This window comes from Ceratotherium simum, chromosome 11 (genome assembly GCF_057802395.1).
Source record: "Ceratotherium simum simum isolate JZ-2026a chromosome 11, ASM5780239v1, whole genome shotgun sequence".
Classification (NCBI taxonomy): Eukaryota; Metazoa; Chordata; class Mammalia; order Perissodactyla; family Rhinocerotidae; genus Ceratotherium; species Ceratotherium simum.
Genome location: NC_141910.1, coordinates 60329989 through 60402077, shown reverse-complemented (window position 1 = coordinate 60402077; position 72089 = coordinate 60329989). Strand labels below are relative to the sequence as shown.

At 45.0% G+C, this 72089-nt stretch overlaps 1 protein-coding gene across 1 annotated transcript; it reads right to left on the bottom strand.

Annotated features, from left to right (window-relative positions):
- Window positions 1-39675: 39675 nt before the first annotated feature.
- Window positions 39676-44592, bottom strand: OSR1 (odd-skipped related transcription factor 1). The gene is made up of 3 exons (XM_087436427.1): window positions 44353-44592; window positions 41356-42055; window positions 39676-40592 (listed from the first exon to the last, which is right to left on the bottom strand). Exons 2-3 carry the CDS (start codon window positions 42021-42023, stop codon window positions 40457-40459), a joined length of 804 nt encoding a protein of 267 aa, XP_087292553.1. The 5' UTR covers window positions 42024-42055; window positions 44353-44592; the 3' UTR covers window positions 39676-40456.
- Between the last annotated feature and the right edge of the window lie 27497 nt (window positions 44593-72089).

Sequence of the window (72089 nt, the reverse complement as noted above, 5' to 3'; positions counted from 1 at the left end):
TCCGCAAATCTAGGGGTCAGTGAAGCTCTGAAGATTGGAGCAAGCAAGCAGGTAGGGGTCTACAAAGGTGGGGTAGTAAAAGTAAGTTGGAAAGGAGGGCATTTAGAGTGATTGTCTATGCAGTGTTTTTCAAATGTTTTTAGTAGATGAACTCCTTTACAAATGAAAGATATGCAACCCTAACACATAAACACACTTTTTAAAATCAGTTATTACTAAATAAATACATTTACTAGTTATAAAGACAATTGATAAGAACAATGAAGTTAATTTTATTAAGACAAAAATTTGAATTGGAAGATGACAGTTGCAGTTTTATATCACCCTCAGCACCCAATTTATTTAAGTATTTTGTCTTGGTTCTATAGTTTCAAAAGAAAAAAAAATCCTGGGCACAAAGACAAATGGTTGCAATAATAATAGTTCTTCTTAACCAACTGTTTCCCAATAAAGAAAATCTTCAATTAAACAGCAATGATAGGAAAAGCTTTATTTTAAAATCTGCAAAAAAATGAGCAAACATGCTGAAAAACAAATCAAATTTGCATAATCACTACAGGAGTGATTCCTTTGGTTTAAAAATCCCCAGCCAAGAACATCTACTAACATGTGCCACTTGATTTCATAGATTGGCATGAGCGGGAAACATGGGCCACTTGGGCTGTCTTGAAAGTTTCTTTCTGTATAGAGTGGACATATGAGCCAAAAAGGCCCCTGATGAGGAAATGGCAAACAATCCAATAATTCAAGTTAAGAAGAAAGAAACTACCTAATTCATACTGTCAAATAGCTTAAAAGGGTAGTAGAAAGAAGCAAAAAATGTAGGGTCTGACAAGCTCAAGACAAAACGCCAGATGTATCATTTACTAGCTGTGCGACCTTAGATAAATTATTAAAAATTTCTGAACCTAAGTGTTCTCATCTATAACATTGGGATACTAATTTTCTTTCACTAGATTGTTACAAATATTAAATGAGATGCAGTGGTACAGGCCTGGCCATTTAGTCATGCAATTATTAGGAACAAGGGTGGAGTGGCACTGACCTGAGGGTTGGGGACATAGAAGCCTGGTGGTTATCTCTGGGGAACCTGATCCAGACCTGGGAGGGTCTCAGAAGCAGGCCTTTATCAACTAGAGAGGGGAGGGAGGGAATGTTGGGGCTCACTTGATTCTTCCTGCCTCCATGGGGACTGATACAAGGGACAGAATAGAACCCAAATGAAGAACTGGAGAAGGTAAAAGCTGAAGGCCACAAAGACCAGGAGATACTAGTAATAAACACTGACAAGTCCAAGGAGGACCCTCTGCCCCAGTGATCACTCTTCTAGGAATCCTCAAGTGTGGATTTCTGCAGAAAGAAATCCCCTACTCGCTCTCCTCCCAAAAGCCTGCAGTGAGGTCTTCCAGAGAAGGAGAGGAGGCAGCACCCATGCCGGACTCTACAGTGGACCAAGCAGAAAGGGGGCACACTAGGGCATTGCTGCTTGGAGGTGTCAACCCTGTGCCCTGAACACACAGACACCATGAGGTCACCAATTCTTTAACGGAAGTTCTGGGCACCTCTCCCCGTTCAAGATCAAAATCCTGTGTTATCTCTTCCCAAATTAAAATAGCTGCCTTCCTCCACTCACATAGATGATTCTTAGAGAACTTACTTCCTATATTCAACCCCATTGAGATCTTTTCTTTAAACAGGATCCTAATTTTTACTTTGCCCTAGGCTACTTACCACCACTCTAGCTAGCTGACTCAGTCCACCCCAACAGCTCTGCCAGGTCTCTCTAATCCCCAATTAGAGATGGGCCAGGATGAGATGAAAGGGTCAATTCTTAGGGTGAGGAAGAAAGCGAAGCCCCAAACACTGCCGCCTTCCCTACAATGTGCAGGAAGGAAACACTCTTCAACTTAGTCTGATACCTTCTCTCAGGCAGAATTTGTTGAATCCCAGAGGTCCTCTTTACTCCCACACTGCCCATCTTTGACTCAAAGCTTCAAGCTCTGTAAGTGAAGGGCCTTGTAGGCATGTGGCTTCTTGCTGGAATAATATATCAAAGGAAAGAGTCCACACCCCCTCCTAATGGATCTCTTAACAAGCTTACATAAAGATCACCGATTCACAGAGATCATTGTCCTAGTGACAGGAAGCTGTAATTGATCATTGTGGCTTAGATGCTTGGAGGGTGATTCATTAGGGCTCCATCATCTCTGTCATTTTTAATGGGAAGGGTTGGGTGGTACATAAACATGGATATGGCAGGCAAAGAGACCAGAGAGAAAGAGAAACACAGAGGTGAAGCCTTTCACTCTCAGAAGGTTAAGATAATTCTGTCAGAGGTGCTCTTCCAGCAATTGCTCTGACCTAGTGCCACAGCAGGCCTCAAGCAGTACAAGGCCACAGCACCTTCCCAGGCATCTCAGGACATCAAGCACAGAGCTCCACAATAGACACAATTAAACGAATGACTGGGGGGTTATTGTTGTACTATTTCTAAAGCGTACTTCATTTACCTATAGGATATCCTCAGCGGAATTAATGGTCATGCTAATCTTTATTGAGAGTGGACTCTATGTCAATATCACTTTACAAATAAGATCTCAATGAACCCCAAGGAGCTTGACTCCTTATTATATGAAAAAATCATTTCATTGTGATCTCTAGGAGAAAGTCATGTCTTAGCCATCTCGAATCATCTCATTTTCCAGCATAATGTCTGGCACATAATGGATACTCTAAATTGCTTACTGAAGTACTAGAATTTGGCTGTATAACCTGTATTACCCACTTCACCAAAACATTATCACTTTTCTTCTTAACATTCAAATTGACCATTTAAGTCTCTATCCTATTCAAATTATCAGGATATCCAGTTTCTCTCTCTTGAGATTTCCTTCACCTAGAATTGTTCACTAGTCCAATGTTTATTCAATCAAAAGGGGCTACTCCAACTTTCAAACTTCAAGTAAAGTAAGAACTACAGAATCAAATTTGTCCACAACTAAAACCCTAGGTTTTGACTGCTATTTGTCCTTACCACATTGATTTCTGTCAAAAATAGATACATCTTGGCGCACTGCAGTGATAACATCCTTTCTGGTCCAGATCCCTATGCAAACAGCAGAGGTTCTTCAAGAGGGACAATCCCACCTACTGCAGAGTTGGACTTGGCCAAGGATGGCCCAAGTTTGGCATCCCAAGGTCTTTGTTTTACCACCATATGCTCAGCTATGGCTCCTCAAAGCCACCTAGCAGTGGCTTGCTTGAGATGGCAGGGACAGAAGGGGCTAGATAAGGGGAGGAGCTTCCCAGCCTTGGCCTAACTCTAAGCCAGATCCAGCCCTGCCCCTCTCCTCCCTCCAGCCGCCCTCCCCACATCCCCTAGCCCTGGCATGAACCTGGGTCATCAGACCAGACTCCACTGAGTTCCCCTTGGGAGCACATGGTTTTAGTCAAAACTCTTTCAATTCTATCTTGTTCCAAAAAAGAGAAGTTAGAGTTTCAATTGTTTACTCCTAAAGGAGAATTTTTTTGCCCCTATACAAAATTACCCGACAGCAACCCTATCCACCAGTTCTGGGAGAGACTGACTTGATGAAGCCACAAGAGGTTGGCCCTACATTTGAACAACAGAGTTGTCACCCAAGTGTTTTAGTTTTGTTTTGTTTTTTCTGAAAGGAATAAGATCTGCTCCAAAATGTTTTCCTGATTCTATCTAGAAAGACAGAAAAGCAGAGGAGTTGGCAACTTTTAAATGGAAGCTTCTTTAATTTTCCTTCTTAATATTTGAAGATTAAAGTTTTAAATTAATCATTCTTCTCAGTTTAGGCCACATTATCATCATTAGTCTGTACACCCTCTTCTTTAATTATTTTTCCCCTTTAATGTCCATTTCTGACTCATTCTCCTCCTAACCCTAAAACCCCTTCCAACACGGAGGCCATTCTCACGTGTTCAATGCACATTCCTTTGTTTGTATCTGTTCTTGTAAAATATGCATTTGGTGAATGATTTTGTTATTGTACATGCATGGTATTGTGCTGTGGATCTCATTCTATTTCCTACTTGTTAATTCTGCACTATATATTAAGGTCCATCAATATTCAGTACATTGCTTCTATCTTATAATATGCAACCCCACATTTTCAGTATCCACTCCCCCAGGGATGGACACTGGGTTGCCTCCAATACCTTCCACCATAAACAACACTGCAATGCCCAGCTTCATGCAGGTCACCTATGGACCCATGTAAGTATTTTTGTGCTGGATCATAGAGTTTGTATATATTTAATTTAGCCAAGTACTGCCAGATTGCTCTTCAGAATGTCTGCATCAGTCTATACTCCCCCAGCAGAGCATGAGAGTTACTGTTAGGCCTGTACCCCACCCCCCAACACCTGTCATTATCGAATTTTATAATTTTAGCTTGAATAACAAGTAAAAAGTGATATCTCGTTGTTTAATTTTCATTTAACTTGCATCTCTTCATTTACTTGTTAGCCTTTTAGGTCCTTTCTCTGGTAAATTGGTTATTCATATCCTTGGCCCACTTTTCTGCTGGGGTTCCTCTCTTTTACATATTACTTTGTAAGAGTTCTTTTTATATCCTAAATATTAATATCTTATCTATATCAGACATTGCAAGAATATTGTCCCAATTGTTAAACTGTTATTAACTTTATTCATGATGTCTTTAAAGTTGAAATGATCAAATTCATTAACTTTTCTGCCTTATGCATTGTTTTTTAATGGTTTTATTTAAGAAGTTCTTCCTTCCTCCTAGGCCTTAAAAGTATTCCCCTATATTTATTTTCTTCAATTAACATTATAGCATTTTCTCCCATATCTAAGTATTTAATCCATCTTAAATTCACCTTTGTTTGTTGTCAAAGTTTGTTTGTTGTAATCCATCTGAAATTCACCTTTGTTTGTTGTTTGTTGTTGTTTTCTTTATATTATGAGGCAGTTTTCTCAACTCTAACTATTAAACTACCTATTCCTCCTCCCTTTCATTGATTTGTTATCTCAGTTTTCTGGACTATTAAATTCCTGATGTAGATATAAATATACATATAGATAGATATACACATACAATGCATACATATATAGATGGCATAGATATGCATATAATATATATAGAAGACATAGATATAGATGTTTCAGATATAGATATGATATAGACATGGATACAGATACATAGATATATATTTGTCTCTGAGTTCTCTATTGTGTTCTGTCGATTATTTGTCTCTTTTACATGAATATCACTCTTTGTAACATACTTAATATCTGGCAAGAAAAGTATTCCCTCTTTATTTTTTTAAGGTTCACTTAACTATTCATGGACCTTAATTCTTCCATATAATTTTTAGAATATATTTATCAAGTCCTTCAACAGATCCCATTGGAATTTTAAATGAAATTGTATGGAATTTGTTAATTAATCTGGGACGAAAAGAGCTTGATAATATTGACTCATTCTATAGGAGAAAAAGGAATGTCTTTCCATTTAAATCATCTTCTATGTACTCAAATAGAATTTAACATTTTTCTATAGAATTCTTGTATACTCTTTATTAAGCTAACTCCTAGACACTTTATAGTTTTAATTGATATTATGAAGATTACCTTCTTTTCTTACTAAGTTTTTAGTTGATAGTTGATTACTGCTGATGAAAAATGATATTAAATATATTTAACCTGATCTAGGATCAGGCAAACTTACTGAACTTTCTTATTACTTCTAACAGTTTGTCTGGGTGTTTTTTGGTTTTTGTTTCTACGGAAGCTTCTTTAAATTTTATCTTACCAATTACTTCACTGAGTTGCAGCAGATACTCCCTCTCAGAATCTTTTTCTTCCTTTTGCTATATGGAGATTATAGATTAAAAAAGGTGAATAAGTCATTAAAAAAAATAACTACATGGTGAACAATGGGAACCAAGAAGAAAGATCTAACTATATTCTAACATGGAACATGTTCTACACAGAAGCTACGACTGGAAATAAATACTCCTCTTGGCTCTTAGAAGATTTGTGAATACTGTTTAGGGTAAACTTATTTTGTTTAATAATTCTACAGATAATGTTAACCATCAGTGATAACATTAAGACATAAAGGTGATACTAGGGTTTATAAAAACAGGTCTTTCAGCAGCTTGTGTTAAGAAACTATCTTGTGAAAAGAAATGGAAGAACATTTGTTACGCAGTAACACTGACAGTTGTAGGCACAAGGATAGCCACTTAGCCTGAGTTACTGGGCGGGACACTAACTACTGCCTGTGATCCTCCCAAGAAATGTGTGATGCCACACTGTTTCCTCCTCGTAGGTCTACAGTTCTACCTCCTTCATCTTCTGTCCTCTACACCTTGGGCTACAGTGTGCAAGGCTAAAATTATCCCAACTGGAAATATTTGCAAAAAATGTTCCCAGTTCATTGAATTTTTGTCAGTTTTGCTGCGTACATTTCAAGCAGTGGCAGATGTTTCCTTTGTCCTATTCATAGCCTTCCTCATGTTTCCACAAGCAGGAAGAACCGTAAAGCAAATGAGAGCTATCTCTGGCTAAAGGCAGGGATACCATATGCTAATAGCAAATTCAGTTTGGAAGGAATACATCACAAGTTTCAAAATCCTTCTGCAGATTTTAAAATGACAGTAGAGATCCCAATCACACAGAGGTCATTTGGAATAGTCATATTCTTTCACACCACTGAAGCCTTGTCCTGATTCTTTTCTTACAGCCTATCAAAGAGCAGCTGAAAGGCCTCCATGGCTCCACTCAACAGCAAACATGTGATTCCATTCCCATCTTGGACAAGGGACTGAGAATCACACCACTTTGGAGTCAGCAGAGGGGTCCGCCCCATCACCAAAGCCAGCTCCCTGAGGAATGAGCAGAGGCAAGAGGGAAGGAGTCACTGGGATGGGGACATGAATCTTGCTCAGCTCTTTTAAGACAGACACATGCTGCCACCTGGTTCCCATTACAGCCTCAATACAGCGAGACTTGCCCACTGAGGCACCAGGTGGAAGAATGAGGCTGAGGCCCTGTGTGCTTGGAGCCCAGGGAATGTTCCCAGCATATCACAATTACAGAAACATCTGTGCCCAACAGCTTCCAGCTGAACTGCTGTGAAAATTTACAGTGTTCGATTGCTTTCAGAATTTCTCACTTCTCAGCCTGAGGCAGGGTGGTCTCAAGGCTGCCAGTGAGTTGCTGCAGGAAGTGAGAGAGATCACAATTTCCAGGGTTTGGATGAAATGTGGCATAAGGGAGTGAGAGGTGAGGCTGGAGCCCTGAGTGCTGTGGACTCCCATCAACTGATCATTCCTTCCTTCCTTTTTCATTCAATCAACATACACTTCCTGAGCAGGGTGTGAACTGACTTTACAATGGATCAGAATCTGAGTAAGAGTTGGTCTTCAAAGAGCTAACAACTTAGTGAGAAATAACCAATGGTTAAAAATGATTCAAATAACATACTATTTATTTTGAAACCACAAGACAACAATGAAACAGCTATCATGGATTATACTAAATGTAAACAGATTCTATCGGTTTTGCAAGTACCATCTAGAAGCACTACTCTAATTAAGGTCCTCAAACTAGCAACAATAGCCTCATGTGGTATCTTGTTAGAAATGTAAATTCTCTGACTCCCACCCCAGATCTACTATCTGGGAAAAGGGTCCAGGGATCTGTGTATTAAAAAGCTCTCCAGGTGATACTCACTAAACCTCCAGAAGCAATGATCTCGAATATAGACATAAACAAAAACAAATCTGAGGCAAGTAAATTATCCAACTTGATTTTTCCAGGGGACCAGAGGAGACCAGGAAGAAGGACAGACTGGCCAGTGCAGTGTAGAAAAAGGTCATGGCATTCAGTGGTAGGAGTGAATAAGTATTTACAGAAGTAGTAGTAAGAGCTAGCAAAGGGAAGAACTGATAAAGTGTTGGATAATCACAAAGATTATGCATGAAGATATTTTCTTAAAACACTTAGACATTGTTAATATATGATGTCATGCAAAGACCTCTTGACAATTAGAGGATAAATTATGACTGCATGATTGGGAAAACTGGTGAGCAAGCCCCCTGTCACAATTTACACAACATCCCACAACCATCACTACCACCTTACTATGCTATGAACCAAGGATTTTCACATTTTCCTGCTTTTAGATGTTGGAAGCCTTTTGTGATGGTTAATTTTATATGTCAACTTGACCGGACCAAAGAGTGCCCAGCCATTTGGTTAAACATTATTCTTGATGTGTCTATGAGGGTATTTCTGGATGAGATTGACATTTGAATCAGCAAACTGAGTAAAGCAGATTGCCCTCCCCAAAGGGGGAGCGTCTCATCCAATCTGTTGAAGCCCTGAATAGAACAAAAAAGCAGAGTAAGTGAGAATTCTCTCTCTCCACCTGTCTTTGAGCTGGGAGGTTGGTGTCTTCTGCTGCTTTCAGACTCAGATTTGGATTAGAACTTAAACCATGGGTTCTCCTGGGTTTCTAGCTTGCTGACTGCAGATCTTCAACTTCTCAGCCTCTATAATCACTTGAGCCAATTCCTTATAAGAAATCTCTTTTTATATATAAAAAGCACACAGGGCCTCAGCCTCATTCTTCCACCTGGTGCCTTAGTGGGCAAGTCTCACTGTATTGAGGCTGTAATGGGAACCAGGTGGCAGCATGTGTCTATCTTAAAAGAGCTGAGCAAGTCATTTTAACCATCTCTTATAACCTCTCTATGAAAGCCAAGTGCCCTCACAAGCACTCTCACCAGTTTCAGGATATTCACATGCCTCCTTGGGACAGAGAGTTTAATAATCTATTCTTCTGAAGGTTGGGCCCAATTTTATGATCTGGTCCTGAACTCTGTTCCAATGCCTGCAGGAGGCACAGGCAAGACACTCCACAACATGGGCCTCTCTGATGTAGGATGTAAATTCCACAAAGGCAATGTGCTTTCAAGAGACTTCTACTACCACCTCCCCCCCGAATCAGGCATTACTCACTACTTATGATGCAAAAATTCTCATCACAGCCTCTTGGCAATTTTACGAGTTGAGCCTCTGATAACATGGGAGCATTGCTCCATGCTTAATGAGTGGCCAAACCTTGAAGCTTCTGATTTCCATTGCATCACATTTTTCCTCTGTTTTGCTTTTTCTCAGCTTTATTGAGGTATAATTTAAAAATAAAAATTGTATATATTTAAGATGTACAACATGATATTTGATATTTATACATTGTGAAATGATTACTACAAATAAGCCAATTAACACATTTATCATTTCACATAGTTACCATGTTTTGTTTGTGCTGAGAACACTTAAAATCTATTCTCTTAGCTCATTTCAAACATACAATAGAGTACTATTAACTATAGTCACCATACTGATTTCAAACGACTTGTCTTTGAGTTAGATGATTCTTCTGCATGATCAGTCTGTTGTTGAAGCTCTCTATCAAGTTTTTCAGTTTAGTCATGGTATTCTTCAGCTTCAGGATTTCTGTTTGGTTCTTTTTTATGGTTTCTATTTCTTGATTAAATTTCTCATTTTGCTCATACATTGTTTTTTTTTATTTTATTTAGTTGTCTGTGATCTCTTGCATCTCATTGAGCTTCTTTAAGATGATTATTTTTAATTCACTGTCAGGCAACATGTAGATTTCCATTTCTTCAAAGTAGATTAGCACAGCTTTATTAGTTTCCTTTGAAGGTGTCATGTTTACCTGATTTTTCATGATTCAGGTAGCCTTGAAGTGGTGTCTTTGTGCATTTGAAGGGGCAAACACCTCTTCCAGGCTTTATAGACTGGATTTGACAGGTGAAGATCTCCTGTCAGATCACTGGGCGATGGGATTGTCTCTGGTATTGCAGCCGAGCAGGGATGGAGCTGGGTCATGTGGCTGCTGCTGGGCCACAGCAGGGTCCGCAGTTGGCAGATCTGTTACCAGGAGTTTAGGCAGGTGTGGATCCTGCTCAGTCCCTAGGGAAATGGCACTGCCTCCAGAACCTTGGTCAGTAGGGCTAGTACTAGGACAAGCGTCCACTTCAGGGTCTGCAGTTCCACAGATGGTGGGCCTATTACCAGGTATGTGGAAAGGTATGGTTCCCACCATGTCCCTGGGAGGGCTCCTGCTGCATCACTGGGCTGGTCCCTGGGTGAGCAGGACTGGCACCAGACCATGGTTGGGCGCAGTTCAAACCAAGTCACAGAGCTGCTTCAGGGTCCACAGCCAGGACCAAGGTCTGCAGGCCTGCCTACAGGGATATGGTCAGGCATGCCTCCTCTCAGGTTCCTGAGTGGGCAAGACTTCCCACGGACCATGCTGAGAGAGGCTGGAGCCAGATCACAGGGAGGCTTCAGGATCCACAGTCAGACCAAGGTCAGATGGCTTGCCTCTAGGGAGACAGAGGCATGTGTCTCCTGCTGGGTCTCTGGGTAGGCAGGATTGATCCTAGACCATGGCTGCAAGGGCTGCAGCCAGGTCATGGGCTGTGTTAGGGTCCACACCTGGGACTGAGGTCAGCTGGCCTGTTACCCAAGGCACGGGTGGGTGTGGCTCCTCCCAGGTCCCTTGCAGATGGCGCTGGCAGATGGCGTTGGCAAGATCAAGTACAAATGAGGCTGTAGCCAAGACCACAGTGGTGCAGGTTTGTTTCTGAGTCTGTAACCAGGACTATGGTAGGCAAGCTTGCTACATGGGTATGTGACCACCCTCTCTAAACAGCCCTCCTTAGTCTTGGACTCGATTGGGGTTTCACAACCTACTACCTGGATCCCAAAGGTCCCTCAAAGGCACTTTTGTCCATTGATGATTGTCAAATTATTGTTGTTGAGGGGGAATATGAGCAGGAACCTCCTATTGCATCACTTTGCTGACATCCCATTTTTCTGCTTTGGTTCAGAGACCCCTGATCAGGTAAAAGATAAAGTAAGGTAGGGGCAGACACTGGCAATTGTGCAACAAATTTTAGTTTCTCCTATGTAGTTCCTGATCTAAATCAAAGGGTAATATTAGAATTGATAATGGTTGTCGAGGTTCTTTTGCGGTGGTTCAGGTTTGGGTTTTTGTTGGTTAGTTGGTTCACTGGTTTGGGGGAATTTTGTTTTCTTTTGATCTGTTGTTGTTTTTGAAACCATTGATCTGAAGGAAAACATGAGTTAGAAACAGAGCAATGGAGAGGCATGTAATAAATTATCCTAAAAATAAACTATGATCATGTATTTAACTTAGTAGAAACAGGAAGAATTTATCTCCTAGGCTTTAAATTTTTTTCTTCATTTTACCACCCAGGAAGGAACAGCAGAAAAAGAGAAGAGAGAGGCACCCTTATTACGTCTTTAACAGAAAAATCTGGACTCTGGCCAGTCGTAAATATGTGCCCAACTTATAAATATTTGAGGGAATATAAACAAGGAAAAAAGAGATCTTATTTTTAATTGTCAACAGGAATTTTAAAATAATCAATAGAAGTCAGAAAATTCTCTTAGGCTATTCTGTGGGAGACTTTTTCTGTAGCGTCCCTGACCTGGGAGATAGGCTGTGAGCTGGCATCAATCCCTAAGACATGTAAGCATGTTTCCAAGAGAGGAACACAACATGGGAAAGCAGAGAGTTAGCTGCATCAAAATTTCAGTCTTTGTATCACAGAGCATACATCTGCAGGGCCATTAGCTTCCAGAACAGTCCCCCACTTAATAAATGGGCAAGATGAGACTGTAAGAGGAGAAACAGGCAAAAAACAAACAAACAAACATAAACAAGCACTTTACCTAAGAGAAAATACAAATAACTATAAACATATGTAAAGTTGCTCAGTTTCACTGGAAATGAAAGTTGCTCGTTAAACCAACTAGAAAATAAGATATATTTTGCACTCCCCATATTGGTAAAAGACTTAAAATTGGACAGCACCAAGTGCTGGTGAAGAAGCAGAATGGAAACTCTCCACTCTACCAGTCAGAGAGTAAATGGGTTACAACAAATTTAAAAGCACTTAGGCATAAAGTTGGACATACATAACTATGACCATCCCACTCTTAGGTATATACCCTAGAGAAGCTTCAGCAGATATGCCTCAGGAGGAAAGTCTAATAATGTGCAGAACAGAATTGTTTGTAATATCAAAAAGCTGCAACAACCCAAATGTCCATTGAGAAAAGAATGATTAAATAAATTGAGATAAAGTCGTATAACAGCATTCCATTTAGCACTGAAAATAAACAAACTATAACTACATGGTTGAATTTCACAAATATAGTTAAAAGTATAAAAAGCAAGTCAAGGAAAAATATAGTATTTCTCAGTTTAATAAAGTACAAAAACAAGCAACCGTAATCAATATATTGTTTAGGAAGCGGATGTGTGTGTATATATAGCACGTGTACAGAAAAACAAGAAAATTAACATAAAATCAAAATCCAAGATAATAGTTATCTCTGGGGGTTTAGTGAGGAGGGGAGTTACCACAGGTAGGAACACATGGAAGGCCCCAAAAGTATGGGCAAGGTTCTAGTTCTTAATCTAGTTGAAAGGCATCCAGGCATTTGTTTTATTAGTCTTTAAACTGTACATACTCCCTTTTGTATGTACAATTGTCATCATAAAAAATAAAACTAAACTTGTAACTTTAAGACAATCAACACAGGGGCTGGCCCCGTGGCGTAGAGGTTAAGTCCATGCGCTCTGCTGCTGGCGGCCCAGGTTCAGATCACCAAAGCACTGCTTGTCATGCCATGCTGTGGCGGCATCCCATATAAAGCAGAGGAAGATAGGCACAGATGTTAGCCCAGGGCCAGTCTTCCTCAGCAAAAAGAGGAGGATTGGCATGGATGTTAGCTCAGGGCTGATCTTCCTCACAAAAAAAAAAAAAAAGACAATCAACACATATGAGTAGTCAAAAGGTTAAGTAATTTTCCTGGGCCATTCTACAAATAAATGGCCAAACCTGGACTTGAAGCCAGATGATCTAGTTTCAGTATCCAAGCTTTAATGACCATGTTATTCAGTCTATCATTCCACTACACGATGTATACTATACTCCTTACTTAATTTTGCTGAGTCTCAATTTCTTCATCTGTAAAATGGAGATTAAATATATGTTTGTAAAGCTCTAAGCACATTGATTAGCCCATGTTGAGTGCTCAAAGATAACTCTAAGAAGGAGAAGAAGGAGCAGGAGGGAGGAAGGGAAGGAGAGAGAGAAGGAGGGAAGGGGGGAGGGAGGGAGGAAGGAGAGAAGGAAAGGAGGAAGGGAGGAAATAAACAGGGAAGGAAAAATGGAAGGAAGGAGGGATGGGAAGAATAAAAAGAAGACAGAGAAATGGAGAAAGGGAGACAGGAAAAATGAGAAAGAAAGAGAGACACACCAATGAAGAATGGCATCATTACAGGAACTGCACATGCCCAATTTAGAAAATGCACAAAGTGGAAGTGTAAACTAGAAAATCTGTTTTCTCTTCATTGCTGCAGGCCCCAGAGCATCTGGTCTCATTAAAGGTGCAAAAGTCGAATATCCTATTGAAAATTCTCTTTGGTGTAGGAAATTAAGTTAAATTAAAAACATGACCTTTCTCTCAAACTGGCAAAAGTGATCTCGTTCTCTAAGCATGATTGTATCCATCAGCAATACATCAAAACCAGACGTCGCTGTGGGACTTCTATGGCTGAGCCATCAACCTCCTCTGAGATTCCCGTTTATTTGGCTCCATTCAGGCAAAGAGGATCAGGTTCTTTATAAAATCCAAAGGAAGAAGGTGATATCCACCCAGGGAGGAGGGTTTCAGGTCTTCTCTAACATTTCACAGGCCATTCACTCAAAGACAGAGTTGCTAACAGGCTGGAGGGTTGCTGGCCCCACTCCTCACATTGGATACAACACGGCGGGGATGGGTGGGAGACGCAGGGCAGCGCAGACAGAATTATTCTCTCTGGCAGAGATTGAGTCATAAATTCAATTATAATCCTATAAGGCCCAGCTGGGAGAGCCCTGGCGACCCAACGGGGACTCTAGGCAGGCACATGCACCCAGAGACCTGCCATGCCCTCCTTCTCCTTGTTCTCTGCTTTGCCCACCCCATCTCCAGGCAGAGCCTATTCTTTCCCTACACCAAGATCTCCCAGAGCAAAGGGGCATTATTAGTCCAGCCAATAAACAGAGCAGAGCAGCAGTGCTGACAACACAGGAGCCCAGAGCAACAGCAGCCTTGCAAGAACAGACTGGCCTTCTGGAGCCAAACTCCAAAGAGATATTCAGAAATGGAGATAAATAATTTGTGCATAAGCATGCCAAATGCAGTGTTCTTTATAGGCCCAAATAGTCTGAAACAATTTAATTCCCCAGTTTAGAAAATGGTTACATAAATTGTGGTTTAACTATACCATACCACTTAAAATAGGCTGTATCATGTGAAAAACTCTAGTTCACAACAGGAAGGTTTTTTTTGAATTAAATTATTATTACTATTATAATTTATATAATATGTTAATATGAAACATTAATAATAATATTAATATTAAATAGAACTTTACAATGAGCTTTTCTTCTACCAAATTTACCCCATGAGCTAGATATTATGATCCCTATTTTATAGATAAGGAAACAGATACTCAGAAAGATTAAATGATTTGCCCAAGGTCAGATACCTAATAAGTAGCAGAGAAGAGATTCAAATCCAGGTTCTTAAATTCTACCTCCAGAGCTCTTTTAACCTTAGACAAGTCTCATCAATGGGAGTTGGGGGGAGTAGAGACACATACCAAAAATTGGTAAGCCGTATTACAGGATGGGGCTTCAGATAATTGTGAAGTGCACTGGGAAATGTGTTTGATCAATATCAAGGGCCAAAAACCACTTTGACATGATTGTGCTGAAAGACAAAAGACATTTACAACTCTGGGGAGCCTTTCACCCAAGACTCTTTACAGTCAGAAGTCTACAAATAAATCTAAAATGATGGGGAAGCTGTATATAAAATAAATTAATTAATTTAAAATAATAATAATAATAATAAAGAGGGCAAAAGAAGAGAAAAAAAGAAGGAAGAGAAGAAAGGAAAGAGGAGTAGAAAATAATAGTGCTAAAATAATATTTATTTCATAGTTTTCATAACAAGCATCTAACAACTCCTGAAAATGCCTCAAGGATTACAGAATGGGAAACCAGAATCACACAGAGCTTATTTATTTCCTTGAAGCTTTTCACTGTTTCCATCTCCAAAAACTTTTCAGAGTGAAAGCAAAGAAAACTTTCCTTAAATATCTCAGTTATCTTCTGGTCTTGTTCTTACTGGGTTAGTAGGGGATGTGGAGTCTGAGTCAGTCATTTGGAGGAATAACACAATAGCATTATTCACAATAGCCAAGATATGCAAACAATCTAAGCGTCCATCACAGATGAATGGATAAATAAAATGTGATATATATATATATAAATATATATAGTGGAATATTATTCAGCCATAAAAAAGAGGGAAATCCTGAAATTTGTGACAACATGGATGAAACTAGAGGACATTACACTAAGTGAAATAAGCCAGACACAGAAAGACAAATACTGTATGATCTCACTTATATGTGGAATCTAAAAAAGTCAAATTCATAGAAGCAGAGTAGAATGGTAGTTGCCAGAGGCTGGCAGGTGGGGGAAATGGGGAGAAGTTGGTCAAAGGATACAAACTTTCAGTTGTAAGGTGAATAAGTTCTGAGGATCTAATGTACAGCATGACTATAGTTATTACATACTTGAAATTTCCTAAGAGAGTAGATCTTAAGTGCTCTTACCCAAAAAAAACAAAAAGGTAACTAAGTGAGGTGATAGATGTATTAATTAGCTTTAATATGGTAATCATTTCACAGTGTATATGTATAGTAAATCATCACACTGTACACCTTAAATACATACACTTTTGTCAATTATACCTCAATAAAGCTGGGGAAAAACACACAATACCTACATACGCATTTCCATTGATGATAATAATAATAATAATTGCAGGATAAAAACAAGCAAACAAAAACATGCCTTGAAACATGAGTAAAGAGAAAATTATACTATGTGAATATACAATATAAACTGTGAGTGTACGAGTGTGCATGTAAACTAAGGAGAAAAAGATAGTAAGAAAGAAAAAGGAAAACATAAGTCCTTAAATCCATCCAAAGAGAAAAAGGTGAAAGCTACTGTACACAACCACTGTTACACTAACATGTTTCAAACAGATCCCTAATTTCTGGAGGTCATGGTCAATTCATATTTGTTCATCCAGCCCTTTCAATAGACCCATCTGCTTCTCATGGAAACATACAATTGTGGTTAATGACTCCAATGTTCTCTAAGTTTTCCATAAAAGGCTATTTTAAATGACTGGAACTTGAGTAGCTAAACTGTTTTTAAAAGAATAGACCATAGATTGTGCAGTGTTACTTTCCCCACACTCCACCATGCACTGAAGTCTTAATTAGAGTCGTAGCTATCTGAACTATTTTGGCCTTTGACTTTATAGCACAACATGTAATTCCTATCGGTATAGTAAACCAGTAACTTCAGTATTTGTTAAAACTAAATAAAGTTTATAAGCCTATCAAAATACCTCTTGTTGCTTGTAAATGTTTAGGAAACATTTCTGAAATGTTTCTGAAAGTTAAGGTCTTAAGAGTTAGCAGCAACCAGTGACCTCACTTTGCACTTTGCTTCCTTCCGAATGAAGCAAGTCCTTCACTCTACAAGGGGCAAGGAGAGCCACAGGCATCGGAGCAGGGAGTCAATGAGAGGACAGACCACAAGAAGGACAAGCCTCTTCCACAACCACACAAGGCCCCCGAAGATGGCACCCTTTGCCTATTAATGGCCTAGCAGCATCCATTAAAAATGGCACCTGTATTCCCAAGAAATATGAGTAAGAAATGAAGTAGGAAGAGTGAAGTCTCAATACACATAGTAGACCTTGGGAAAAACAGCCTTTATTTATTCCCTACATCACTTCTGCAAAACCATTTCACATCATTGCTCTTCAGCAGGGTCTTGAAACAATGCCTATATGGAAAAAGTAATAAACATCAGGGTCTCACCAAATATTCCAAAGGACTACACCTCTACCTATAAGCCACTAAATCTGTAAGATAGAAATAACAGCAATACCAACCTCATTGGGTTGTGAGCATTAAACAAGATAATCCATGAAATGTACTTAGTATAATGCTTAGCAGAGAGTGAGAACTCTAAAGCACTATTACTAGTTGTTGTTGTTATTGTTGTTGCTGGTGGTGGTGTTTTAAGAGACTCTGTATGACAAGCTTTGAGTTACTTCTAGAGAAGCTATAGGGGCTGCAGCCTTTTGCTGACTCAACACCTTCCTAGCTAGTTTTGAGAGATACTCAAACTTTGATGCCTATCTCTCTTTAGGCCAATGCAGTATTTGGAAATGTTAGAATAATACAGCAATAACAAAGCTAATCATGGTTTATTCGTGTCTAGCCCTTTGAAAATCATGAGATTTGTTGACATATTTCAAGTTACCTTAAAAGAGTTATCATTACTCTGTCTCATTTCCTCTCTTCTTCTTCTCTTTTGAACACAATTTAGTCAGGCTTTTGACTCCACTATTCCACCAAAACAGCTCTTATCAAGACCTCCTGTGATTTCCAGAAGTCAATATTCAGCCCTCACCCCACCCTCCTTATTGAGATATATTTTTCCCTGGATACAATTCACTTGGTCCACTTCCAAATTCTTCATCTTTTCCTATTCAGTCTCCTTCCCAAGTCTCTCTACATCTTCCCACCTTCTAAATGATGAGTGCTCCAGAACTCAGTCCTGTGAACTTTTCTTTTCTCTATATCAGCAATCTCATACAGACTTGTGGCTTTAAATGCCCTTTATATGCTAATAACTCCAAAATGTGTATCTCCAGCCTCAACTCCAGACTTCTATATCCAACTGCACACTCAGTATCTCCATTTAAATGTCAAATAAGTACATCAAACTTGTCATGTCCAAAACAAGATTTGGAATGTTCACTTCCAAATCTGCTCCTGTCAGTCTCCTCCAACTCAGTAATTGGTAACTCTATCTTTTTAGTTGCTAAGGACAAATTCCTTAGAGATATTACTGACCCCTCTTTTGCTCATACCCAATGTCTGATTTGGCAGTGAGTCCTACAGTCTATGCCTTCAAAATATAGAGAAAGAATATGAATTCTTCTCATTGCTTCCTCCACTTCCCCCCAACTAAGTGAGATGGGAAGCTATTGGGAGACTACAGGCAGAGAAATGACATGACATGACTTAGGTTTAAAAGGACTTCTGGCTATATTGACAAGGAACTGCTGGAGGACAATGGCAAAAACAGAACCAATCAGAAGCCTATTTCAGTAATCCAGACACTAGACAGCAGTATTTATTGCTGTATCCCCACTACCTAGAATAGTACCTGGCTTATAGTAAGTGCTTAATGAACGAAGAAATAAATGCAGCACCAGAAGATTCTGGAGGGGCTGGGTCAAAGTTCAGAGTTTGTCATGATAACAGGTAGATTAGACAAGCTACTGGTGCAAAACACACAACAGAGTACCAGAGTACTGGTAATAACATTCAGTAGATGCCCAATAACTGCATGTTTAGTAATTGGTTAATCGATGGATAGATGGATGGATGGAGGGATGGAGGGATGGGTGGAGGGATAGATGGAGGGATGGATGGATGGAAGGAAGGATAGAAGGAAGAATGAATCGACTATTGAGCAGACATTAGGAGGCAGGCTAGCCAAGCTGTTCAAGCAGCTTGGGCCTTTGTGAGAAGAGGAGGGAAATGGAGAATGAGGGCACAGAAAAAACAATATACCCAGAATCATCACCACAGTATCCAAGGAAAGAAATGTTGGGGAGACACCTAACCTTCAAAACTTCTGACTCTTCAAAAAAACTTACTACACTCAGAAGTGTGCTTAAATTTTCAATATTACATGAACTTGACCACCTACATTATAAAGTAATGGTTTTATTTGTTCTGTGACATTGTAAAAATTACAGATATTAAGCCAAAATTTTCAAATATCTATTAAAATCTTGTTTTAACCCAACTGATAATGATACCTCACTTAAATAATGTCTGCCTCTCTAGGGTTCTGCTAACTACCCAAACTCATTATTCACATTAACACCTGTACAGCTCTCCATCACATAATACACATGTCTTACTTTCATCAGCATTTCCAGCCATGTCAGTTTGGATTTTTTTCTTTGGTAATATAAATATCTAAAAGAGACTAAAATGTCTCTTTTTCTCTCCATAGAAATTTCTCAGTGACTTACCCAAAAGCCACTGTTAGTTTGCTTCTCTACCATCTTGGTCTCTTCATTCAGTATTCCTGGCTCAGAATTCCTGGGAGAGACTGAGCAGTCATCAACAGTGGCCTGGGGTTAGGAGCAACAGCCACGTCCTATGCAATGATATTTCAGCACTATGGACAGCAATGTGTATGCTTGTGTGCCCCCCCAAAAGATTTTAAGTATGTTCTAACTACACCCAGCATGTAGCCATATTACATCAGCTTGTACCCAAAAAACAGCAATAATAACAGGTGAGATTTATGGAATACCTAATACGTTCCAAGCATTGTACTAATCTACTTGTTACTATGTTTGGTCCCCTCAAAAACTCTGCAAGATAGGTATTATTATTTCCATTTAAGGATGAAGAATCTAAGGTTCAGAGATATTAAGTAACTTTCCAAATGTCAATAATAATCCTCCAGAATAAGTCCATGATCCCCTTGCTATACCATCTCCACCCCCACATACACACATGAGGTTTCCCCCCAAGAGTCTGATGAAGCTCGAGTTTAGTGGGCCACCAGTTCACTTCCTGATAACAACCAGTGAAAAAACGGTCCTATATCAGGAAAGAAAAGATGATAACCATCAGATGCCATCCAAAGAAAGCCATCACTGTGCAAGGGAGAAAGAAGGGGCCTCCAAAGACATGTTTTCCCAGCCATATCTACAGGTTGCTCACAAGGTCTCCCGGGCACGTAAACCACAATGATAGGCACATTCCATTTACAAACGTTTGCATGTTTTCATTTTCATGTCTCTGATTTCTACATTTTTTCCCAAGCATAGCAGTTTTCTAATCAGTTCCGCATGTCTGTTCTCAACCATGTTGCTGTGAGCCAACCAGGCAAGCTGCAAAGTCCTTGGCCACAGAAGCACCTGGCTCCCCAAGGATGTGTGCCTTACTGTCTTAAATCTATAAAGGCCCTTTGATCTCCTTGCTTACACAAGATTGCAGCCAGGCCTTTTTGCAGCATCCTTCCAGATCCAGTATTCCCCCTTCTCCCAGATCCCTTTGCTACTCACTGATACTAACCTCTCTCTCCCTCTTCTTCCTCATCTCCCACAGCTCCGAGCAGCCATCTCTCTCTCTTGCCTCTATGACACATCTCAGAGAGGTGCACTCTCTTTTATCCAGGGATATGCACATGACTACCTCTCTAACCAGACTGTAAACTTATTGAGGACAAGAATTAAGGAAGCAGCTTTTATTCTGAGACTACCCCAACTTTAAGCATCATTCCTTTAACTTTCTATGGGCCTATGTTCTTAGCAGTCCGTGGACTCTAATTTTGACATATAAAACATGGTCACCACACTCACAACTTTGGATCTCTCACATTGAGTGTTTCTCCTTACCTTAGAATACTACTTCCCAAAACACACACACACATATAAGCACATATGTATACGTATGCATAAGTGTGTGTATGTTTGTATGTGTGTATGTCTGTATTCTCTGACACTTAATTGTTGACTTCCTAGGGAATGTGTCTAATTCTTCCCTGAATTTCTAAACTCTGGTACTGTTCCAGGCAAATAGAATATGGCCATTGGAAAGGTGGATTTAAAGGTGCAGCATGTGCATTAAATGGTTCAAATAATGAAATGAGAATAAATCTCCCATGAGTCCTACCTGGAAAGAGCCTAACCAGCTAAGTCTGACCTTGTCTGTGTGTGCTGCTCAAGAGTTGGGAGACAGCGCTGATCTCTAAACCACTCCCTACTGCTGCCAACAAGGCACTTGGACAAGAAACACTTTTACAACAAGAACCACAAACAACTCATCCCCAAAACTCCCACTGATCACTTTCTACGTGCCAGACCCTCCATTTAGGAATAAGAAAATAATGTGGTTTAATTTATTACTGCTTTTAAAAAATACTGAAGAAAATTGAATTCATAAAGCAGGAGAAAAAAATGAAAAGTCAACTGTTTTTGCTGAATACCTATTGTGTGCCAGGTTTGTTGCACATATTATCTCCTTTAAGCATCACAACCAACCTGAGAGAAAGAAATCATTTTCTCCATCTCAGGGAGCTCTAGCCTTGATCTGAGCCCTGATCTGTGGCCCCAACATGCATGCTACAGGCCTGTAACCCCTGTGGGATGCAGAATTGATCATGATCCACTCACTATCTGTTTCCACTTCTGTCAGTTCATCAGAGATGGTAAGCCAATTTGAGTATATAATATGGTATAGTCTAGTAATGTTTCTTTATGATAGAAAAACAGTAAAGATTTCCTGTCATAATGTTAAACGCCACTTAAAGGAGTTACAGATGCTGAATCTGAGCAGATTAGCCAAATTATGGTAAAAACTCCAACTCTCGGAATTGTATCCCCAAGGCAAAGTAAAATGTCCGGTGGTGGTTACTCCATTCCTCAACAAAAAGCAGCTTTCTAAAATGTGAGGCATATAAAATATTACATTTCTTAAACTCTGTTGGCTTTGGGCTGGTAGCATGTTTTTTATTGGAGTTAATACTGCATGTTGAGGTGCAGGAACTTAAGACAGGCATCTAATACAGTGGATCATTTAGGCAAACCAAAATTTAAAAACAGCAACGTGCTCCACACAATAAAACCTGTGTTACATTGCTTTTGGTCCTCACTGATTCTTTTCTTTACAGTGTGGAATCTTTTTCACTTCTGGCCACAGTTCTGGGCAATCAGAGCAGAAAAGCATATGCTGGATGAGTAGATGAACTTGGTGTGTGTCCTCCAGGCCTTGCTCCTTGGGAGGCCCTGTCACTCCCCTCATGACACCACTGTATTCCAGCTTTGTGTTTTAATCCCAGATCTGGAAAGGCATGCTTCCAAGGCTCCAGACTTCCACCATCCCCAGTTTATTCAGCATCCCCTCCCCATGTTGGAGCATTGCAGCTCCAAAAGACTCAAGAGTTAGACCCACTTCCCAGTGTGTATGATCTCTACAACTGCTACCTATTGAAAACTATGATGTGCCTGGCAGTGGGCTAAGTTCATTACATGAATGATTTTATTTACTCTTCACAACTTAATTAGGCATATATTTTTATTACCCCACTTTACAAATAATGAAACTGATGCAATTCTTAAGACAAACTCCACAAGGACTTTATCTTATGTTGCTATCACTCCAGGGCCTGGAACAGTGCTTGGCATATAAGTGCTCAAGAAATAATCTCTAAGAAGAGTGACATCATCAACATGGCAGAATAAGAGTTTTCTACCATTTCCCCCTCAAAGAATACTGCTTTAGACAATTACCCATGGACTAGAGTTCCTTGTGGAAGTCTGGGAGTCCAGTAGAGAAATTCCAGCACACCACTGGAGCAAAAAAAATTCCTAGATTGGATGCATTAAAGAGAGTAAGAGGAACAGTTTCACTTTACCCATGGCACTCCTCCCCCAAGGAGGCACAGCTCAGTGCCAAGAGAGATCTTCTTGACCCATGACTTCTCCCAGGAGGGAAAGTGAGAGTGTGTAAGTGATCGCCCAGCTTCCAGGCTGTGTGGGTCACCACTGAAGAGACCCAATTCTTTCTCACCCCATCCAGAATACTGACTGCATACTAGAGAGTGGGAAGCAGCTAGAAGAACAGCAGCCAGGGCTCTTAGGAGGCATCAAAGTGACACGGATCCTACTAATAGACTTGCAGACTCTGTCAGGAAGCCCACCAACAAGCCACTGGGAACACCTCATCTATGGATCCTCCCAAGTGGTCTGCAGGCATCCCCAATGCTCTGTGACCTCATCCACACACACCCCACCCTGTGGCCAGCTCCCTGAATATGTCCCCCATGGCAGCAAGACAAAGGCTTTGCAGACAGCTAGTGAGCACACACAGAAAACCAACCCAACTCTGCAGAACTGTAAGAAAGCACACAAATCTGAGCATTCAGCACCATCCTAGGGAAAGCAAATGGGAAGCTATCAGCACCAACTCTGGCTTTGCAGGATCGAGAGAAGGCATACAATCTTAAGAACTCCCCCCCAAGAGGGAACAAGAAGTATGGAGCAGGAATATCAATATAAAAGGTCTCAGAAAGCCTCAGAATCCCTAATAGGGATGACAGGAGGTATTTCTCTACTGAAACCAGCCAGTAAAGACTGGAGGAGGTGACCGCTTCTTCAAACGTGAAGGCAGCAACACAAAACTTCATGGAAAATGAAAAATCAAGGAAGCATGCTACCATCAAAAAAATACAATAAATTTCTAGTAACCAACTTCAAAGAAATGGAGATCTGAGATTTGCCCAATAAATAATACAAAATAGTCATTTTAAGGCAACTCAGTAAACTACAATAAAACACAGAAAGACAATTCAACAAAATCAGGAAAATGATACTAAAATGAGAAGTTTAACAGAGACACAGAAATCAGTACAAATAACAAACAGAAATTCTGGAGCTGAAGAACACAATGAATGAAATGAAAAATGCAATAGAGAGCATCAATAGCAGACTGGGTGGAGTAAAAGAAAGAATCTGTGAGGTAGAAGACAGATCTTTTGAAATTATCCAGTACCAGGAAAACAAACAAACAAAAAGGATGAAAAAGATTGAAGAAAGCCTACATGAATGATGGATCACCATTAAGAGAAACAATCATGCATTATTGGAGTCCCAGAAGGAGAAGAGAAGGAGAAAGGGGCAAAAAACTTATTTAGAGAAATAATGGCAGAGAACTTCCAAAAACTGGGAAGAGATTTGGACATCCAAGTTCATGAAGCTCATAGGTCTCCAAACAATTTCAACCCAAAAAGATCTTCTCCAAGACACATTATAATGAAACCATCTAAAATCAAATACAAAGAGAGAACTTCAAAAGAAGCAAGAGAAAAAAAATTCCTCACATACAAAGGAATCACCATAAGATTATCAGGGGAGGGCCGGCTCCGTGGCTTGGCGGTTAAGTGTGCGCGCTCTGATGCTGGCGGCCCGGGTTCGGATCCCGGGAGCGCCCCGAGGCACCACTTCTCCGTCCAGCGTGAGGCCGAGTCCCGCGTACAGCAACTAGAAGGATGTGAACCTATGACATACAACTGTCTACTGGGGCTTTGGGGGGAAAAAACTGAATAAATAAAATCTTTAAAAAAAAAAAAAAAAAAAAAAAAAAAAAAAAAGATTATCAGGGGATTTCTCAGAAGAAATCTTGCAGATCAGGAGATAGTGGCATGATATATTCAAGGTCCTGAAAGAAAGAAATGGCAACCATGAATACTTTACTTGGCAAAGTTGTCCTTCAGAAATGAAGGATATATATCAGCTATGCCCATGTTGACCTTCGCAAGGCAGGTCCAAGTTAGTGGTCAACTTGGTAGCATAGTGTCAGGGACAATGCAAAAGACTGGGAAGGACACAGACCTGAGTCTTGGTCCCAATGCTACAGCTTACTAAGTGCCATTAGACAAGTCACTTAATCCTTCTTTGCTTCAATTTCCTCATCTGTAAAATGAAAATAATAGTAACTACTTTTTAGTGTGTTGGCAGTTATTGTATAATAATACTTAACTTCACCATACCTAAAATGAAACAGTAGTTTCAACTTCATACGGTTGATGTGAAAGATAAGGGAGACCGTAAACTGTGAAATTGCTATCCAAACTAAAAAGAACCATGCAAATGGAAGTCAACAGCAAAAGCAATTATCCTCACAAACTGAAAGATTGAGAGAGGGGGAAACAGATTTTCCAACATTATACACAGTCACTGCTTCCATGGCCACGTGTCAGAGAAGCCTCAGCTTCTATCTGCGCTTTGTCTGCAGCACCCAGCTCATTGAGCCTCAGGGCCACTAGCCAACGCTCAGGCAAAGGATTTTACGTCAGGAAATTTCAGACATGGCCTTAATAAGGATATTGGTGTCACTGCACTCCTATCTGCAGGAGTTAGGAGTACAACCTGGCATAGCAAGCCCCTGCTAGCAGGCTACCCCACAGCTCAGCCAGATTTCCCAATCTTTGCTGAAATAACTATACCCTGCCATCTGCTTTTGGTTCAAGGCCTACCACCAAGGGATATTATTCAGGTGGGCCTGACCTAATCACATGAGCCCTTCAAAAGCAGAGAGTTTTCTCTAGTCAATCACAGAAGAAGCAGTCAGAGATTCAAAAATAAAGATTAGATGCACCAATGCTAGCTTGCAGATTGAGGGGGCCACATGTCAAGGAAGATAGGGGGTCTCCAGCTGCTAAGAGTAGATTCCAGCTAACAACCAGCAAGGACAAGAGGACCTCAGCCTTATGATCTCAAGGAACTGAATTCTGCCAACAAAAATGAGCTTGGAAGTGACTCTTCCCAGAGCCTCCAGAGAAGAACTTAGCCCAGCTGACACTTTGACATGGGCCTGTGAGACCTGAGCAGAAACCTCAACCATGCTATGCGAGAGTCTGACCTACAGAACTGTGAGCTAAAAAACAGATATTGTTCTAAGTTGCTGAGTTTGTGGTAATTTGTTATGTATCAGTAGAAAACTAACACAAATATATTCACATAAAATATTTTATAGATGTTATAATTAAAAGTGCAAGAAAATTGGCAAATGTTTATGATATAATATTTGTTTTTTTTTAAAAGGAAACAAAACCAAATATTCAATATAATCACAATTTTGTTTACTATCTATGCATAGAAGAAAGACTGCATGAAAATACATCAAAATGGCATCAGACGCAATATCTGGTGAAAGGATTGAGTATTTTAAATTTCTCCCTTATACTTTTCTGATCCAATTTTTCCAAAATGAGGGTATATTACTTTAACAAGCAGAAATAAAATCAGCAATACTTCAGCAACTGCCAAGAACAAAGCATCTGGTTTGGAGGGGCTGCTAACATGTTTCAGCTAGTTTATCAATAAGATGGAGAACACTTAGCATCTTTCTACTAATATTATAAGTTAAGCTCTGTTTTGAAATAAAAATACATAAACACAAGTCAAACACAATGGGACTGTTGTGCCTCTGACCACTTCAGGGCCAGTCCCAGACGTGACATTAATTCTGAAGCCTGCGCCTCCCCAATTTGGCAGCTGAGCAGCCCCGTCTCCGATGCTGTGAATGAACTTTGGAAATGCTGCAATATTAGCCTTCACTGCTAATCCTGCTAATGCACTCACAATCTATTTGACAGGCTGCCCATCACGTCCCCTCTGTCAGGGTGAGCCGCCTTCGGAGGTGGCTGTGACAAGGGGATTACTGAAAGGACGTCCGGGAGGAGAGACTGGGCCTCCCTGCCTTGCGTTCCAACTAGCTTTGTAGATAGGCCACATACCACAGAGGCCACTGGACAGAAGCTTGTCTTCAATACAGACCCCCTGGCACAGAGGTACCAGAGGGAGACATTCACCAACCCAGAGGGATGAGTGTTTTCTGACAGCCATGTCATTCCTCCAGTCTCATCATGGAGAAAGAAAACAAGGCAAGTTGAAGGGAAATTCACAGGGCTGAGGTTTCTGGATGGTTCCTTAATAGCAGAGCTCTCCTCCCCTTCAGAAGGCCTACTTGCTGTAGAAAACTAGAAAAAGTTCCAGTCTCTTGGGATGAGTCACAGCACACCCCTTCCCCTCCTTTCCCTCTGGCTACCAGGCTCTCAGTGAGTGCTTGACACTCCATAAAAGCTACATTTACAGCTTCATCTTCATTAAATTAGCAGGATTGCTTTATTTGCCTTCTAAATTTTCCGGGGTTTCATTTTAACTGTTTCATTTTAAATACAAGGTAACGTGGAAATAAAAGGTACAGCCTCCATGCCAGCAGATTATAATTATTTGAAAAAGTAATACAGGATTTGTTCCAGAGCAAGGCTGCTGTTCCCTTTCTGAAACAGGCCCTTGTAACCAGCCTCCATCACTCTGGCCAGAGCCAGGGTACAGGCAGCAGGAGGCAATTCCTTCTACTCCAGTTTATACACACAGTTCTCATTCACAGCCCAAATGATCAGAAGGAGACTTTTCCCAGAAACACAGCCAGTTACCTACTTTTCCCCATTTCCCACGAAGTCTTCCTTATACCTATAATTGGGCCAAGGCTATTCTCTGGGTTCCAGCTTAGCTATGAACGCCTCCTCAGGCTCAGGTACCGCAGAAGACACTGGGAATGCTGAGACCAGCAGAACTGGCTGGTGTCCTCAAGGAGCCTGCAATCTGTAAATTAAGAGATGATTGTATCACAGGGCCAGAAGTGTTATGATTGAGATTGCTGTAGAAGCAAATGGGACCCATCCCTGGACCAGACACTGAAGGTGAGAGAGTCTGAGGCCATATCCCAAAAGAGTCTAGTCTGGGTGACCTATGTTACTCTTACTGCCTTCTCCAGCTGGATTTCAGCCACACCGATCATTGGCACCTTGCCCACAAGATGAACCTCTAAAAGGCAGTGGAAAGTCTTAGCCGTGTCCCCTCAGGACAGCACCCAGAGACCTATCTGAGGCCTCCCTCTCTGCTCTGCTATCTGCCCTTGACATGCTCAGCTTAGGCGCTCCCACATTACTCAGGCTCACAAGTTTATACTCTAGCCAGTGAAATGAACAGAAACAGAGAGGAACATCTTAGGCACCATACTGCCCCCTCAAACAAGCCACACCCTCTCCTAATGGACAGAGGCATGAGAGCCCTGGTGCAGGCAGCAGTGGCCACAGGCACCCACTCCGCCTTCTCCCAGAAGGGGCTCCATCCTGAGATGAGACCTTGACAGGTCATCCCACGGAGCAAGAGGAGAGCCTCCAGCCCGTGCCTGGAGGTCGAGGCTAGGACCGAGCCTTCATCATTCCTGGGCCTGTGCTCAGCACACCTTGGGAGGCCCAAAGCTTTCTCAGTCCACCCCTTCAGCTGCTCTCTCCCTCCCCATCAAGGGCTAAAGCTCAGCACTCCTCCTCCTTCTGGGCAGGGCCTCCCCTCAATGAATCTCAGTTGCAGGGAGGCCATAGAGGGCCCTGTGAGCAGAGGGACTTTGGAGTCTGAAGAATCCATATTGAAGGCTGGTTCTAAGACGTACTTTGCCACCTTGTGCTAATGTATATTCTGAGCCTCTGTTTCCTCATCTAAAAAATGAGAAGAAAAATATCCGTAGATGTTAATCTCCCAGTAGAGTGTTTTGTATATGGTAAGGACTCAATAAATGGAATGTGTAGAATATCTCCTCCCCCAGGTCTGCATTCTAAACTTCAACTCGCACTAAGGAATGAAGTGTTCTCATGAGAAAGTGAGGGATTCGAGGCACCTGGGGAGCAGGGAAGGGGAGCAGGGAAGGGTTTGCTTGTTTTCAAGGGAAGGGAGACTTTCATGGGTGTCTCTGAAATTACCTGCCAACAGGAGTACTTTCAAGTAAGGCAGTTTCTGTTCATGACCCAGAGGCATACCTCTCAGGCCAGAGGGGAGCGTGCCCCAACGGCCACACGAGGCACAAAGCCAGCTGTGCACCCAACTTTCTGACTACACATTTACCTGGGATTTTCTGGGCACCTCAAAGGACCTGGTGCCAGCCAAGCAGGCTGAGGACAATCACTCCATTGTGAAAAACAATGAAACCAACAAGCTGGAAAGGGCAGAATGGATTTCACCTGGCTGCTTCAGAGCTACACTAACAGATCATCACTGATACTCATACTCCATGCCCTCCTAGTTTGTACCTAGAGTGCTGCTCAGAGTGATTTATATGGCAGGGAAGTAAACCAATATTAGACACATAAAGAAAACTCTAGACATTGCTTTACATTTTTTATGCCAGTCAAAAATGTTCTTTGCAGCCAATTGTGAAACAATCTTAATATCCATGGCTAAAGTCCATGTAATACCTAGCTTTGGCTCGCTCCCTAATCTCAGATTCTGAAGAGCACCAATAGAAAATAAAATCTGAAGGGATTCTGTGGTAGTTCTTTGCCATATCTAAGAACCAGTCCAAAGATGGAAAGAGAGATCCTGCCAACCATGGGGATGGCAGCAAGATTTCTTGTCTCCTACAGACGGCCTTAAGCAGAAACTCCCATTTTAACTCAGCGATATGGTTGGTGTGGTCTAACTACCTCTGGGCCCTCTTCCTCTGAAATTTGAAATGAGTTTGCCTTAATTATTTCTTTAGAAATAAATATTTACCATTCAAAACTTTGTGTTCATTGTTCATTATTTCAACATTTGTGTTTTTGTAATTGTTCTTACTTTGAGAGTAGTTGGTTTACTGTTATTGTGCTTCTGGGACAAGTCAGAATATCCATATGCTTCAGCATATTTCCTAAATGTGAGATTGATTTTCTAATTACAGCTATTTTGATCCATGTATGTCTGCTATACAGTTCTGTAAACCATGTACAAGGCTTCTGCCTGAATCTCTTAGGTGACATAACCCCCTGACAACTAAAGAATCAGGGTATCCAGGAGAGAAAAATAAATTTGGTTCTCACTCATTGCAAAAATGGACATGGTCAACCCTATAGATGAAGTCTGAAAATTGTCTTATAGCTATCCTAAGCAGTTTTGGAATCTCTTTGTTCTAAGAAATTTTTGAGACCAAAAGCAGCTGAAAAGCTGGGAACGTTTGCAGATACTTTCTAAAAATTAAATAAAAAGATATGGATGGTTTTCAGCAACATTATCTACACTCATGGCACAAATTTAAATTTTCTCTGACAAAAACTGTAGAAGTTAGAAAAGATAAGTATTTTTATTCCCATTGACAGGTAGGGAAGTAGAGGCCCTGAGATGCTACAGGATTTGATGAAGGCGATTAAGCAAAGTTCAGCAATAAAACTTGTGCTGAGACAAAGGTCTCCTGCTGCCCAGTTCCTTTTATCCAGGTTATCTACTTAATCTGCCCAGACTTGCTGAAACAACCGTTATGTTGGAACAACACATATCTGGAAAAAGCAATTGCTCCTCTCCATTTGTATGATGTCCACACTTAGCCGATACTCTGGCACAAGTCATAGATCTTAATCAATAAATAATATTAACTGAAGAGAAGTTTTTGCTTTAATAACTCTTTCTCTTCCTGACCAAGGCAACACTAAGACATCTATAAGGCACAATTTTAGAAGAGAAAAAATCCGTATCCCTTTAGGAAATACTTTGACAGTGAAGGAAACTAATCTAATATTTTAGGAAAATTTGGATAGATTCCTGAAATTCCACTGCCAAAAATTTAATGAGGCTTAAAATTCTATGGACAAATTTATATTAAAAATTATGATCTGAAAACCAGACAAAGGAGTAGAGTAAAAAAAGAAATCCATGCTCTCAGCCACTAGACACATTCGATTATTTCTTTTCATAAACAAAATAATAAAAGACTCAATTTTACTGAGTCAAAACTCAAGAGGTTTCAGCTAATCTAAAAACATCAATTGTTCTTTTTTACCCATAGGGAACCTACATACCAACATTTGAGAGTAGATAAAAGTTTTATAATTTTACAATAAAATACCACTTCAGAGCACTTTATGTCAAAACATAAAGGGATAATTTTGCATTATGAAATTAAAAACACCACAATACATTAGAGTGGTAACCCAGAATCACCTTAGAACAATGAGAGGAAGAGCTATCCCAGGAAGTGGGAATTTGTGGAGAAATCTATTCGTCACTTAGTGTATACTTCTGTAAGGCTAATACTAGTTCACTTTGCAACAAGATATTCAAAAAGCCATGATTACCAGTCAGCAAAGACTGAGTGGGAGCCTAGACTTCTGTCTTCATCTGGCTGTAAAAAGGGGCTCCTCCCTGCCCCACCCAGGTGTATCTAAGAAGACTGAATGAGAAGCCAAACTTAAACCATGTTACCCAGAGGTAAGAAGGCCTTCCATCTACCCCCAGCAGAAGCCATGTGGGAATAACACAAAGAGACCTTTCCCAATCCCAGCCTGGAAGATGTCAGTGGAGGCCTAGAGAGGAGCCGGAAATCCACCAAGTAGTAATGCAGGACTCCTCTCCTGCCAGGGTGTCAAGTGAGGCCAAGTGTGGAGCCTAGACCCTCACTCTCACTTAGTAGTAGCAAAGTGGGACCTCTGTCTTCCCCCACCAGCACACGAAGTCAGAGGAGACTTGCTAAAACAGATTTAAAGAAGATCCAGAGTCTTATAACATATTACCAAAAATTTCAAAGGTACAATCAGAAGTCACATGTCAGGCCAAGAACCAGAAAAATCTTAACTTTAAAGAGAAAAGATAATCAACAGACATGGATATCAAGATGACACAGATGTTGGAATTATGGACAAGAATTTTAAAGTAGCCATCATAAAAATACTTCAATGAGCAATTACAAACCCTGAAACAACTGAAAAGTAGAAAGTCTCAGCAAAGAAACAAAATATACATATAAAAATATATATATTTAGAAGTTTTAGAATTTAGAAAATACAATAATTGAAACTTTTAAAAACCTTAACAGCAGAATGGAGGGGACATAGGAAACCATCAGTGAACCAGAAGAAAGAACAATAGAAATTACCCAAACTGAACAACAAAGAGAAAATAGACTGAAAAAAGTGAACAGAACCTAAAAAACCTGTAGGACTATAAGAAAAGTTGTAATATTTGTGTTATTGGAGTCTAAGAAATAGAAGAGAAAGAGAGTGGAGCTGAAAAAAGTATTTGGAGAAATTATTGCTGAACATTTTTCAAATATGGAAAAGAAATAATGGCTGAAATTGTTTCAAATATAGAAAAAGACATAAACCTATAAATTTAAAAATCTGAGGAAACCCCAAAATGGATAAACCCAAAGAAATCCATAGGAAGAACCATCTTAATCAAACTTCTGAAAATTAAAGAATTAAAGACAAAGAAAATATCTTGAAAGCAGCAAGAGAGAAATGACACCTTATACACAGAGGGAAAACCATTCAAATGACAGCAGATTTCTCATCAGAAACCATGGAAGTGAGAAGGAAATAGCACAACATTTTTCAAGCACTGAAAATAAAGAACCGTCAACCTAGAATTCTGTACCTGATGAAATTAGCCTCCAGGAATGAAGGACAAATAAAGACATTCTCAGATGAAGGAAAATTAAGAGAATTTTTCACCACCAGACCTACCCTAAAGTAAGGGCTAAAAAAAGTTCTCAAAATAGAAAGGAAATGATAAAAGAAAGAAACTTGGTACATACCATCAGAAAGAAAGAAAGAACAATGGAGAAAGCAAAAACATGGCTAAATACAATAGACTTTCCCTCTCCTCTTGAGTTGTCCAAATTACAGTTGATGGTCGAAGCAAAAAGTTTAGCATTGTCTAACTTGGATCTCAATGTATGTAGAGGAAATACTGAAGACTATTATGTCATAAACAGGAAGGATAAAAGGGCTTAAAGGAGATATCTTAGTCAGATCAGGCTGCTATAACAGAATACCATAGACTCGACAGCTTAAACAACATACATTTATTTCTCACAGTTCTGGAGGCTAGAAGTCTAAGATCAAGGTGCCAGCAGATCCAGTGTCTGGTGACTGTCATCTTCCTGGTTTGTAGATGGCCATCTTCTTGCTGTGTCCTCACATGGTGGAAAGGAGAGAAAGGAAGCAAGTTCTCTTATGACTCTTCTTGTAAGGGCACCAATACTATTCATAAGGGCTCTACCTTCATGACCTAATTACCTCGCAAAGGCCCCATTTCCTAATACCATCAAATTGGAGGTTAGGATTTCAACACAGGGATTGAAGAGGGAACCAAATATTCAGTCCATAACAGGAGGTAAGATTTCTACATTCACTCAAACTGGTAAAACACTGACACCAGCAGATCTTTGTGGTGATGATACAGTTCTGTATCTTGATTGTGGTGGTGGCTACAGGAATCTATCTATTCCTATTGCTATTTTTGTGAAAAAATAGCTTAAAACTATATACACATTGTACCAATATTAATCTTCTGGTTATGACACTGTATTACCACTATGCAAGATGCAACTATTGGGAGAGACTGGGTGAAAGATACATGGAACTTCTCTCTGTACTATCTTTGCAACTTCCTGTAAATCTATAATTATTTCAAAATAAAAAGTTTTTTTAAAAACAGGAACTGTTTTAGATTAAAAGACACTAAAGACACAAATGAAATGTGAAAACCTAATTTGATTGGATTCTGATTTTTAAAAATTCAAAAGGTTGGGAAATTTGAACATAGACGGAACATTTGATATTAGACGAGTTAAAGTTATTGTTAATTTGCTTCAGTGTGATAATAATGATGTAGTTATGTAGAATAATGTCTTTATTCTCAAAGATGTGTGCTGAAGTATTTAGGGATGAAATATAATGAAGTCTGAAACTAAATGTCAAATAGTTCAGGGAGAAAAAGAGTGAGAGAGAAACAAATATAACAAAACATTGTCAATTAATGACTCAATTGATGAGAAAGATATGAAGGTGTGCCTGTAACATTCTTTCAATTATTCTGTATGTTAGTAAATTTTCATTTTAAAAAAGTTGGAAGGATGGATTGATGGATAGATATGTGATAAAGCAAGTAAAGTAAAATGTTAATCATGGAACCTAGGTGGATAACTGGTGGTGGTGAAGAGCCAAATGAGTCTGGGATTATATGTATATTTTGGGAATATATTTATATTTGGGGAATATATCTATTTATTATATATATGATAGAATTACAAGAAAACAACAATTCTACCATCATAGTGGGAGTCTTTAACACACTAAAGTACCAAAGTTAAGAATTAATAGACAAATTGAAAAATTAAAGAGAATATAGAAGATATGAACCTTAAAGTTAAAAAGATGACTCTTATGATACACAGATCCTGTAACAGTTAACAAGAACTCTTCAAGCTGCCCCACCCACCCTAGAGTGTTTCTGCTCAAATATTTCAGTGTTGGCTGATCTCTCCAATGACAAGGCCATCGAGACTCTTCCTGACAGCTCCAGCACCACGCCTGCTCTGGTTCGTGGCCTAGCACAGACCTCCAGGAGGAGCTACACATGGCGTGAGATACTGAAGATATTCTGAACTCTGACTGCACAAAGACGCACAGCTTTTGACCCAGGTTAATAGGAAGTGGACCAACCTCCCAAGTAAATCTCATTATTTAAGGCAAGGCTCAAATTCTCTGGAAGCTTGTTTTCCCTCTCTGGTCCTTTGAGAGGAAAAGGATCTAGCCATTCCTACCCCATCTCTTCTAGCTTTCTTCCACGTCCTCAGTAAAGTTTCTCATCCCAGGCCACCATCTACCCAAAGGCTCCAAGTGGCACCCACTCCTGCAAATGACAAAGAGCAATCCATCCTCGCCCTTGTCATGACAAAACTCCTTATCTTATCTCACTAGCAAGAGAGCTCGATCAAACCAAACATTGAAAATAAATTAATTATGCTTTATATCTCCCCAGAGAAGGCTGAACTGCTAAGAGCCAGCTCAGTGTTTGGAAAAGAGAAGCAAAACTCTCAACCCATTCATCCATCCATCTCACTTTTCTGGGTTAGTCCTTCAATAGTCTCATCGCTGGAGCTGGAACAAGCATTGGCCAGGAGAAATGGCCAAGAATGGCAGCAGACAGCCAGGGCTCGGGTGGCTGAGTGAGAGGAACATTCCTGCAGATATGTCCATGTAATAGCATTGTGTGGCCAGCTTTCCTATAGGCCAGGATGCCCTAGCACAGGTCAAAGAAAGCACAGCTCCAAAGGAGATTATAGTAGGGGGCCTTCCACTCTACAGGCCCCCGCTTGCAGACTGAAAGACCCTCTACTACCCATGCAGTCACACCTGCCACATACATAGGCCCCTGCCCCACACCTGCCCCACGTTGTTTTTTCTCCCTAGGCATATGCCAGAAAGGAGTGGTGAGTAGGGCACTTACATTTTGTCACCCGACTTCCTCTCTCAACCAAACATAACGATAATCTGCGAACTGATTAATCCACTGGTCTCCATGGAGTTAAAAAAAGCTTCTTTAAAGTTTCCCAGGAGGCTTCAAGACCACCACCAGTCCGAGTGATATCCTTCCATCCCATTTCAAGATCCCTGGGTTATGATAAGGTGAAGATGGGGGATGACTCTCCTAGGAATAAGGCAGCTTGGGAGGCAGGCTACTTCAGGATGCTCAGAGAAGCATTTCTAATAATACTCTTTCACGGTGCTTCATAAATTGCAAAGTTGTTCTGCAATATATTAGGGCCCAGTTTTTGGTTCAAGTAGTGAATGAAGGATTGAGAAAACAGGGATGACTTTCACCTCTACGTCAACTGAATGAGGTAGGTGGGAAAAATATTATCCCCATTACAGGAGGAAAACTGAGGCTCAGAAAAGTGCAGGAACTTTCCCAAAGATTATAAGTGGCAGGAAAAGCTAGAACTGGGTCTTCTGGCCTCTCGCCTCAAATGAAACATAGCTTCGAATTCTTCTTCTGCCACTGACATGAGGTGTGACCTCTACCTAATATTTCATGCCTGTAGTGAATTCTTCATCTGAAACATATGCAAACTGGCCCCAACCAACAGTTTGGCTCTAGCGGCGGCCCACAAAGCCTGGAAGAACGGGTGGCGTGAGTGACCAAGCCTGTGCCTCTAAGAGCCCCGCCCGGCTGGGGGCGAAGACCTCTGCCTTTTTGAGCAGGGGCTGCACTGGACTTTCTGATCTAAGGCAGGGCCTGGCCGCACCATCACTGCCGGCTGCAATCCCAGGGACCTCTGTCGGACCACGGCTGCGTGGATTCGAGACGCCACAGTGACTCCAAGGGTCTCCAGCCCGCATTAACCCGGAGCTGCCCTCCTCCTCGTCTGCATCTCTGGCGCTCACATATGCCGATGGCCGCACGCACCCGCCATGCCAGTGCTACCCTGAGTTTGTAATCCCTGAAAATGGGACACCAAACCCTGCAGCGATTCCCGCGACCCGCCGCCGGACCAGGCGCTCCAACGCTCCCAGCTCTCGGCAGCGATTTCCGTCTGCGCCTGCGCGCGGAGCTTGCGCAGTGGGCGGGGAAGTGGGTGGGTGGCTGGGGCGGGACACAGTGGGCGGGGCGAAGATCCCGCGGCAGCTGATGCCGTGAAACCCTGAGGGCAGGGAGACCTTTCTAAGCCACCAGATTTCGGAGGGGGACACTCCCTCACTCAGGGCTCCTGCCAGGGCCTTGGGTCTGCAAATCCTGTCGGTGGGGACGAACCTATTCTTGGCGCCTGTATGAGCAGGATTCGCCGGGCGGGGCCGGGAAATGTGGGAACCGTAGTGTCACCGCTCCAGGCGGGGCCCATCTGCGACGTCATGGAACTACGTAAATGAAGAACTGCTGTAGACGTCGCAGAGCCCTTGCGCTCTTGCCGGAGGCCTGTGTGACGTCACTGTGTCCGCGGGAGGATGCCGTGACGTCACAGCGCCATAGTGCTCTGGGAGGTGGGATAGGACGCCGTTAAGCCGGCTCTCGGGACACCAGGATTCCGCGGTGGAAGGGCGGCGGGGGCGGGGGGTGATATATAACAGGTCCCACGTTCTGGGAGCTGAGATGACGTCAAGGAGCCCTAGACCATCCCAATGCGTTTCTCCCTCCTCCTCTCCGCGGCCTTATGCGAGCCCTGAATCCCGCGGCAGGGAGGTCCGCAGGAAAACGTCCCTTCCTGCGCCCAAACCCCTAGCTACATTCCAGAAGGAGGAGGTGGAACCTGAACCTCTTTCTCCCAGGGAGAAGCCCCTGCGGCTGTTCTTTCCCCCAGGTCGCTCCTGATCTCTTCCCCGAGCACCGGGAAGCTCCAGGCTGCGCCGAGGGTCTCTCGCGCCTTCTACCCGTCCTGCAGAGAAGTCCAGCCGGGTAGCTCCCCCACCCCCAGCCCGGCACACGAACCGCAGGCCGAGCAGCTTTGGGAAGGGCCCCAGCTGAACTCCGGTGGGCCAGCACCACTGGCCTCCTTCGCTCCCGAAAACCTGCCCCAAGACAGAAGGAGCGGGGATGGGGCTTTCTAGGATGTAGCGGGGGGGGGGGGGGGGGGGGCGTTGGCCTCTGCAGAGTGGGCAGGCAAGAAAACTCACCCAGCCTTTCTGCCTGTCATTGCTCTTTTCCTACGACCAACAATGAGTATGAGCGAGAAACTGCCCCCAAACATGTCGCCCGGGAATTGTAGCCTGTGTGAGGTCTGGTGGCCTGCGGCCCTGGCCTACCCTCTCACTTGCGGTTGCTATTTCTGCACAATGTATGAAATCACTGTCACGAGCATAGACCGCAGCGAGCTACGCTGAGAAGTGGCTCCTGGGTCCACCAGGATGATAGCAATCGTCGAAACAGCAAGCCAAGGCGGAAGCATTGTGAGTGGGCTGGAGGTCTCCGGGCAGCACCCTGCCTCACTCCCTATCACTTTCTAAAAACTCTGCGCTGGGAACCCGTTCTTCCAAGGATGCACACGATATTGAAAGTCTCTAAGTTGCAGGGCTTAGGGGTGGAGGGGCAGGGATTCGTGGTACCAGAGGTAGGGTGGGCTAGAAAGGAAAAACTTCGCCCGCAAATCTCGCCATTTCACAGCCTATGCGACGTCCTTGAGGCCAGGCTAACCGCAGAGGCACTTTGTGTCCTGAGGGAGTGGGAGGTGGAGGAACGTGAGAGGCGAGATGGGTAATCCCTGGGAAAGATGGAACCCCAGAAAGAGCAAAGGGACTGGGTGGGGATCTCTCTCTTTCCGGGCTCCTCAGAGGTGCCCAAAGCTCTCCATAGCGACAGTGTGTGTGTGTGCCTGTGTGTGTGTGTGTACTCACGCGCTCTCGTCGTCTTGGAACAACCACATTCCCCAACCTCACGGGACTAGGAAAGGAACCGACTTGGCTCATGCCCTCAGCCCTAGCAAGCCATGGCCAAGATCAGACCACACCACAGCCTGCGTTGGCTGGGCCCAAGCCGTCGAAGCCCAAAACCCGCTGACTAACCCTCCCTCCGAAACCCACTGACTAACCCTCCCTCCGTGCACCCAGAGGTTACAGCTCATTCTCTCCTGGGGCATGTCTTTAGGCACCGGGTGAAAGAGAGATTGGGGTCTTGCCCGGGCAGCCAAGATCCTACAGGCCGGTCCAAACCTGGCAGCGCCCTTTCCCCCATTCGCAGTGGGCCCTGGAACTAGTCAAGCAGGTTTTGAGGGCGAGACCGGATATCTAGGTGAGTGACCGAGAGGGGCTGCAGCGGAGAATGACGGGTTGTGAGCAGGACACAGTGAGGTGCCCCGAATCCCGGGCCGCCCCTCCAGGTCTGTCCAGCAGGGGGCAGCGGGGCTCCGAACGCGGAGAGCAGGGCTCATCAGCGCCGGCCCTGCCGAGGCCACCGTGACAAGTTGGTTTGTCCGACTACAGAGTTCAAGCCCGCACGGGGCCGGGAGGCGTTCCCAGAGGAGGTGGGGCAGCCTAGAGCATTTTAACTTGTACAGCCCCAGCCCGCTTTCTCATGTCTGCGGCTGGGATTTTGAGTCTCTGTTGCAGGGAAGCTCGGCCCAGCTGTCTCCGCGGCCGCTGAGCGCCGGGCAGAGACGCCCAGGAGGCCGCGCTCGGCTTGGGCAAGGCCGCGGGCACCAGCGCCTGCGCCGCCCCGCGGTCAGGGCGCTGGAGCAGTGGGAGCCCCGCCCCACCCCAAGCAGGAGAGCCCCCGGCGGCCTGGCCTTTAATTGTGGGAAAACTAGATGCCCCGGGGAAGGTTCAACTTGTGGAGAGAAGACTCAGATTTCTTCTCCTAAACTTCCCGGGCCTCCCAGGGCGCCCGCCCCCGCCATTCCTGACAAGGCTGTAAAACTAGGGAATCGCGGCGGGCGTGGAGCCGTGCTCCGGGCAGAGGACAAGCCCTCGGCCAAAGAATGGTGTCTGAGGGATCCTAACGGAGGAAGGGATGTAGGTTTGGGGCTTTGGGAAAGCAGAGGTGATTATGTATTTGCATCTGGGTATTGGGGCCCGGGGGACAGGGGGACTGTAACTAGTCTGAGGCTGTCTGTGAGGGCGCGTCCTTCCCACCCCAAAGCAGAAGCAAGAGGCCAGTAGGGAGGTCTTTGGTTGGGGGAGGTGGGTGACGTTCTGTTCCCTTAGTGGACCCTAAGTGACTCCGGCACCCGGAGATGGAATTTCTCACGGCCGGTATACTGGCCGCAGGGTCGGCTTCTTTGTAAACTCGCAGCCTTTTGGAGGTGAGGAGTGCGGAGACTGAGACCCTGAGACCGAAGTGGAGGAGAAAAAGACGAAAATAAATACGGGTGGGGTCCGAAATAGACTAACACCGAGAGAGGGGGTTTCTCCACCCACCCCAACCCTAGCACCCCAGCAAGGCGGAGGTTCAAAACGTGGGACAGGTTGGAGTCGCTCACAGAAAGCTGCTCCTCTCAAAGAAAGGAGCCGCCCAGTTTCCTGCGTTTGGAAGGGAAATCACCCATCCTGCAATGCCTGTAAAATAACCGTTTATTTAATATTTAAAAAAAACTCCAGTGATAAATGTCCGTTACCGATGGTCAGCATAAAGTGCCAATCGCAATATAACGCCCTGCTCCGAGCCGGCTGCTCGCTCGCGGTGAGCAGGGGAGCCGGAGGCCGGGCCCCTCCAGCACCAGGGCCCAGGCCCCCGCCCGCCGTCCAAGTCCGGGAGCCCGCGGCTGGCGGCGCGGCCGGAGCTGGGAGGGGGCGCTCCCGGGCCCCGCGGTCCCAGGGCCGGGCGGCTGAAGCAGATACATGGATTACACTTTTGCAGGCTCCCGAGGGTGGGGAGGGGGCGGGAGGAGGGGTCGGAAGCTTCGAGCGCGCAGAAAACTTCTTTTCCTCTCCCCTCTCTCTCCGCAGTCAGAGTTACAAGCTTATATGGTCAAAGGAAAAAAAAAATAACAAAGAAAACGTATAAAATAACAATAGAAAAAGTAATACTTCTGGGAGAGGCGCCACTGCGGCTCCGCGGAGCTTTCGTTCTTTTTTTAATGCAGTTTCCCTTCCGCCACGTGAGTACCGCCTTTTGGCCAAGAGTTTAGCCGCGTCCTGGGGGAGCCGCCCGGGCGGCCCGGGTCATGGCCCTGGGCGGGGCTCTCGAGTTCTGCGTGCGCCCAGGACCCAGGGGACGTGTGTGGGATGGGGAATGGTCCCTGGAGCCCCTCCCGCTGCCCGCCAGAGTCGCCTTCGGCTTCTGGTCCCTCTGGAGGAGGGGGCGGCATGACCCAGGGTCCTGGTGAGACAGAGGCTCTATTTAGCATTTGATCTTGGAGGTTTTGAGCTCCTTCACCTGTGAGTGTAGCGTCTTGTGGACAGCGAGAGTCCTGGACTGGCAGAATCCTTTCCCACACTCTTGACACTTGAAAGGCTTCTCTTTGGAGTGAATATATCTGAGAGCAAAAACAGAGAATTAATCCTTGTAGAATGATGCAATGTTACAAACAGTTGCCCAAGGTCCCCTCCCACTGCTGTGAGGCGCTTGCCCTCAAAAGAAAGGGGGTTGTGGGGTACCTAGCGTGGAGCCAGCAAAATGCTTAGTTTGTGGATGGTGTAGGGAGGTGAAGGAGAGGCTTGGGCCAAGTCTGATTCGAAAATATGTCCAGCCAGACCTGCTGCCTGCCTTTCTGAGGAGGGGCCAGCACGGTCTCCCTGTAAGGCCTGGGTCAACACTGAAGGTGAGGAAGGGACCGGGAGTAGGACAATGTGCTGGAGCTGCACAGTCCACAACAGTAGCCACTGGCCACATGTGCTTATTAAAATTACATAAAACTCAAAAGTTAGCTTCTCAGTCACACTAGTTGCACATTTCAAGTACTCAATTGTCACGTGTCACGTGTAACATTTTCCATCATCACAGGAACTTCTACTGGACAGCGCTGAGAATGGAGGAAGGGGTGAGGGAGCTGTGCCCGCCTGTCTGGAGCTCATGGAGACCTGACTTCGTCTTAGGTCCTATTTGTCCCCATGTTCTCTCTACCCAGGCTCCCCAGAACCCATCCCTGAGCCTTGTACGGCTTCCTTCTCCATTTTAGGGAATGCCCAGAAGCTAGGGAGGCTTGGACCAGGGAGGGGAGGGTGTCTCATGAATCTCCTCATTAGGGAGGAGGATGGTGAGGACAGAGGCAGACAGACAGCCCTCTCTTGGTGCCGCACCTGTGGTCCCGCAGGTGGTCTTGCCTCCGGAAGGCTTTGTGGCAGATGTCACAGGTGTAGGGCCGCTCGTCGGTGTGTGTCCGCTCATGGATAAGTAAGTTGTAGGACTTAGTGAAGTGGCGGCCACAGAACTTGCAGACGAACTCCTTCTTGGTCTTGGAAGGCAGGCGTCCCCTCGTGGGCTTTTTTTCTGGGGACAGCTTGGTCACATCCAGGAGGGCACCCAGACCACCAGCAGCGGAACCGGGACCCTCTCCCCGGCCAAGCTTGGATGGATCTTCTTGCGTGGCGGCCAAGGCCAAGTTGGCAAAATCGAAGCGCGGCTTGGTCTTGAGGGCCGAGGGGCCGCTGCCTCCGGCGGTGATCTCTGGCTTGGGCTGGATGACATGAGGGAACCAAGGAAAGGCGGGCAGCTGGAAACGCGCGTCCACCAGGCTGGACACAGCGCCGGGCACTTTGGAGAAAGAGGAGCGTGGCAAGTGCATGGCGGGGTAGCCCAGCGTCCACTGGTGCAGGTGCACAGCGTGCAGTGCACTGAAACCGTACAGGTTGGGCAAGTGGTCCGAGGGCACTGTGGGCAGGCCATTCACTGCCTGAAGGAAGGAGTAGTTGGTGAGCTGAAGGGATGGATGGATTGGAACCGGCGCTGGCAAAGTTTTGCTGCCCATTTCGGTAGTTGCAGTGGGTTCTCAATCTCAATCTGCACAGAAAAAAAGAAGGGAAAGGGGAGAGGAAAAGAGAAATTCAGGGTAGGTCGTCCTCCTTCTGAATTCCAGCCCAGCCACACCCTTTCTTTCCCCCTGGGGTGGAGTTGGGAGTCTAAGACCCCACCCATGGAACCCACTGTCCTCACAGAAAAGACCAGAACACTCCTTGATCCCAGGGCACTCTCCAAGTGGGCTCTGGCAGAGACACACAACCTGATAGAGAAACCAGCAGGAAACTAAATCCTATGCAATGCAACTGACTTAAAATGAGGGCCTATGGTGTACAGGACACTGAGAAGGACAGAAGCACAGAGGAAGTGGTGTGTAGAAACCTACATCCACCAAAGCTTGAGTCCACACAGAATTACACTCTCCTGCAAAGATAACAGGAACTTGGAAGCACACTTACACATTCACGTGCAGATAAACAAACACAGAAATGTACACTGACAGAGAGACACAGATTCACACCTTCTGAAGCGGAATTGACAACAAGGTGCAAAGATAAACTGGGAGGACCAGTGTCGTGCTACAAAACAAAATACAAGGACCAGCGCTCGCAAGGACACACACACTGGGGATCACACCGCACCACGAAGAGCCTCACAGACAGACAGCACACATACAAATGACACAAATCCACACATTTCCTGGCTCCTGTGCATTAAGCTTTACTAGCTGAACTTCAGTTTGGCTTCTAGAAGCTGTGTCACCTTTCTCCTCAAAACTCTCAAATGTGCTTTTCCACCTCACTATTAATGCACCTTTTGACACCACCTTGTGCAGCTGCTTGTGGACTGACTCCCTACCAGAGCTCTTGGGGATCACCTTCGTTTCAGCGAGGACGCTAACACCCACGTTCATTAACTCACTCGGTCAACCATCTGCAGTTGTGTACAAGGAAGCTTCAATGCCCTCCCCACCCCGTAGGAAAAGGGGCAGGGTCTTTGGGCTCTCTCCGGATGTTTGTGAGTGTGGTGAGCCCTGGGCAGGTGGGTATGCCTGTGGGCAAGAGCACTGAGCCCTGGGCCTCAGCTGCTATGGTCTCTGCACCCTGCAACTGCAAGGGAAGCCACGCTGAAGTGACCAGCAGGCTGGTATCTGCTGGCCTCCTTGGTCAGGGGGGACAGGTCTGGGCTCTGCTGAGACGCCTTTCATCTCTGCCCCTCCCAGACACTTAGGTCTGTCCAGTGAAGTCAAAAATAGGGAGACAGAAAGCGGAAAGTACACAGGGGGTCTTGGGGGGCTCAAGTGTCCAACTCTCCTCTCTGAGCGGAGGACTACTCAAGAAGTCATTGTGGGAGCAGGGTGCTGGGACGCTCTTCTCCTTTGCCCATCCTCTGCTGCCCACTTCTTCCTTTACCCCGTATTCCTCTTCTTTTCCTCAGATCTCTCCTCTAACCTGCAGCAAGTCCCCTTGCCTGGGCTGTGCAGGGCCCTGCTCTGCTCTCTCCTTCACAGTGCACATTGACACCTAGCCAGGATGTTTCCCCAGCCTAGCTAACCCTGAGCCCAAGCCCGCAAGGCTCGGGCCTAGACTCAGCTGCCATTCACTGCAGCGAAGCTTTTAATGGGAAGGAAGTGCTGCGCAGGTCCCCGAAAAGAGTGAGGACAATCTTGACCCAGAAAACCTTTCCCCTGGGTGCCGGCAGGAAGGTCACTCCTGTGTGGTGGGCCATGAGGAAAGCAGCTCTGCTGGGGGTGGGGGATGCAAAACGCCAAGAGCCGGTGGAGATTTGCATGCATAGGTTAAATTAGCAATCGAATGAAAACAGCCAGACCGAAGCAATTAATTCAGCCTCGGGGCTAGAGGTGGTACAAATCTGTAGCAATCACACCTCTGGAGCGGGAGCCCGGGGCCTGTCGGCAGAGCCATGGCCTCCGAACAGGTCTTGTCTACTGCTTCGATTGCGGGTGGTGCCGGAGACAAACCCAGAACTTCCTAGAGCGCTGAGACACGGCGAAGCAAAATACGAATTCGGCCAGAGAGAAAGCAGGCACCGGTTTGGGAGGAGAGAGGGAGGTGAAAGAAGAGAGGATTCGCCAGCTTCAAAGGTTGGCCCAGACTTAGGCAAAGTGAGCACTCTTTGATTTGCTGTCACCTCTTCCTCCCCTCCAGGCGTTGGAAATCAGATCCTTATCTCCAGCTCCCCGGGACCCCTGCTTGCTCCTCTCGGTGCTCGGCCTATCCCTGGCCAAGCGAGCGGCGGTGGCAGCGGGACCCGGGCTGCACACGGGCTCGAGCCCGTTCGGTGCCCGGGTAGGAGAAACACCAACCACGCGTACTAACCTGGCCTTTCCTCGCCTGCCCCCAGGAGCGAAGAAGACTTTAGGCTTGGTGTGGGGAGGGGGTGCCTGCAGCCATCACTGCTCTTGGGAGCCAGCCTTTCCGGGCTATCTGCCCAATCTTGTTTCCCCCAACACTCAATTTATTTTCCTCAACGGCGCAGCCAGTGTCTTATTTTCTGCCGCATTCCAAGGCCAGGGCTCCCCAGGCTCTCGCCAACGACTTTCCCGGGGACGAAATTCGTTCGAAACGTGGCTCTTTACACTAGTATCAAGAATGGACCGAAGGCATGATCCGGTTTCAGGCAGTCAGCTAAGAGAAAAACACAGTCGCACACTCGCCTCTCCAGCAGGAGAGGATGAGCGAACGCCCAGCCCCGCGGGTCCCGTTGCCCTAACCCCGGAACCCCAGTGTGAATACTTTAGGTCTTTAAACATGAGAGATAATACCTCTCCTCAGGCCAGGCATCCACTCGGCAAGGAACCTGGGCCTCGGGACCTGGGAGGTGCGGGTAAGCGTCCCGACTACGCGCAGTAGATGCAATTAGCGCTTGGAAGCCCGGTTCCCTGCGAGGTGCCGGCACTGTTTCCCTCGCGCGCTGGAGCGCCAATCCCCGGTCTGCAGCCAGCCCTATGCCGGGCATTAATGAAGTGTGCAGAGTCTATTAAAGTGGTTTATTCGGGGCTAATTGAGCGTGAGCGAGTTAACTGCTTGCATTAATGAGGACGGAGCGAGCTCCAAGAGCTTGCGCCTGGAGGAGCCCACCAGCAGCCTCAGAAAATCATCCTTGACAGCAAATCTCCAACACGAGTGGTTACAGGCGTCCGGGCCCCCGGCAGAGGACTGACCAGCACCGAATACTTCTGTTGAGTTCTCCCAACGAACGAGATCAACGAACCCTTCGGCTAGGCGGCCATCCCGCTGCACTTAAACGCCCGCTGCGTCCGTAGAGATCTGCTCCCCGATCTTAATGAAACCGCAATTACTTCGAGGAGCTTCGGATAGAACATCTACCCACTGGTCGCCACCCGTCCCTACCAGCCCTTCTCTTCTCTAGGAGGCCGTGGACCTGGGAGACTAACTAGCTTTGCACGTGGTTTCTGTTCCCAAGAGCCAGCGCGCATCTCTTAGCCCGGGTGAAATTTACCAAATTGTGGCAACAAAGAAACCCTCGCAGCCACTTTACACTCCGAGAGCCTACTTCGCTGCTGCCCGACCCGCTGAAAAAGGACTGGATGTGGGTTTTCATTCTTCTTATCAGAGACATTTCGGGGGAGAAATTAGTTCAACGGGCAGCCCTTCACCTCTTTCCCTCTCTCCTCCGGCTCCCACCTCTCCTTAAGTCTAGGTTAGGGGACAGTAAGGGGAGCAAACGAACCCTTCCCTTCCAAGCCCCAAACCCTAGACATCCGCGGTTCCATAGTGTTTCTGCTACTGCTACTGCGGCGTGCGGGTCTCGAATTGGAAAGCAGTGCTCGCGCCCCCAGCATGCTTCCCTGCACCCGGACAGTCGCGGATTATGCTCCAGGCCTTGACCACACAGGAGCAATCATCCTATAGAGAACACCCCGAAATCAAAGCGCAAGTGCGAGGCGGGGTCAGGCAGGCGGCCCTGAGCTCTCAGGTCGAGCCGGCCTCATACCTGAGCGCAACTCCGCAAAAGACAAACTCACACGAAAGCGCGACCTGCGACCCGCTGGGGCATGCACCTGTCCCTGGCGCGGTCTGCCGCAGCCGTGGCCATCCATTCACTGTCTCTTCCTTCTTCGTTCAGCTAAGGTAAGTCAGGCTGAGCTAGGCGCCCATCTCGGGAAAGTTTGTGCCCGCTGAAGTTGCTTCAGTTTCTTAGAGGGGGCCTGCAGGCTGACTTCCGAAGTCCGCGGGCACCTTGCCCCGGATTCCAAGGAGCCCGGCCCCGCCGGAGGCAGTAGTGGAGACCCGCCCCCTCATTCCCCGGAGGTCAGAGGACGAGGACCCCGCACGGGAAGTCCCTGAAGCCAGCACCCCCAACCACCCTGGACTGCAGCTGCTCTCACTTTCACAAAGGTCCCGGCAGCCTTCGTTTAGCAAGAGGAGCTTCCTTCTGGGGCATTGAGAGAGAGGAGGCACCCGCCGCGCTGTTGACGGGGAACCCGGGAGCCCTGCCCGCATTACCCTCTCTGAGCCGGGGCGCCCAGGGCTGCAGTTACCTTGTTCCGCGGTGGTCCCGGGGCTGAGTGCGTCTCTGGGGCTCCCGCTGCGGGGGACCCGGGAAGCCAGAGGCGCTGGATTCCACTGGCACCCCCGGAGCTCTAGAGTCCCGGCCTGTCTCTGGCTGCGGGGACTCGGAGCGCCCGACAGGCGGGAGCGCTCAGCGGCCCCGGAGTCCTGCCGGCCGGGGGATGGGGAGCCTGGTTCGCGGCTCCCTGGTTGGGTTTGAACCGGGAATGCCCGAGAACGTGCTGGGGAGAGACCGAGCTCCGACTCACTCATCCCTTAGCACCGAGCCGCCTACTTATTTTAATCCACCACCCTCCCTCCTCCCTCTCTCCCCCCTCCCTCTCCTTGCCTCAGGATTTCTCCCCTCCCTCCCCTGCCCCCCAACCCGGCCCTGCGCCTGCGCACTGGGAGACAAAGTTTTGCTGACCCGGGCAGCCGACTTTGGCAGCCGCGCTAGCTTGGCCCGGACCTCTCAGGACCTGTGTCCCCTTCTCTTCAGTCCCGTGCGACCTTTTTTGCGTTGTTAGGCCCACGAGGGCACCGCGGGCACACTAGAGGAAACAGCCCCTAGCAGAAGAGAACAGGCTGAAACCGCGCGTTTCGAGGTCCTATTCCTGCGCTCCTAGGACACAGCCTGTGCGGGGTGAGGGGGCTGCACCGGCATCCCCGCGCCACAGCCGGGGCTACGGCGCACTTCGGCCCTGGCAGAGTCGCCTCTTCTCCCAGAATCCCTTCCCAGAGGCAGCGAGCCCTGGGCGTGGAGCAGCTCCTGGACATCCAAGAGTGCTCAGCGCCAGGGCGTAACCCAGACCCGAATGCTTATGGCTGACCCCAGACCCTGGGTTGTGGAGTTCGAGTGAAAGATCAGAGGGGAAGGAGGTCAAGAAAGTTATTTTCCTGGGACCCAGAACCTTCTGGGATTCCACCCTAACACACAGTCGCACCCTCTAATTACGTATTCATTTATTTCAGGAGGATGGATGGGAGTTTGGAGAGCTTAAGACACAGGCACACGAGACAAGCTGCAAAGTTCTTCAGCTCCAGGACCTCTGAGTCCAAGGAGCTGGTTCAGGTGGATTCTGGGATCTAAGAGGGGTCAGGAGTCCAGCTGTGACAAATTCTGTCTTCACTGTTTACGCCTTAGGGAGAGTACAAGTGCCCTCTTGACTCCTTGGCTCTAGGAGCTGACCTCCAGCTGACCCCAGCCCTGACCCCTCCCTGCCACCTCTCCGGGACACCCAGCCATGGGGTGGGGAGGATGCACTGGTTTCCAGGCTTGGGTAGGTCCAGATTCACAGGACTGCACTCCCCAAGTTTGCCCCAAGGGTGCTGCTGAGTAACCCCTCTGAGCCCTTGGTACTGGATCCTGGCCTCCATGAGTCTCTAACACATTGGTACTATCTCTCTGGGGAGGAGCTGCCGCAATACCCAGCTTCTCTCTGCAAGTCTGATCTGACTTTCTTAGGCTGCCATTCCCGGACCCACGGAAATGGTAGTAGAAGCACCCCCAAAAGGCATAGTTGGAGGAGACCCTTGTCTTATCCACACGCCTACAGAACAGAACCTGGCCTCTGGCCTTAGGTAACTTTGGCTTGGGCAGGGCCGAGGAAGAGGGGGTAAAAGTGTTTGCCCCAAGGGACTGCACTCACTCCCTGCCACAGGTTAGCCCTGGAGTAAGGGACCCACACAAGTTTGCTTGTGCAGCTGCCAGTATGGAGCGACATTCTGGCCAGGACGAGGCCCCTTGGGAGCAAAAGGGAGCTGAGATCACAAGGCAGCAAGTTCCAAGAGCAAGGGGAGGCATAGAGGGAAAGTCCAGCAGGGCATCCCTGGATTGTGCTCCCTGCCACCTTAGCCAGGGAATGCGTGTGTACCAGTCTCAGGCTCTCCTAGGAGACAAAGCTTCTGGAACTTCCATTATCAACAGTGAAGGAATCCAGAAGAGGCCTCCACAATAGAGCATCTGGCTGTCCAGACTCCTTGGGAGATGTCCCCTGAGAAAAGGATATTCAGGTGGGATGGAGCCTCCTGGGGTGTACAAATCCCATCTCCTGCTCAGAACTCCACACCTTGCAACTGCGCTTCCTCCGTCTTCCCATTTGCTTTTTCCTTCTAAATCAGGGCCTTTGGCCAACATGCCTGAAAGACTTCTAGAAAACTCCAAGTAGTAGGATCCCTCAAGAGCTCTTGGAGAGAGAGTCTTTAGGGATCCTAAAGAAAGGACCATGCAACTTGATTGTTTAATGCCGCTTTTGCCAGGTTTTGGAAGATTGATCCTGACTCCAGCCAAATCCTGGAACTTAGCTGGTGTGGGGCAGGATGAGGAAGCAAGGTTGGAGCTGGCCCCTCATGGCCCAGCATCTCAGGCTTTGCCTTCCAGAGGAGTCCTGGCTGCCTCCCCTGGCAAGGTAGGACAAGACAAGGTGAGAGAGGGACGCGGGGCTATGGCATTGCACAGCCTGGGCAAAGGTAGGCCTGTGTCAGACACCTGGCTTCCACCACTGACCCACTTCTAGGTCCATGACAAAGCACAACCCCAGAAAGCAGAGATAACGAAATTCAAGATTTGCTAGCTGCTGAAGACTCTTCCATCCCAATCTGAGCTCCCAAGGGGATGACCTCCAAACCGTGGCCTCTGTCTCCACTGGAGGCCAACCAGAGTCCTGTTTCCCTCTGGGCAGGCGGGCAGAAAGAAGCCCAGGAAGCTAAGAACCCCTCTGCCGCTCTGTACAAGGGGGAGCAACAGAGGGATCCCCTCCCCCGCCTATTTAGGAGAAATTGATGAGACTAGGTAGGCTTAGGTCGCAGCACCGCGCCAGGACTGCGGCTCCGATGGACTGAGGAGGGCAGGACCCAGGACACCTCAGGGCTATCAGGATACTTTTTAGTAAAATAAGATTCGTTTAGGACTCGCAAGGATGTCTCATTTCGAATTTGGTAAACGTCCTTGGTTGCCGGGACTCAACAGTCCTACGGCCCTCGGAGCCCAGTGAAGGTGGTGAAACTCCCGTCTGCACACCCATTCCATTCCTAGCGGTCCAGCGCACTCCGCCACCCGAGGCTGCAGCCTCTGCTCGCTTTGAGCCTGTGAACTCCAGCCGGTAACCAGACCCGGCGCGAACTCCGCCGCCGCCGCTCCCTCTGGCTCTCCCGCCCGCTGCCTGCGGGGAGGAATCGCGGGCGCCCGACGGGTCCCAGCCGAGGTTGGGACCGAGCAGCCTTAGGGAAAGGTCCCCAGAGTAGCGACCAGGCCTCCAGGTCCCGGTGACGCCCTGCCTGCCAGTGGGGTCCGGCAGGGAGCGATCGCCCGGTGGCCTGAGCCTCCAGGTCATTGACCGCAAGGCGCCCAGTCCCGCAGCTAGCCCTCGCCGCCACCTTTCCCTGGGCACGCTTCGGGTGGTGACAGTCTCTGCTGGTCCCCCGCCCCAACGCCAGCCCCTCTCCCGACTCCTGCTCACTGAGAAGGCAAGTGCCCCAGCCTGTCTTCGGAGTGAAAATTGAGCAGCTTCCAGAAAATTAACTAGAATGTGGCCTCTATTACTTTGGGGTGTTTTGGATAAAAAATGAACCCCACATTTCCCCACTCCCAGCCACACAAAAATGACCTCATTTTTTAAAAATGGAATTTACTTAGTGCTTGGGAGTTTTTGCTTCCAGCGCAAGCTTTCCTGTAACGCTTTGCGGACAATTGGGGGGTCTGCTCATTAGACCCCCCTTTACGCATGAACAGAGCTTTCAAATAACCGGGAGATTTAGGTATCCCTCTGTATTCATTTAGATGATGGATTGTAATGGCTCAATAGTTCCTCTGGAACCATTACGATCAATCAGGTCAAAATCCAGCTTTGGGGGGAAGTTTTTAAGCACGGGAGGTAGGTAACACGACATCTACACACAGTTGTGCAGATAACACGCTCTGATAACCTACAGGCAACTCCAGGGTTTTAGGAGAATAGACCCAGGTGAACGCAGCAGCGGGTGTTTATTGTGACAGCGACAGACAAATTACAGTATCAAAACTGAAAGGGAAAGTGAACTGTTTTTCCAGGCAGTTCCCGTTTGGTAAGTTCTTTACGAGCACATAAGTATCTTGTGACTCTCTGTCAGCTTAATAAATGTAACAATACACACATGCATAGATCTACCTTTGGTTTATAAGAAGAAGATGTGTGAAGCACGAACATGCATGTGGAATTGCAGGAACTCTGGGCATGCTATCACGAGTAAAATGTAATGATGATGATGCCTTATGTTGTGAGGATCAAATGTAAAATGTGTTTAAAAGACGTCGTGAGTTTTCACTTTTTGTACAAAGAGGAGTTGTCAGAATGATTTTTGACACGCAACAGACCTGTGTTCTAAGGTTACTGCATTTTCCTTTTTGCAAAGGTGGAAATAAATATATTAGAAACGACGCAGTGTCTAATCAAACTGACGATGACGAAGAAAAGTTATTTTAACTGAATTATATATAGTCAGGGTGAAACCCTGCGGATAGAACCACCTTACCACACACCCCCACGGCGCTACGTCCTTGAAGGGCTACATCGGCGGGTGTTGGCGCTGGAGGAATGAGCGTTCGCGGTAATTAAACATTTCCAGACACTGGAGGGTTATTATCTGCATAGCGATTTCCGGCGACGGGACTCGGAGCAAGTCTGGCTGCGATGTTTTATGGAGAGCTTCGGGGACGCAATCCTGAAGAAAACGCGCCACCTGCTGGTGAGCACGTGACATCTCCCGGTGCCCCTTCCTCGAAAAGTCTCAAATCCAGTTACCGCTATTCAATCTTAGATCTGAGTGATTTTCCTTTGAATTTTCTTTTTTAAGTTACGAAATTCGCCTTCATTCGCTTAAAACTACACACATTCTTTCTCTTCCAACGAGAAAACAAAAGAGGAATTCCCTTTCACCACGGGTTTCTGTTTTCCCTGCTCCAAACTAGACTTGTGAGTTTGGTTTTTTAAAAATAATCCGACATCCTTGGCAACTATCTACCACCGTTATTTTCTGGTCCTGGGAGAAACGATGAGCCAGGATCTGCTGTGGAACTTCGCTGCGCTCTCTGAGCCGCGTTAGAGCTACCTCCCAGGGAGCCCCCAGGCCGCCCAGGAGGTGAGGAGGCTGGGCTTTCGCGCCAACTCGCTCCCTCCGCAGCTTCGAGCTAGTCTGTGCCCGGCGCCTCCGCGGATTCCGATTCGGATTCCTATTCTGGCTTTCTGAAGAACCATAGGAGTGGAGACAGGGAGTCTCTTTCTGTGAATTGGTTCCCTGAAGCACGTGATGTTTCCTACCCGCCCTCCTTCCTCCCAGGCCTTCCTTTCCAGATCCTTTGCTGTTCCCTTTCCTCCCTCGAATTCCCGCACAGAATATTTTAGCTGGACCCTCTCTTCTCTTTGGCATCAACAGGTAGGGGCTCCCAGTTCCTTATCCTGAGCTTGCAATGAGGGGTGGAAAGGGAAGGGACCTGACTTAGACCTTTCAAAGAACTACTAAGGCCACTAACCCTCCCTGAGTGATGGGAAGCCGTGGGGTGCCTCACCTTGATGCATGAATAACGATACTGACTGGAGGGAACTGGATCCAGGGCTTCTGCCTCTTTAATGTTAATGGCAGAGGGGCTTTCTGAGGTCAGACTGTCACACTGAAGAAGTGCTGGGTCCCCAAAGTGGTGGCCCAACAAGGAGAGAAGTGGTTGCCCCTGGGAACCTGAAAGGCGTTGGATGCAGCTCTCATAAGTGGTGTTTCTCCACCAGGTGCAACGGAAACCAAGGCACTGGCTTTGGGGAGGTGTGGGGTGGGGTGAGAGATTGGAACTGAGGATGTCCCATAATATTTGCCACTTGGGAAAATCAAGAGTGACCAGCAAGCTGGGAGAGGACCACCCCCTCTGCTAGAACAACTGTCCACTCTGATTTGTCAGAAGTTAGATTCAGGAGGAGGAGGTGTGGTATTTGTGGATCTGAGCCACATCACAGTGTAGTGGAACATCTGCACAGAGCAGGAAACCACACTCCCTGTCTTAGCCAACCACAAGGGCCAGGCGCCCTTCCTCCATGGTCTCAGCTGGAAGTTGGTGTGGGCACTTAGAATGCCAACTCCCACCATAGCTCCCTTTATTCTCAGGTAACCCTAGGCAAATCAATTTGCTGATTATGCCTCCAATTCCCTACATGAGAACCTTTCATCTGAAAAGCGTTTGCTCAAACACTTTGAGCAAATCCAAAATACAAAAAAGGGAAATATATTAGCATATGATTTTTCACTTCACAATGACTAATGGTTGGGTTCTTTCAGTATATTTAGGTGTAAGTTTGCATATCACATGTCAACAATAAGGAAATGGAGAGAACACAAAGTATTATTATCGATGTATTCCAGATAAAGAATTCCTGGAATTATGATTTGGTTTGCCAAAAGTTCAGTCTGTAACAAATATTTCAGGAGATTTATCTAAAAAAGGACAAGTCATGTATTGTAGTGGGGCTTGTCCTTTCTTCATTTTCTGAGAAGATAGCCAGAGGGAGCTGCAAAAGGCTACCAGGCCCATATGAATGGAAAGAGCTTGGTTCTCAGTGCCCAGGGTCCTGTATAGTCAACAAAGTGACTGGGAGCTTGAAGTGTCAGAGCAGGATGCTCAACACAGCAGGATGCTCACCACAGGGCATTTCTGTCTTAGTCAACCTGGTAAAAGGGCCACCCGCTGCGGAAAGGGAATATGGGCAAACATTGCCCCGCTCAGCTTAAGAGCTAGCCAGTCAGCTAATTCCTGCTGGGATGGTAACTGACAGTTAACATATTAACCGTTTAAGAAGGTGCTTTCCAGAAGCCCTGTGCCACAGAGTCACTCCGAGTTTGTCACTATGCAGATTCTCAGGCACATCCTCAGAGTTTCTGATTTCGGAGGCCTGCAATGGGCCCTGAGAGCCTGCATGTTTTAAAAGCTTCACCAGGAGCTGTCCTGGCGTACTGCTGAAGTCTGCGCATTCTGCTTCTGTGGCCGGGGGTTCGCCAGTGTGGATCCTGGGCTCGAACCTACTCACTGCTCAGCAAGCCATGCTGAGGAGGCGTCCCCCATAGGAGAACTAGAAGGACCTACAACTAGGATATACAACTATGTACTGGGGCTTTAGCGAGAAAAAAAAAAGAAAAGAAAAAGAGGAAGATTGGCAACAGATGTTAGTGCAGGGCCAATCTTCCTTAAAAAAAAAAAAAAACCTCCACGTACGATTCGGATGCTGGTGGTCTCTTGAGCACGTACATATTGAGAACCGTTGGTAAAGGATGATGCTGCCCCGTGGTATCCGAGTCTTGCTAAGGAGACTTCTAAAGACTGAAAAGTTATCTAGAGTCCAAGAAATGGCTCTTCATTAAAGCATTTTATACAGTTGAATAGGTGTTTCTTCTTATAAACCTCTTTTTCTTTATCTGTCAGAGAAGACTCAGGACTATACCTGATAATCGTCAAAAGCCTTCTTAGCTCCTAAACTTGAAGATTCCACCACATGCTGCCGAATGATGAGTGATGTCAGGGTGGGTGCTGGGGTTTCCTTCTGCTCACATGGTGTAGGAGGCTCCTGCTCTGTCAGCATGGAAGATTTATCTGAGTGAGTAAGCCATCCTGAGTCTTGGAAAAAATGCCCATCTCAGGCCACAGAGGACAAAGGTACATCTGCAGGAGAGCTCCCTTGGGAATACAGAGGCCCAGGAGAGAACCAACGAGCGTAGCTGCCCTCTAAAATTAGGTCAGACAGAGGCGAGGGCCTGTGTAGCTTCAGGAAGCGGGGATTAGCTTCCGAGGTGGGAAGCTGATGACATTTGGGGTAAATGGAGGGAAATGAGACCTCTAAAGTCACCTGGTGGGCCTTTTCTTTCAACTCATAGTTTGTTCTTTGAGTGTTATCAGAAGCCGCAAGGAGAAAGAAGGTGCTGCGGGCTCAGTGAGGAGTCCCTGGTTTCTCCATTCATCCTGCACGTTCCAGATCTCGACATGGGGCTCGCGGTCACTCCACACACAGAAGCAGCCTGGACAGCTGAGCACTGGAGAGCAGACGCTAAGAGAGCTGATTATTCCTTTGTGTCACTTGGGTCAGGACATTAGGTGCTGGCCAATAGGTTTTTTTTTTTAATGCTTTTCTTTATTTTGACAATACTTTCCAATTTTGTTTTGGTAAAAATGCACTTTACATGTCTATTAGTTTTAAAAGCTGTGTAAAGTGCTACATGAGTACTATCAGTTTTAGTCACCTACCATATAGATAAGGTAATGTACATATCTCTTTGAAAGTGTTTATATTGCTTTCCCTAAGTTGGCTGCATACAAGGCCCCTGGTTAGACCAAAAGGACCTGTGATTTCCATCACTAGCACCATCAGAGTGATGCTGGTTATGAAGCAGCCAAGTCAATTGAGCACACATGGCTGTGTGGTGTGGTGCCTCCAGGAGGAGGTGTCATTCCGTTATCCTGCCTCATGAACAGAGAAGCGAGGTCCAGGGGCCTTCCTGGGGCTGGGCCAAGGCTCACGCGTGCAGTCCTGGAAGTGAGATGAGGCCCAGAGGGCACAGCCGGACACAGTGCTTCCCAGGGCCCTCTCCTCTCCTGAGCCCTGCACACCTGCAGGATCTGCCTGAATCCTCACAGCCAACTGAGAGGCCGGTACTATGATTATTCTCACTGTATCAGGAGATTTGGCTTAGAAACATCACATAACTTGTCCCAAAGTCACATAGCTCAGTAAACCTGGAATCAGGACTCAAACCCAGGTGTGTCTGATTCAAAGCCCAAGTTGATAATGAAGGCACCTTCGGTACTCACAGTGTGGCACCTGGGAACTTGTTAGAAATGCAGAAGCTCAGGCCCTGCCTCAGACATATGGACTTGGAAGCTGCATTTTAGCAAGACTCCTGCCCCCAGATGAATGCACATGAATGTTTGCAACACACACTCTTCTGATCCCCAGGCCCAGGCACTAGCCCTGCTCAGGGTCTTTGCCATGAACACAGGATTTATTCTCAGCTTCTAGAACAGAGGAAAAGCTGCAGGATGTACAAAATCAAATCAAAGGCTCATAGATTAAAGCTTAGAAGAACTGCAACACCAAACCGCAGGCGCCCTGGGGACCCGCAGACCCTAAAATCTGCTGCTCTTCTGCTTCGGCCTGGGAGCGAGCAGTGTGGGCTGGCCAGCAAACTGGTGCTGGCTTCTCCACATGGTCACTCTCCTCTTCGGGCACCAGAGGTTAGACTGCCTGAGCAGAGAATCCACTAGAAGGGTGAACAGGGCACAGCTTCTCCGTGAGAAGGGGTAGGCTTCTGAGCCTCCTGTAGGAGATGGGGGGGGGTGAGGGAGGTAGCATGTTCCGGAGCCTGATGGTATTTTGTGAGCAACAGTACCTGCCTCTACCTCCCACCTCCTGGTTGAAGAGAAAATCGGAAGGGGCTCACAGGATCTTCTTTGGTGAGGCATGAACTTAACACGGTAACATACATATTACTGATGATATTTGCACATTAATAATTCATTGTTCATGTGTAATTTTGGCACAGGTAACATTTCTAAATTCAAAAAGCATCCGTAGTTAGTGATAGCATGTTAAAATTATGCAAAATGTTGATGTCTCACAAATCACCAAGTTCTTAAATATGCACTTATTTGATTATCCCATTCTCTGCCAAAGTCAGTCTAGTTATGCCATCCTCATCAACACTCTGCCAACAGGGACCCAGTTTCAGCAAGTGCGCTACGTCTTCTCAACTCTGCTCTTTAAAATCAAACGCAGAGGATGCTGAGGTTGAGGCACAGTGGCCCGCGTCCAGCTCTGCTGAGAGCATCAGCAGGGAGCACGGGGACATCGGGCTGGGAGTGGGCAGGACTGGTTCCCTCTCGAGGTGTTGTCTTCTTCTCCAGGTGCCCAGGGTTTTCAGGCTGGCTGGGGTTGATTCCATCATTTTGAGGTTGGAGGGGTTGTAAGAATCCCCACATCAAGGGACATGTGCGTTTTAAGAGCAAGGTCTGGAAAGAATCATGTTTAACCTACGGGATTGGCATAGAAATGGTGGAATTGCCTCTATTCCAAAAAGCACAGAGTATAAACTCTTGGAGGAACCTTAAACATATCATCTTTGACACCTCCATTTCACAGATGAGAAATCTGAACCTCAAAATATGTGTTACCCAGTAACAGGACTGCAACTCAGAGCCAGCTTTCCTGACATCTGGCGGGTGCTCTTTGCATTTTGCTCCCTGCTCCCCATTTTTGTGAGTTAAGTCTTGAAAGGAGGGGTCTTACCAGGGCCTCCCTTTGTTCTACGTCTTCAGAGGACAAGGCCTGTATTAGGCAATGATGTTCCGGGTAAGGGGGCCTCCACAGACCCCGCAGGCACGCCGTGGTGTACAGACACACGGATGCCTGGGCCTGGGGTTTGGATGATTGCTGCTCAATGTAGCAGCTTTATGAAAACATTAAATGTCATTACTTATTTCTTCATGTCCAAAATGTATACTTCAACATTTTTTCTCTGTAGACAAGTGTCACTTTTACTGCAATCTTCAGGCCAGATGTTCCTGGTATAAGTGGTAACAGCTGCCACGCTGGCAGAAGTGTGGCTCCAGCTAAGTCACTTTCCAAAAGAGCCCAAAAGCCCTCTCTGCAAAAGCACTGATATGACAGGAGAACCCATACCTGGCCCTTCCCCGCTGCTCGGGAAACCACGGTGAAGGTTGGAACAGGGGCATTTGTGTGGGCAGGTGGCCAAACCACGGCTGCCTTTCCCTCTTCCTCGGTGATGAGCCGGAGTCCCTGGGTAGGGAGAGCTGACTCTGCCTCCTTCCCTTTAGGCTCCCTTTCAAAGCAGCGTTTGTAGTGCCATCACCCATTATCCACATCCTTATTTGTCTCTGGACCAGGTCGTTTCCCTTGCTTTCTGTCACCCTCACCATAGCCGTCTATGATCTTAAGTTGACATTCTATTGTTTTTGAATTTTGCTCAAGCTGCAGCCGCCTGGTAGCATTTATCTTCTCAGTTCCCTTGAGCCTTGGTGAATTCCTCAATAAGGTCCCATCTCAGCGTCAGCGTTTCCAGAAAATACAGGCACAATTTGCTTCCATCTTCAGCTAAGACTGGAGAATTGATTCAGCCAAAAAATAACTCTCGCCTTTGCAGTTTTTGGCTCTCTGGCTGAATAGCCTATTATCCAAGAATGTCACCCTGTTGAGTAAGGTTGAGTTTATAAGACACGCAAATACATGGACAGACACACAAATATAAATGCTGTCATGACATTACACAACTTAACGTAGCTATAGGTGGCTGCAGCATAATGCTTCTTCCAAGAGGTGGCGAGCTCATTCAAAGTTCTGGCTCCTTTAGATGGGACCCAGCACGGGGCAGAAGTAAATCACTTTGGTGTTGCTAGAATCTGGCTAGACATGGACTCAAGGGATGGAAGACCTCCTGGGCCTGAGCTTCAAGAGGCCAGTGGTAGCAGACGTCATTTCTCCCAGGGTCCCCAGGCGTGGTCCTGCCACTGTTCTTCCATGCAGGATCATAGTTCTCAGCCCTGTGAAGCAGCAGCTTCCCCTAAAGAAAGACCAAGAAGTGGTGGAAAGAGCTGGGCTTTGGGATCATACAGGACTGGTTTCTAGTTCTCATCTTGCCTCTGACTAGCTACTTGGTGCTGGGCAAGCCGCTTAACCACTTGAAACTTCTGTTCCCTCATCTATAAATTGGGACGAACAGCTGTCTATGGGATTATTGTGATTAATGAACCAAGATTTGTAAATCTCCTGCATAAAGGGAATAACTGATAAATGTTTTTTCCTTCTTCTGTAGGGACAGATTGTGGTTTCATTACTTCTTAAGCTGAGTGGTCTTTTAGAATTCCTCGTCAAAATCAGGACAGTTTTCAAACTCGATGCTGCAGGTACAGTCAGACTGTGCCAGTTATTGCACCAATGTTGCTCAGTTCCAAACCCACCTTTCTACACTCTGCTCTCTGATGCTGGGGCTGGGACCCTGAAAACTACATTTTTCCTTCTCCAGCTGTCTTTCTGTTAGACTGAGAAGAGGGCATTAGGGGAGACTGGAAGGCAGTTTGCTCCCTGTTTCTGTCAGTGTTGCCGGCGCGGCACGTCGCTCAGCATCACCAGGTGGTTCCAGTCTCCAGCTTCCTTCAGCTCTCCCAGACCAGCCTCATCATGCCCTGGGCAGGTGCCATCACCAGCTGACTGTGCTCTCTCCTCAGAGAGCTGAGCCCTGCTCCCTGGACTTGCTCTTCTCTGCTCTCGAGCCTTCCAGAAGCAGAAGGGATGCGCTTCTTCCCCAGAGGGCTGAGCCCCAGCTCTGCAGGGTCCCTCCTCCGAGCTTCTAGGTTCTGCTAAGCCCACCTTTGCCCTTGTTTCCCCACCTCTATTACCTTTGTGTCACTGTGGAGCTCCCACTGTGCTTTCTTAGACTCCCCTGCCCATTTCACCCATTTTCTCTATTAAATTCTCTCTGTTGGAATGCCTACCATGGTTTCTGTTTTCCTGACTGGACCCTGACTGAAAAAGGGTGTCCCAGCTTGCCTAGACTATCCTGATTGACACTGATTTTCCTGGCATCTTGTCTTGTTTAGCGTTTCTCCCAAACAAAATTGTCTTGGTTCCATGACAGATTCCAAGGTCAATTTAGACATAGTCGTCCCCTTTAATAGGCCACAGGGGAAGGATTTGAAGCACCTGCATATATTAGGCTTCTTGCTGCAGATTTCTGTAATTTCTCTTTGATCCAGAGCCCTATTTGTATTCTCTACTTTGGAACAGCATGTTCCCATCAATTGTAGAAAAAGGGGAGCTTCTTGAACACAGCTTAGTATTGGATTGCAAAAGCATTGCCCCTACCATCTCTTCCTTGTAATTCTGCAAATTAGCCCATGAATGGCTATCTTCATGCTCCCTTCCCAGCCTGTTCTACCAGGGAAGTGATCTCTCCCACTTAGAGAGCTTTATGTACAAAGACCTTACATGTTTATTTTGAAATGTTTTCACACCATGGTCTCGCTTCCTATGCAATCCTAAAATGACTGGAATCAATGCTAACTCCAAGTCTTTGATCAGTGTTCTCCTCCTAGAATGACATTCTCCTTCTTTTCAACCCACTCATAGATTATCCTCCCTTCTGCGCAAGTGTCGCCATCTCCTTGAACACTTTCTCCCAGCCAGTGCCTTCGCCCTCTTTCAAACCCATTCCGTGTAATTCTCTAACTCACCTTTGGTACTTTACCACTTCTGATTGGGCGTAGTATGTCTTTTATAATGGGGTCTTATAACTTTAAATGCATCTTTAACTTATCAATTTGACCCACTGTCAAGGAACTGTAAGTTCCTTGATAGAACTGTCTATACTTCATCTTTGAGGCATAGCATTTATCACACTCACAGAACTTAATCTTTTTTTCACTCTGATAACATCAAACTTCTTCTATTTAGTCCCTTTACATCTATCTGTCTCTCCTTCCCCCTTCTAAACTCTCCAGTATACCCGGATATTTTGCACTTCTGTAATTCTGTTCATGTTGTTTCTGCTGCTTGGAGCTCTCCTCTCCCTTCTCCCTACTCATCCCTCCAGACTTCTGCAGAAGCTTCCTCTGATGCTCTAGGCTGAGCTAAGTTTCATTCTGCTCTACTGTCATCATACCCTGTCACAACCTCATCATCACACTTACCACATTATACTGAAATCACCTCTTTTATGCCTGTGTCTTCTGATGGACTTCTCCATAAGCTCCGAGGATAAATGATGTGTCTTGTGCACCTCTGTACTCACAGGACATAACACAGTGCCTGTCACATACGAGGCACCTGATAAATGTGTGTTGACCTAAACTTAATACATTTTTGCTGAATGATTGAATGACATCGAGGAAGCAAATCCATGAGCTGCCATTTCTCTCCCCTGGACACATATTTATCTCCTTCTTCCCCTGCCAAAACCCCAACGATTGCTTCACTATGCTGTATAATCTTTCTGTCAGGTCTCTGACACACAAAACACATGTAATCATTCCATTATGAGGCCTGGCACTAAGTTTAAGCTGAGTGTGCAGATTTACTAGATCTTGTACCAGGAAACCAGTGAGGCAGAGAGTTTAGGGGGATTTCCAAAGGGGATAAAAAATATGCACAAGCCCTTGTACTTCGAGGCAATTCTATGCTCCTGTGGGGGCCTCAACTGTCCTTGCAGATTGTGTTTGTCTTTCTTTGAGATATGCAGGCAGGCTACTGCTGTGGATGGACATGTAGAGAAAAGCAAGGGTCAAGGGCAATGAGCAACCTGCACACTCAGCACTCGCCATAGCCACACTTAATGACTAGAATGCCCTGCACTGTTGGCTCACTGTTTCTGTGCAAAGACAAGTTGCACACAGTGTGGGCATCTGGTCACTGGAAAGTTTGGCTCACTGGCTGGTTTGCTCTGCTGATACAGTTGTGAGTTCCTCTTCTTGGAAAGGAAAGGTATTGGGTGCAGTCGATGAGAGCTCCCAGTGGGTATTCTAACATCCCCCAAGCATTTGCTATTCCTGTTGTCCCAGGAATGCATCCTTTCCAAATCCCCTCCAAACTTTAAGGCTCCATTTAAATCCCACCTCCCCTAAAAAGCTTCATCAACCATTTTGGCTTCTAGAACTCTCTCTTAAAGCTCTGAAGATGAATGGCTCCCAGTGTAGCGCTTCATTGCATTGTTTAAAAGGACAGTTTAGTACAAAGATCCCTGGGCTGGGATTTATAAAGCTTACATACTGGTCCCAGGTCCCTTTGTGATGTTGGCTAAATCAGTTCAAATCCCTGAGTTTTTCTCCTCCCCTTCCTGCTTCTTGCTTTTCTACGATATGGGACAAAATATCCTCTCTGTGCCGCATTGCCTATTTTATGAAGAGGATCTGATGACGTGTGTGAAAATACTGTGAAGACTATAGCGTGTATAAGGGCGAAGCGTAGTGATTAGAAAGGAAGGGTTGTGGATGTTTTTGTTTCATAGGCCCTGGCTGCCTTCAGGAGGGAGGTGGCAGCAGGAGGCCGGTTGCAAAAGGCCAAACAAATTTGGGAAGAATGAATTCCAGAGATGGAGGTCAAGGTTGAATTAAATGACTAGTCACTGCCAAAGCATTCATCCAGAGGGCCTGAAACCAAAGGATGGATCATCAGTAGGGTGGCCAAATCCTAGAAACAACCAGAGCAACTGCTGATTCTCCCATTCATTCAAGGTAGAGTTAATAAGCACCACTGAGTACCAGTATCACCACGGAGATGTGGTGGTGAAGACGGCACAGTCCCTGTCCTTACTGGAGTTTCTAATCTACCAAGGGGGACCAACTAGGGGTACAGACATGGCGATGCAGAGTGGTGGGTGTTACATAAGAAGGGAGCACAGGGCGCTGTTGGAGAACACAGGTGGAGCACCTAGCTCGGTCTTGGGAGTTCAAGGAGGGTCTTCCTGGACAAGGTGATGTCAGACTCAGGGAGGTGGATCGCAAATAAGGAATAAATAATAAAAAGCCTAAGAGCAGGGGTCAGAGGCCTCAGTTAATTGGACTTTCTAGGGAGAGATTTACCATGAAACTGACAAAGCTGAGGCTTCAGTTCCCCTCACTTGTCCAGGCCCTTTCTAAGACCCAGGCAGGAATCTAACAATGTAGGGTATTATCAAATGTTTTCATAAATTTTGAAAAAGTAAGATATTTAACCGAGACAGTTAAACCTGCTGCCTCTTTCCACTCTGACATTCCGTCGGTCACACTTTCCTTCATGTAGGCTCGGCTTCCAGGAAGACTGCTGTTCCCACTTTGCAGAATGGCCGGGCACTGTAACATGCAGCTGAAGACCAGAGGTGCTATCGGGATGGGCACGTGTTCTGAGGCTCCCTCTCCAGAAGTATGCTGGTAGAGCAAAAGAAGAATGACGTGGATGGAGCTAGAAGCTACTCTGTGGGAAAGTCTTTCAAATCTTACTCACTCTTAGATGAGCCCTTTGACAGAGGTTTCCCTAAATCTTAAAAATTTACAGTATTACCAATAGCGAGGTGTAAAACTGAAATAAAGTTGCCTTAACTATAAATGGTAAAAAATAAATTTCCATCAATCATGCTGAAAGAAAGACTAAATTATGTTTTTATTCTCTCTATAACAAAATTCTTCTTATATGAAAAGGTCATCAAAGAGTATGTAGCCAAAAATGTGGGGGCAATCCATTATGGAGGTAAATCAGGCAATTCATTATGAAAATATTAAGTTATGTTGTACACCTGGAACTAATATAATATTGCATGTCAATTATACTTCAATAGAAAATATTGTTATTTTTCTGGATTTTATGACGTGTGTGGCATTTGTCAACTCTTAAAACTAGGTAATTTTTTGTGATTTTTTTTCTCATTCTAAATAAATATTTACTTTCAAATCTAATTTTATCTTGCAGTTTTGAACTCTTTTTCTTAAAGAGGGCTCCCCAAATCAGATAAGCTTCAGGCTTTTCCAAACCTAAATTTACCCTGGTTGACCAAATGAGTTCTTTGAACTGGTGGGACTCATCTATTTTGTAAATGACAGTTTCTCCATAAAGGGTCATAACTTCTTGATTTTTGTGCAAGACCAGTGTCTGAGGCAGGTGTCTCTCCTGGAGGCTGTGCCATATTGGTTGAAAGCCTCTTGACCCAGAGTTGAGCTTAAGAGAGATCTTTGAGGGCCTGAGGAACCTAGGGTCCCCAGGAAGGATGCTGTCTACTGGGAGGGGTTCTTGGTGAAGATCCCAAAAGCCTGGTAGGGTGCCGGCTTGTGCAGCTGGGACAACTGTGGGGTGTGCACACCTCCAGGACACCGTCCTTCAGTGAAGTTTTGGGCAAAGTGCCTCAAGTGAAGTGGGGAACATAAGAGGAGGCCCAAGATAGAATAGGGACAGTATGGGACCTCAAAGGGGTGGGAGAAGTAAGTGAAATTCTTGTCAAAGTCAGGCAGAGGACTCCACTGAAGAGCTTCAAACCACTTTCAGATGGCAGAGAAATGAGGTCTAAGCAACACTTGATGATGGACACCAGCCTGTGGGCTGATAGTGGGAGGAGTGGTCATACTCTCTCGGCAATTAAAGTTGGAGACCCAGGGCAGCAAGAGCTCAAGAGAGAATGAGGGAGCCATCAGATGGAGATGGCAGAGCTCAGTCCACACTGGGATTGGTTGGCTATTTGCCAAAAGAGATACTCTTCTGTCCCTCTAATTTTTTCTTTTTGGGAAAAATACCTAAAATGTTCTTTGGACATTGATAAACTAAAGGTTAAGACCCCTGTGTTAGGGTTTTCCAGACTATCTATATCTATCTATCTATCTATCATCTATCTACCTACCTACCTACCTACCTACCTATCTACCTATCTACCTATCTATCATCTATCTATCTATCTATCATTCTAAGAGGTTTATTATAAGGAATTGGCTTACACAATTATGGAGGCTGAGAAGTCCCAAGATCTGCAGTTGGCAAGTTGGACACCCTGGAGAGCTGATGGTGTAATTACAGTCTGAATCTGAAGGCCTGAGAACCAGGAGCATAGATGGTATAACTTCTAGTCTGAAAGCTGGCAGGCTTGAGATCCAAGAAGAGCAGTTATTTCAGTTCAAGTCTAAGGTGGGAAAAGACCAATGTCCCAGCTCAAGCAGTCAGACAGGAGGAGTTCCTTACTCAGCCTTTCTGTTCTAGTCAACCTTCAACTGATTGGATGAGGCCCACCCATATTAGGGAGGGTGATCTGCTTTACTCAGTTTACTGATTCAAATGTTAACTTCATCCAGAAACACCCTTGGAGACATATCTAGAATAATGTTTGACCAAATGTGTGGGCACCTTGTGGTCTGGTCAAGCTGACATAAAATTAAACATCACAACTCCCTACCTCCTTTGTCTTGCCTCCTGGAAAGCGTTAATAGGTGGGATAAAATGAGGCAAATCGCAAAACTCGTCTTTAGGGCCTGGAGAAACAGAGGTTATCTACCTCACCCTTTTTCGGGAATGATACCAGTCAGTGCAGGTACGCTGGAGATTGGGTAGGAGCGGGAGTTCCTTCTGAGTATCCCAAACACAAGTAATTCCTCTAATTCTTATTGTTTCTTGATTGCTTCTTATTTTCCCAGCTGGACTTAAAGTTCTCTGAGGGCAGGGAATCCCCCTTCCCCCAAGACACACACCATTCACCCAAAGCTTAGCTTACTAAATGCTGACTAATTTACAAACAAAGTCTGTAGGTCTCAGGTAGCGTTGTTACCTGAAACACTTATTGTGCTCTTTTAGGGGGAATAGTCTCTTTATTCTAGAATAGTCTAGAACTCAATTCTATAGGTGGTGTATAAATATGTAAAGACCCTAAAACAGCTAATTTCTACAATAAGGAATAAAATTAGACAAATCCACAAATCCGTCACAAAAGTAATCACTCTTTGTTTAAGTGAGGTCTTGTGTCTCATCACAGGAATTCATACAGGATAGTGTTATCTAAGCCTGGACCCCTACACAGTGAGCAGAAATTCAAACAAACTCATAAAAAATTCAAGTACATAGTTTGTGGGATAAATATGAACTGTTTTAACGAAGGAAGAAGAGTAACTAAAATAAATGATTACACTCAATTATATAAATCTAAACAAACCCTAATTTTATATTTTCCCTGTCAAAACAAGGCTTTAGCTGTCTAGATGCAGGAAATATATGCCATTTTTAATATTTAAATATCATGACTATATATCTTTTTAAAATTTTTATTTTATTTTTGATGTGGCTGTATTTTAAAGTCCCCATTTATAATAAGGAAATTGAGACGAGGTTTCTATTCCTTTCTTCTAGATATTATACATTGAAAAAAATTTATTAAAGCCACTCTATAGGTGACTCTGTTCTATATTCAGCAGAAGAAAAATTATTTGGGACAATTAAGTTGAGGGCCACAGCATGGAAAAGGTTACCAATTCAAATTCTCATGTTCGTGTTCAAAACAAAAATCAAAGACTTTGGATTCTGTGTGAAGCATGAGTCTCAGAGTAGCTGAGTGCCTCCAAGATCACATCTGGGCACTTAAATTTTAAGAGCACAAAAGGAAGTTATGTGGAAATTCTTCCGAATGGAATAATAGATACTTGGTTTCCAAGGAGTGTTCTTTGTCCAGTGCAGGTAGACACTTACCAGAACTTGGAAGGATGAGGTGTAAACATCATGTTCTTACCCGCTTCTGGGAGCTCACTCATGTCTACACTGTGCCACTGGGGCCAACAGAATGAGATGCATGGGGAAGAAAGGGACTCTCGTCCCAGATGGCTAAGGTAAAGAAGTTCCCCTCCATCCTGACTTGGGCCATTTCTTGGCCATCTTCCCTGACTGCTCTCCTGCATTCCTGACCTCACTCTCTGTTGGCTGACCTCCATCCATCCAGAGCTGACCTCAGTGCATCTGTCTCCCGCATGCACTCCTCTCACTGGACTGTCTGCTCTTACAGGCTCTGATGAATTCTGCAGCAGCTCCTCTGCTGGAGGGTCCTAGCCCTTCCTGGCAGTGCAGTGTCCCCTTGTAGAAGGGAATCTGGAGTATTGTTTTGTCAAGAAAAAGCTGAATTATAGACTTTCTTTGTTTCCTGATTTTTCCCATGTAATGACACAGATGCTGCCCCACAGCAGCCTGTGATTGCCCAAGTCAGAGCACTTGGGCACCTCTTGATGTGGCCGAGTCTCGGATCAGAGGGGAAAAAAAAGCAGTAAGTGAAAGAACTCTCCATTCTCTGTATGGATGGTTCCCTTCTCGCTGCTCACCTCTGGAGAGCTTTGCTAAATGAAAAATCCCAGAGCATCAGGCTTTGACAGGACCCTTGAGATTTTATTAACCCCCTAATTTTATAGTTTAAAATACTGAGACCAAGAGAGATAAATTTTCTAAATTAGGATGATAGAGACTGGCTGAGTAGGCCCTGGAATCCTGGTCTGGGTGACTCCCTGCCCAGTGCTCTCTCTACTCTAAAATGCTGCACCTTCAAAGAGTTGTTGCCTTAAGAACATCACCAAACCATCTTCGAACACTCCCATTCTTAATGAGCAAGGTATTGGCTAAAATGTCACTTTGTCCAGGGATTTGAGTACTGTTCTGTGGTCTCTCCACTAGGTAATCTTCTCAGGTGGATGCTCAGGTCTTCCAACAGATGAAGAGATTGGTGACTGATGGCCAGGCTGGGAGAAGCGTGTAGGGGTATTGCTTATGCAAAATCACAGTAGGCAGAAAATTCTAGCTTATTTTTAACCTCCTCCTCTTTTAAATAACTATATTTGTATTTCTAATATGTGAAATGGTTAACTCTGTAGAAGGAGAGTCAGAGACAGTACCTAATCCCAGCTTGGTGCAATTACTTTAACATGAATTTAAAATAAAATTAAAGTTAACAGTTTAAACTGATGTTTGAGGGTTTTAAAAAGATTTAGTTTCCTTTGGAACCACTGTGTTATTTGATCCAGTACAATCTTTTTGAGTTCCATGCATAACATCTTTACCCAAGTACCATTACTACTAGATTATACCCATAGGTTGAGTTACAAATGTCTAAAAATCTTAAAATTATTAAGCTCAGATTAGAGTGTTCAAAGACTATGGTGTTATTTTAGTCTCCTGCCATATCCTCCATTTACTATAAACTTGTTATATTGGCATTCAAATAAAATGTCATAAAGCAAGTATGTAAGGAGGTGTTTGGGGTTTGTTTCAGGCTTCCGTGAGCCAAGTTTGCATGGCAACCAAGATGTATAACAGAAACACTCAAATGGTCTTCATAAAAAGAAATGCTGAGCAGAGCTCGAGAGCTGGGTAACTTCTAAGTCAGAGCATACTGTCAAAGCTGCTCAGGGCAATGACTGAGGGTCTAGATAGGGACAGCATGTCACCCAAGATTGTCTCAATGGTACTCCGAGTCCCCTCTCGCTGAAGCCACCAAATGCTAATGCATCAGAGGTCAAGCCTCTAGAGACACAGCTTCATGGAATTTGCAGATGTTACAGTTGGAAGGACCCTTCGAAACCATCTTAACCAAACCCCTTGTTTTATAGGTGAGGAAATGGAGACCCAGAGCTATGATTGTCCACAGTCTCAGACGTCTGCTTATATACTCGTAGCAGAAACACATGAAGATGCTCTTACCCGTGTTCTTTGTTTTAGTGAATTCTCTTTTGTTTTCCCAATTGAACATAAATTGCAGCTGTTCTGAATTAGAATAAAAAAGCAAATGTGGATGCAAAAGGCTTCCATTTGGACATTGCCTAAACAGTACTCATAGGGAAAGTCTTTCTGGGCTTCCCAGACAATCTGCCCAGTAGATCTTTCCCTAGAAGGACTATCTCATAAAATCAAGCCAATGATGCTTTGCTTCCACTATGGAGAAGAGATTTGTCAGAGTTGCCACCACAAGGAGGGGAGACACTCTCCTTTGAAGTCCTTTGCATTCTTGAAACCCAGATGAAGGGTGCAAGAGTAGTTCATGGAATGAGGCTGCCCCAGAGCAGGGTGAGGCGGGATCCATGAATTGGAAACATAAAAAGCTTCAATCTATCAGTAACCACCAGAGAGGATGCAGCCTATGTGGTCAGCACCAGAGCTGTCCATCTATTTCTGAACATTCTGACAGCTGCCATGGTTTCCCCACCCAGCACTCCCAAGAGATGGACTGACTGGGGCCTATGGTAAATAGCACACTAGTTTGTGAGTACCTCTGAAACCACAAATTGGAACATGAAGAGAAGCAAGAAAATGGATGTTTGGCACTACTGGGAAGTGATATTTCATTATACAAGAATCTATTGGATAAAATACTAAAAAGAAACCCATGTTTATACCTCCTCAATTAAAAATCATTAAATTTCTCATATTCCTCCTTGTCTTTTTTTAATTCAAAACTGACATTCTGCAATCCCATTCCTTCCCCTGTCTTCCCTAAAGGCAACCTAGCGGTATTCTTCTAGTCCCAAGATTTATGTATTTACACATATGTACAAAAATGGACTCCCAGTGTACATTATTCTCCAGGTTTATTTTATCCCCACTCATCATTATAGTTATGAGAGAATCTCTATTTCCCTAGCATTATGTTTCCATATGAAACCACTTCCATACAGTAATATTCTGAGCCTCTGCACATTCCTTACTCATCCCTTCCCGAGGGTGAGAAGTGAGTCCTCTGATTAGTAAGTTTGGAAGAAGCAATCTTGTTTATTTGTCTTTATTTTGGGTGCCAGTTTTTTTGCAGGATGCAAGCAATCAGCTACCTTCCACCACGTGGCAGAGGTCTGCCCTTTGCAAAGAAAACCCATGCCTGTGAACTACACCGGCAAACTGTGCAAGATTGTACAATTTAGGGAAAATGCTAGGGAGACCAATTAGACCACTGATCTAAAGCACATTCTTCCAATCAGCTATATTAGTAATATATATGATATTTTATCTCTGATGGACTCGTATGTCTATCAGTTGATTCCGAGTTTGGGAATCAAATTCTACCACTTACATATTTGTTCAAGTACATTTCTTACATACAATTCAAGTACGTTTCTTTGGAAGACTTCAGAGTGAGTAGGAAAAGGCGTCACAATCATCTCTCTAATCTAGATAAAGATTTCAAGAGCTTAGGGGAGAGAAAAAAGTTAGAATGGAATTAGGAGTGAATGGGAATTGTGTATCTCCAAGAAAGGAGGCTCTATCTATCCTCATGATAGAGAGTATCTCTATCTCATGACCACTTCTTTCCTTGGGTAGATTTTGGGAAAGGAACAGGATTTAGGGTGGACATTGTTTGTCCACCCAACGGGCCTTGCTGAGGAGGCACAGCAGAGGTGTGCATGGATCTGTGAGAGTGTCTTGGGGGATGCCAACATGATGGACAGAGAACACCCTCACCTTATACCTTAGACCTTGACCTATGTAAGCCCCTTGGGTCTCCATAGCCCCGGGGAAAGGAACAGGAGCAGTGAATTGATTGAATTAAGCTTCTACCGCCCAGCAAAACAGGGCTTCATAAAAGAAATTATGTAGTTATTGGAAAAATTAAAGACCATCATATTTTTGGCATACCTGATTTTGCAAACTCATATTTGCCATCTATGCAGACTCATCTGGGATTTCTAAAAATACTAATGTGGTGCATTTCTCCACAACAGACTGACCCCAAACCTAGACTAGAACCAGAATCAAGTCATCTTGAGTTATTGTCATGCTTCTGTGAGATTGGTGTGTAGAGATAAGTCAGACTCTCAGAAGCCTTGACTGGTTTGAGAAAGAGCAGTGGAGTATGATGAGGCCAATTCAGAAAGCACCTCCAAAGTAAATTTCCTAGGTGGATACGATATTGTTAACTGTGGCGGGGAGATGGAAGACAGGTTCGTTAAGAGTTGTGGATGAGATTACTCTCAGACCCTGAATCACTAAAAGCTGAACGTTTTCCTGGTGAGGAAGGGATGTTGGAGGACACAGCCAGCAGAACCTGTTCTACCCACCAGCCTGGCCTGCTCTTTATCAGCTACAGATGCTGATATTCACCACCCTAGTTTCTATCACAGTAATGAAAGTGACATTTTGGCCTCTGTCTTTACTCTTAGCTTGTTCGGAACCCTGGCAAAGGATATTTGTCATGAAACTGCAAACCCAGATGGCTCTGCATCAAAACGGAGTGGAAGCTCTCTTAATTGACCTCCTTTTAACCAACTAACTAGTTCAATTAACACCCTCCATTTCCTGCTTTTACTTGTATTTTTGACCAATCTTCTATTATGGAAAATCTGAAACATATTCAAGAGTAAGTAGAAAAGTATAATGAACCCCCAAGTATCCCTAGAAGTAGGATTGTTGAGTCAAAGGATAAATGCATATCAAATTATGCTAGACATTACCAATTCCTTTTCTCCACAGGGTTGTATAAATTGCATGCCCACCAACAACAAATGACAGTGCCTATTTGCCCACAGCCTCAAAGACAGACAGCATATGTGTCGACATTTGGGATTTTTGCCAATATAATAGGTGAGAAATTGTATCTCCCTGTAGTTTGAATATGTGTTTTCCTATCATGAGCGAGGTTGAACATTTTTCATATGGATTATGAGCAATTTGTATTTATTTTTTCTGTGAACCAAGTGCTCATATTTCTACACCATTTTTCTATAAGGTTGTTAAAATTTTTATTCTCTTTTTTAGCTGTTCTTTATATATTAGGTTAACCAACATAAAATTGCCATTTTTGAACATCAACGAGTGAACAGTTTCGCAAGGTTGAACCCAAACATTAGGTATATTATCCTTGTGTAATATAAGTTGCCAATATTTGTTAATTGTCTTTTTTACTTTTCTTATTATTTTTTTTCATGCAAAATTATTCTTTAAAATTTGAAGTAATAAATTAATTTTTTCCTTATAGCTGTTAGATTTTGAGTCATAGCTAGCAAAGTTTGCCCCCTGGACACAGTATGAGGAATTTACCCATCTCTCCTTTTAGTATTTGTTGTGGTTTCATTTAAAAAAACATTTTTATTGGGGCCAGCCTGGTGGTGTAGTGGTTAAGTTCGCATGCTCTGGTTCGGAGGCCCGGAGTTCATGGGTTCAGATCCCAGGCATGGACCTACACACCACTCATCAAGCCAGGCTGTGGTGGCATCCCATATACAAAATAGAGGAAGAAGGGCATGGATGTTAGCTCAGGGCCAATCTTCCTCACCAAAAAAAAAAAAAAATTTACACTTTAAATGCATGATCATTTAGATGTTATCCTGATAATTTATTCTAGCATACAGGGTGAGGAATACATCCAATTTTATCTCTATCCATGTGGCTGTCCAGTTATCTCCCCACTACTTATTAAAGTCCATCCCTCCCCTCCCCAATTTGAGATGCCACCTCTATCATACGCTAATTTTTAAAAACATATTTCTGGAGATTTTATGCTTTTCTATTGGTCTGTCTATTCATGCACCAGTGTTACACTGCATAGTGTGTTTTAAATATTTGGTAAGCTAGCTTTCTGCATCACTTCTTTATTTCAGGTGTTTCCTCAGTATTCTTGCTTATTTATTCCCCCAAATGAATTTCATAATCAACTTGTCTAGTTCCAGAAAAAAACCTAATGATTCTTTTTTCCTCCCCAGGTTTATTGAGGAATAATTGACAAGTAAAATTGTACATATTCAAAGTGTACAACAGGATGATTTGATATACATATACATTGTGAAATGATTATCACAGTCAGGTTAACTGATTGTGTTACCCATCACCTAATACAACTGACTCATTTTTCTAAGTTGAAATCTTAGGCTGTGCCTTGGCATGGTTTATATAAGTGAAACAATAAGGCATTCCAATTAGTAAACCCATATTTAACTAAAAAGACTTGGCCTTATATTAAAAGAGTGACGACTAAATACATTGTCAACTTGTATTTTCCAAATGTGGCCATACAACATCTCCCATCCCACATGCTCTTTGTACAATAGAACTTGTCACTTCTCCCTTAAG

What these genes read in the sequence shown, in the direction of transcription:
- OSR1 (XM_087436427.1), bottom strand. Translation starts at nt 42,023, where the DNA reads ATGGGCAGCAAAACTTTGCCAGCGCCGGTTCCAATCCATCCATCCCTT. An exon ending in GACCACCTGCGGGACCACAG is followed by an intron (nt 40,593 to 41,355) that starts GTGCGGCACCAA and finishes TTTTGCTCTCAG; the next exon opens with ATATATTCACTCCAAAGAGA.